Source organism: Pecten maximus, chromosome 6 (genome assembly GCF_902652985.1).
Source record: "Pecten maximus chromosome 6, xPecMax1.1, whole genome shotgun sequence".
Lineage (NCBI taxonomy): Eukaryota > Metazoa > Mollusca > Bivalvia > Pectinida > Pectinidae > Pecten > Pecten maximus.
The window spans coordinates 19,190,154-19,253,161 of NC_047020.1; the positions used below are offsets into that span (position 1 = coordinate 19,190,154).

Here is a 63,008-nt window from a genome sequence, read left to right on the forward strand (position 1 = left end):
ACACCAGATGCTATGTTTGATAATAGCAGTGACAATGACCTCGAATCTTCTCCTCCTGACCTTGAACCTAGGGCAGTATCTGAAACACTCCCTCCCAGCCCCCGGGTTAGTCGGTTTGGCAGGAAAATCAGGCCCAAGAAACTCTTCAGCCCCACCTGACTCCAAGACCTTGTCCGTTGTTCTTGTCTTGTCTTTGTTTTGTGTTGTCCCTGCTAATAATAATGATAATAATAAAATTTGTTATCATAGAGCTATAGTACTACTTAGCTTACAGGTGTTTAATAATTTAAACAGTTAACTGTGACCATTATATTTAGTGGGGGAGAAATTTAATATTCTGGTCGGTATATCCAGCAGTTGGGTATAGAGGGGTGGTCGTTGTATGCAGGTTGTCATAATACACAGGTAGCGGTACAGCTGCAGTGTTGGAGTTAGATATTTTATAAATAGTTTATATGGAGAAGGCTGCCTGTCTGTGTAACTATTATAGGAGATAACATGTATATTATAGGAATAATTTTTCAGAATCGATCAAAATGGAAATGGACCACTATGGAATCTTAGATTCGAGTGTCCAGGAGGAGGAGTCATTGGACCTAGACCTCAAGCCATGCTGGGTTGAGGGGGGGGGATGCGGTGTCCTGTACCCGCATGCGGCACTCGTGTCTGGAGGACCTATATTGGCATGCTAAGGCATTGGGCCGAACGTCATACCATGACGGTGGTACGCACAAGGTGCCCCAGGTGCACCTTCTTCCATGTAAGGAGCAACCAGGTCATCAGACATTTAAAGAGGAGACATAAACTCCCTGCGGCAGAAGCCGGTAGGCTGATCGCCACAGCAGAGGTCACCAGGGTAGCCAACCGCCGGTACATACCCACGGAGGGTGTCAGTATCCCTGTACGACGTAGGGCAGGGATTGATCTGAACGATCAGGAACTCTTGGCCCTCTTTGAGGATTTATGTGACATTTGACATGAGAAGGGACAAACATTGTGAACTGTTTCTTTGCCCCTAGCTTGGATTCCTGTTATGTGTATTGACTTTGTTAAGTTTATATAATTTATAATTGTTAAATGTTTTGATATAAATTTATTTTTGAACCTTTTACATTTATAGCTGGTGAATTTATATACTGTATAACTTTGTTGACTTTATTGTAATGAATCCTCCACTGGGAGACACGAATGTCCTAGTTTTTTTCACATTTTCTCCTAATTTAGAATTTTTCACCAATTTTACCAAATAAGCACTAATTTAGCACAGCACAGACTATTTTTTCAGAAACATATCTAATTATGAAATTCACACACTAGTTTTTTGCCTTCAAGCCGAATTTTGTGAAATGTACCTAATACTTCTGTGATAGGCACTAATATTGTTTTCAGTGTCTATTATTTCCCTCGATGTCTGAAAAAAGATGTATACTATCTAATTATCTCGTTACTGTCTAAAACTAGGTGATGTGTCCTATTATTCTTCAATTTTGACTATTTTTCCTGGTCGGTACTAGAAATATTGGACAGTGTCTAAAATTGGAGAAAAAGACTAGTTTTCTTGGGACAAGGACTAATTTTGACAGATTTGCCTCGGGCTATTTTATGGCACAGTAACACCGGTACCACAGCACTGCTAGCTGTATACTACCTTACCTGGACAGCAGTAATCCCTGACCACCAAGCTGAGTGGCTAGCCCTGGCCTGGAGCGCTCATCCATGAAGCTGTCTTATATAATTACCTCATTGATGGATCAGGTCTTGAAATAATTAGGACACAATAGGGAACTATTTCATCATTGTGATGATTTATTTGTGAAAATTAAAACACATACGTCTAAAGTTTAGTGATATGAAAAGAACTACCCAAAAAGCTGATGAATATTTCATCAATTAAAGGATTTATTCAGAAAAATGGAGAACAAACTGTTTATTCAACATAATCATAGACGTATATATAATACTATCAATTATTTTTAAATAAAATAGTTAAAACTTAAGAATTTATGATTTTTTTTTTTTTATTGAAAAAAAAATAATCGAGTGTCTATACTGTTAATCCGAAATGTGGAAGAAGGGGGGGGGGAGGGGGGGGGGGGGGGGCTTTTGTCCTACACTCATATAAACGTAAGGCAAAAGTTTAAATATTACTATCAATAATGAATAACCTATCATGAAAAATGTACATGAAAACTTCAACTTTGAATCTTGAAAATGATAAGATACTGGCGAATGTCGCTTTCCATGAAAAGAACCTGGTGGTACCCTGTGATCATGCAAAAAAAAAATTTCACAAAATTATTTAACGATTAACTACCATTATATTAAGTTTATTTATATATTATAAAGTTGTATTTCAAGCTATGAACTATCAAATTGGTCAGTGTTTTAGAGGGAAATAAAAAAAAGAAAACAATTAGAATAAATAATTGGTTTAATACTGATCTCCTTATACTGGTGTTGGTATTTACCTGTAGAGCTAGGGACTAGGAGGGGCTCACTCAGGCGTAAAGGTGTGATACCTGGGTGAGCTGAAACAAAAGCCAAGGATAGGAAAGGTTACACTTCTTTTGTTGATTGACTGAAGTGTCACTTTATAACAGGGTCTTATTTTTGGGTTATTTACTGACATAAGTGATGATATTAGTTAAATTGTGATCTAAAAAATATACCTTCACCCTGCTTTTATGTAATACTATCAAAATCTGCTTCTTCATGTATATGGAGAAAAGTTTGATTATATATCGTTTATGTTTATCACTACGTCCTATCCAACTTTAATATGAGCTGATGTTTTGACAATTTCTCCTACTGCATACCATAACCTATAAGTCCTATGCATGGAATGCAAAATGTTGAAACTTTGAATATATACACTGTAAACTTAACTGTTATTTTGACAATTTCTGCTATTCTATTCACGGCAATTACTACATACCATAACCTTATACCAAGTCCTTTACATGGAATACAAACCATTATAACTTTTAATATCTATAATAAAGTAGCCTATATCATTGATAAATTAAGTAGACCAATAGTCTTTTACAGATATACCCAGCTATAAGATACACTTGAAACTAATTATACAGATACTGTAAAAGGAGATGTTTTAGGAACCTGATAGCACCATGTAATCGATCAGTATTGATAAAATACTACTTGTATTATAACACAACTATTTAAAATTAATCATATTACTATTTATACTTTGACGTATGATGACAGATAAGCTTTTTGCAGACATATAATTTTGCTTATGATGCAATGAAATACAGTGTCACAATGCAAACTTGAAAAGTGTGAAATATTGTATTATCCTGTATACATGTACCACTGTCGCTGACTAATTGTCATTATCTGCTAAGCTATTGTGTTATCAAAGATAGATATAGCATTAAGTCACTAAAACACATACAATATTGTGATATATACGTCTATGATTATGTTCAATATAACAGTTTGTTCTCCATTTTTCTGAATAAATCCTTTAATTGATGAAATATTCATCAGTTTTTTGGGTAGTCCTTTTCATATCACTAAATTTTAGACATATGTGTTTTAATTTTCACAAATAAATTATCACAATGATGAAATATTTCCCTATTGTGTCCTAATTATTTCAAGACCTGATCCATCAATGAGGTAATTATATAAGACAGCTTCATGGATGAGCGCTCCAGGCCAGGGCTAGCCACTCAGCTTGGTGGTCAGGGATTACTGCTGTCCAGGTAAGGTAGTATACAGCTAGCAGTGCTGTGGTGTTACTGTGCCATAAAATAGCCCGAGGCAAATCTGTCAAAATTAGTCCTTGTCCCAAGAAAACTAGTCGTTTTCTCCAATTTTAGACACTGTCCAATATTTCTAGTACCGACCAGGAAAAATAGTCAAAATAGAAGAATAATAGGACACATCACCTAGTTTTAGACAGTAACGAGAGAATTAGATAGTATACATCTTTTTTTAGACATCGAGGAAAATAATAGACACTGAAAACAATATTAGTGCCTATCACAGAAGTATTAGGTACATTTCACAAAATTCGGCTTGAAGGCAAAAAAACTAGTGTGTGAATTTCATAATTAGATATGTTTCTGAAAAAAATAGTCTGTGCTGTGCTAAATTAGTGCTTATTTGGTAAAATTGGTGAAAAATTCTAAATTAGGAGAAAATATGAAAAAACTAGGACATTCGTGTCTCCCAGTGAGCTCTTTACCTTATTACTGTTATTAATAAATGAATTTTGGGGGTAAATTGGAATTGTCCATGGTTAACGTCATGAACGATCGGGTAACTTTACTTGATTATGTATCAGATGTTATTTATAGGTAACATAAATTATAATATTGTTGTAATGTACATACGTTACTGCCAGGTGAAAAATACTGAGATCAGTATTTTTCTTAAAAGAAAGGGAGGTGTGTGGAAGTTGTGGTATGTTTGTAAGTTGGACCTGGCCGTGGTGGAGTGGTTGTGTATGATTGAGTGTTACTTTGTGTGTGAGAGAGATATTTGTATAATTACCTGATCTTTATTCTGTTACCATTATGTCACGGCTACCGGAAGGGACTTTCTCAGAACGCTATTTTCTACTTTCACTTTCTATCTTAACCTCTTCTATAAACTCACTTTCTATTGGCTCTTGCTATTCTCCTCGTTCATTGGCCATCTTACGTATAAATAAACAACATTTCCCGTACTTGGGCTAGTCTCCATCGAAGCTCTTAGCTGGTGAGACTCAGCTTTCTTTTCTCTTTTAGACTGGTCTGGAGTGAGGTGGGTGTGTGTCATGTGGTGTCCGGGCGAAGCCAGATAGGCTGACCCTATATAGTATGTTATGTCAGTGTGTGTGTCAGTACCAGTGTATGTAACGTCCCTACGGTAGCCATGTGCGTTGTACGTTAGGGGCTGTGTTGGTGTCGTGTCGTAATATTCTACTGTGCTGTTATCTTTATTCCTTCCTAATAAATATCTTTAACCGTTTACTTGCGTTGTTTTATACTGCACGGAACCCCTTAGAGAACCTGGGTAGTTTGGTGTGCCGAGTAGGCACAGTCCTACTACATTCCTATCTGTTTTGTACGATTTTTGTTATATCGTTCAAGTTTACATTAAATGATCGCAGTCATCATATACGCTTTGTTGTGTGTTACTAAGTAACGCTGTGTACACGTGGTTGCCGGGGTCACTGAGTGTCCCAGTTTCTTTGTTATTGTTTGCGTTTTGACGTCACGACACGTGGGCGCCTTGTAAGAGAGAAAGTCATCGACCAGGTCACATGTATTGGGCTTGTGTGCCACAGAAGGGCTGGATCACTGTATGCGGCATGATAGGCCGGTACATTTAGGTGCGTACGCGGTTTTGTAAGCCAGTGCATGTAGAAGTGCGAGTTTATGCGACATTACAGGCCGGCGTACATGTAGTGGTGTGTACACGCGACATTGTAAGTTACAGGTAGCAGCGTATATTAGTCTATACCGGTATATGTACACGTAGCATTGTATGCGACATCCTAGGCTGGTACATGTAGATAATTTTATAGGGTCATTGTTGTGCTTGTAGGATCGGAAGAGCTTTATAGGGAACTACTCTTAAAACAGGGCAGCCGCATAGTATGGAAAGCCGTATGGGACCCCCGACTCCGTTCAAGATTTTTAACTAAGAAATAATAACACTTGCGCGGAAAATGAAAAGCCGTGCAAGATTGGCGTAACGTTGAAGATAAGCCGTTGAAGATTTTACCGTGAAAGATTTGTGCCGCGTAAGATTTGCCGCGGAAGATATGCTGTAGCTGTAGGATTGCCGCAGAAGATTTACCGTTGAAGATTTACCGTAGAAGATTTACAGTTGAGTTAGATATAGTTTGTATTACCGTTGAAGATTTTTCCGTGTATGATTTACCGTTAAAGTTTGTATTACAGTTAAAGATTTTGCCGTTAAAGATTTTTGCCGTGTAAGATTTACTGTTGAAGTTATTAACGCTGAAGATTTTAGCCGTGTAAGATTTGCCGCAGAAGATATGCTGTAGCTGTAGAATTGCCGCAGAAGATTTACCGTTGAAGATTTACCGTAGAAGATTTACAGTTGAGTTAGATATATATCACTCGGCCATACTCGACAGTTAAAGATAAAGTTTGTATTACCGTTGAAGATTTTCCCGTGTAAGATTTGCCGTTAAAGGTTTTTCTTTTACCGTTGAAGATTTTGCCGCTAAAGATTTTTGCCGTGTAAGATTTTCCGTTGAAGATTTTTGCCGTGTAAGATTTGCCGTTAAAGATTTTACCGTTGAAGATTTTGCCGCTAAAGATTTTTGCCGTGTAAGATTTACCGTTGAAGATTTAGTTCACACAGAATGTACGTATCATGCGCATGCGCAATGGCCTTGTATTAATGACTTGGATAATACAAAATAACAGAGACTTATATGTTTATAACTGCCTATTATAGGTAATAATAACACTGAGAGTGATTTATCAAACACGAATATAATTGATTTAGGTAATTATGAATCTAACATAACATAAAATAAGTTTATGAGTTCATGAGATTATACATATCAACATTTCCCTTTGTTGTGATGGTCACGTGCAGGTCGATATATAACTAATAACGATATATACCTAATTGAAACATTGTATACTATACGAAAAATATTTTCTTGTTTGCGGTCATAATTAATTACCACTGTATATTAATTAAAACATTAGCGGGAGGGGTCAAAATGCAATAATTTCCAGATGGTCTGAACCGCGCTAGTAAATGTAACATATTTGTTGAATGTTATTTATTTGTCTCAATGTGTGAAGATTAATTCAAAATAAATTATATTTTTTGATTGCCATTTTATACCGAGAATAAGACCTTATCGACTAAAACAAAAGGTGCATGATCCATAATTGATAAATAATACATACATACATGTACTATTGAACCGTAGTGTACATATTTCAAAGTCTGCTCCGCCCCATAAATCACTCCAAAAGTTCAAATAAAGTTAGATAAAGTTTTCATAATTGTGCGTCTCGTCCAAAGGACGGACCCCCCACCCCCCTCACTTGAGGTCAGTTTAAACAGCCTTAGTGAGATCGTGGCCCAGAGTAATATGTCATTTGATTAAATAGATAAATAAGATTAATGAATTTTAGATTCTTGCATTCAGATATATAAACACAGAGAGGACTTGTCCCTTCACAACACTGTAGACCACAGGCACACGTGTGTGTTTCCCCTACAGTGTAAATTAGACCTTAGGGAGCTAGCTGTTGTAGCCATGCATGAAGAAAATTAATTGATACTGACAATGGTCCAGATAACACCAACATACACAAATTGCACCGAATCTCGGCCTTTACAAGTATTTTTCTTGATCAAATCTCTCATTATCGCCACGCAGTATTAAAAATCGATGTGTACTGCAATTAGCGATTGGTCAAGGAAGAAATGAAATTATGTGTTATATATCGACCTGCACGTGACCATCACAACAAAGGGAAATGTTGATATGTATAATCTCATGAACTCATAAACTTATTTTATGTTATGTTAGATTCATAATTACCTAAATCAATTATATTCGTATTTGATAAATCACTCTCAGTGTTATTATTACCTATAATATTCAGTTATAAACATATAGGTCTCTGTTATTTTGTATTATCTAAGTCATTAATACAAGGTCATTGCGCATGCACATGATACGTACCTTCTGTGTGAACTAAATCTTCAACGGTAAATCTTCTACGGCAAAAATCTTCAACGGTAAATCTTACACGGCAAAAATCTTTAGCGGCAAAATCTTCAACGGTATAATCTTTAACGGCAAATCTTACACGGCAAAAATCTTCAACGGTAAATCTTACACGGCAAAAATCTTTAGCGGCAAAATCTTCAACGGTAAAATCTTTAACGGCAAATCTTACAGGGCAAAAATCTTCAACGGAAAATCTTACACGGCAAAAATCTTTAGCGGCAAAATCTTCAACGGTAAAAGAAAAACCTTTAACGGTAAATCTTACACGGAAAATACAAACTTTATCTTTAACTGTCGAGTATGGCCGAGTGATATATATCTAACTCAACTGTAAATCTTCTACGGTAAATCTTCAACGGTAAATCTTCTGCGGCAATTCTACAGCTACAGCATATCTTCTGCGACAAATCTTACACGGCTAAAATCTTCAGCGTTAATAACTTCAACAGTCAATCTTACACGGCAAAAATCTTTAACGGCTAAATCTTCAACGGTAAAAACTTTAACGGCAAAAATCTTTAACTGCCGAGTATGGTCGAGTGATATATATCTAACTCAACTGTAAATCTTCAACGGTAAATCTTCTGCGGCAATCCTAGAGCTACAGCATATCTTCCGCGGCAAATCTTACGCGGCACAAATCTTTAACGGTAAAATCTTCAACGGCTTATCTTCAACGGTACGCAAATCTTGCACGGCTTTTCATTTTCCGCGCAAGTGTTATTATTTCTTAGTTAAAAATCTTGAACGGAGTCGGGGGTCCCATACGGCTTTCCATAGTATATTGATTTTTGTTTGTTTTGTTCTACGACTTACAGATGTTTTTAACCATGGACGTTGGGCCTTGGCGGGTGCTTACAGTGCAGGGGATAACAGATTTTGTGTACTTGGGCTAATTCTTTTAGTATCACGGTTTTACCTGCTTTGGATTTCGAGATTAGCTTATGCCTAGTGTCTATAATTCAGTCTGCTAACAGTGTGGGTAAGTTAGATTAGGCTATATATTCAATAGGATGGGCTCATGATCTAGCAGGTGTTCCTAACCCTTGTAAATCTAGTTTTATTAAAACTGTTAGAGAAGGTGATGTTACCGGTGGATTTTGTGGCGTGTGGTCTTTTGCCTATAATGCAAGGAGAACAGACATGAGTATTCTGATTGTCACCATTTTAATGCAGTGAACCAGGACCAGTCCTACATGTACTGGATAATACATGGACTAGTAAATTAACAAGATTATAACAATTACATTCTTGAACTAGTAATGAACCAATTAAACTCAACATTTGTTACTAAAAGCTTAACTATATAACCGGGCAATTGAAAGAACATTAATATTGTAACTATACTTCAGAGACTTGGCAGGTATGGCTAATACATTTTATAACAATTGTCGTGATGTAAAATACGTCATATTCAGTACTTAATCCAACCTTCCATGCCATCATAACCGATATACTTTGTAGCTACTAGACAGTAATACTACTGAATGCCTTAATCTCAAATTGGTACAATATTACAAGAACACACATGTAGATAGATAATCTACCAGACAATGTCAAATAAACAACAATTGGCGAGTATCAATAATTGACTTGAATTGAATACTGACAGTTCACACCGAAATGGCAGACCATCATTAGTAAAACAGTTTTAAACCCAAAAACGCAATAGCTCACAAAAGCCTTTTTAATGTATTGGAACTATTACAATATTGTTTATGTCGAGTATACAATACAAAACCAAACAACACATTTCTTATACACTAGGATAAAAATACCTGAATCCACAACATCTCATTTCTTATTGGTGCAACTAGGAAAGTGATTATCTTTACCTAATAGAAAGTCATTACCATGAACTATAAATTGTCATAGACAATTTCCCAAGTAATATTCAATCCTAACCCAAAGTCAGTATAAACATTACATAATTCAGGAATACTAATTATTAAGAGACACAATACTTAGAATTACTTTATCCTGCTATTTTATCTAGTCAAAAATATTCTACCTCTAAACAATAACAGGGAATTCTATAAATAGCTATTACAAAATTATTATGATCAGATTAACATAATTAATAAGAGCGAAGCTCTTCGGGCAGCGAAGCTGCCCGAGCGAAGCTCTTTACCGTTAACGTGAACGTATGTACAGTATTCTAGTCCAGCTTCGCATAACGTCGTACGGGATGGTACAGCCTGAAAATTTTCTGCCGGAAGAGAGCGTGTGCAACCAGCTCCAGTTGTCTGCAGAAACTGTATAAAAAGTCGAACGTTACGTAAATCCAGTTGGTGTGTTCATAATTCTGACTAATTATTTTTGTAAAAAATATCTCTTATAGTGTGCGAATAAAATGTAGCTCGAGTTATGGTTTCGAGGACGGAACTGGGAACATTCGGCATATTTCCGATGATTGCCGAAAATGTACCGAGATGTTGCACCCTCCATGTCATTCCTAGGCAACGTGGTTGCTATATAAATCTAGCCAATCAGATCGCGAGGTCGATTGTCCGCCATTACCTCCGTCAATTTGTCGGACCTCAGAATACATATGTAAACAGAAAATGGTAAAAACGTGCTCGTGGGGAACTGGCAACAGTTACGGCCGATACCCTGATATATTGGAGGGCGGTGTTGTATATTCTACAATTCATGAAACCTAAAACGTAAGTAAAAGCGATATAAAAATGAGCTGGAGGTGGGTGAAGGCGTACAAAACCATGTGAAAACGAAAGTAGAAGCTACAAGGTAATGTCACCGCTGTGTACTGTACAGCAAGACTAGTGTAACGAAGTACATGTATGTGTAGTACATGTATTTACTGCGAAAGTTTGGAATCTTGTCTTCATGTATTTAGTCATCAACAGTGTACTTTCACTTTCTCGTGGCAAGGTTTGCCTAACGTTAAACTGCAGTCTGATATGTATGTCTGGTGTAGTGTTAGGACCAGAGGAAACTCGGGCTATCTGATACCATTTGAAACACACTCATCATGTATGCATGCTTTTATTACTGTTAACTTATACCACAGGGGCATGTCTAGCCTTATTTAAAAAAAAAATAGCCAGATATACCCATATAAAAACTTTATATATAAGTATTTCTGGCTATTTTTAAAATATATGACGAGACATGTCCATTTGGTTATATCAAATGCATTAGCTATTAATTTTCAATGGTGCCCAATACCAGTTTTAATTAAAAAATGATAATATCTCAAATTTTACTGTATTTCTAATTCTACTATAGAACACAGTATATACACGTACATAAGGTTGGTAGAGACATTAAGTTTACATTGTAGTTACCAGCTATGTTACTGTTACCAACAATATCAATGTTGCAAAATTACATCTGATTCACACTTAACCTTATTTTCCCCTCACAGATTACTAAATTTACTGCCACATGAAATGTGTATGTTACTGGAATGCCTCCATTTGGCACTAATATTTGGGATATCTAATGATAATGTGATATTTTTTAATGAAACACTTTCCTGTTGATTATCATATTGGCATTGAGTGAAAATGAAAATATTCTATAACTAAATATTTAATAAACCACATTTGAATCTATAAACCAGTCAAACATAATCATAAATGATGTGACAGCTTGACTAATTGTATGCATTTGATTGTCCTTCCTCTATAATAAACATCGGTAACTACAATATAATACAAGTGAAATTTTGAAACTGTCTATTCTAATCCCTGAGTGTTAGTAATCCATGACCTTATCCACCATCAGTAAACATATCTTATCCGACCCCACCCCCTGAGTATTCTAACATCCATGACCACCTTATCCACCATCAGTAAACATATCTTATCCGACCCCACCCCCTGAGTATTCTAACATCCATGACCTTGCCTGATATGAATCCCAAGCTTTCTAATTTACCAATTAAAATACATGTAAAATGTATGTACATAGGTTTTCTATTTTCTTGTCTATAAAGTAAACAGCAAGCATGTCAAAAGACTTAATGTATAGGGTGGGAATAGCACATACATAGAATATATACATCATATTTGTTGAGATAGTGTAAAGCATACTCCGGACATGTAGAAAAAATGAAAGCTTTAGCTTAAGAGTGTTGTCATTAAATGAAAAATATGAAGAAAAAAAAAACCATTTGTAACTATTGTATTTTTTCAGATACAGCTTAAGAAGTTGTGTCAGCAGCAGCTGAAATAAAGAGACTAGAACAATAACTACATAGATATGAGCTGCTGAATTTGCACCATGAACAACAAAATACTACATCTTTCTCAAGTGTTATATTGATAGTGATATTAATCAGAAATAAAAACGATTGACATCCTGAATTGTAACTGTTGTCTAGATTTTTTATCCATCCTGGATCCACTTCTGGTTATAACTAGACATAACATTGTCAGACCTGTATTGTACTGTACTGCACTTTATAGTTTTGATTACTATACAGGTTTGGGTATTACATATTTGAAATTACTCATTTAAGCTCACTGATTATTCTACTTTGTATCAAGGCTAATAAGGGGAAATAATCAAAGACAATTAACAGTCCAGTGTCTTGGTTATAGCTCTGTCTACATTGGAACATAACAATTGTTCCTCTAATCAACCACAGGGACATGTCTTGTCTTATATTAAAAAAATAGCTAGAAATACCTATATGAATTAACATATAGCTATTTCTGGCTACAAAATGTATTTATTTTTAAATATAAGACTAGACATGCCCCTGTGAATCAAGTTTACATGTTCACCATTGGTGTTGAAGTGATGCAATTTTATGTTTATCATTACATGATCATTACATGGTGATTTTTCTCAAAGACTGAGAAAGTACATCTGTACAGATATGTATAAAAACTGGATTTTCTGGGAAGATTTAAAAAAAAAATAAAATTGGTTCAAAACACATCAATTTCTAATTCCACATACAGGACGCATAAATTGTACACTATTCAATAATGGTTGGGCTACACTTTCTGAAGTGAAAGCAGCAGCAATTCATTTGGACATTCACATAAAAGTATGGTTGAAAGGAAGCAATGGAAATAATTGGCATGTATTCAATGTCATGCTTTGATCCTTCAACTACATGGGGCCATATACCTACAGTTGAACTGCTGTTTAGAAAACTTTCATTTTTGGTATATACAGAGATAAATGTCTGGTATATAAACACATTATATGCAATAAATCATTCATATGTCTCTGGTAATGATCACACATGTCTCTGGTAATGATCCCACATGTCTCTGGTAATGATCACACATGTCTCTGGTAATGATCACACATACTGTACTATGCAAAACCAAGGGCGACAACAATTCCAAATGGTCAACCCCAAACAGAAAAAAAAAAAAATGTTAGGTTTTGAAAGTCAGCACAAAGCAATGGAGATAACCAATTCACAAACATTCCTGCAAATTCATAAAATCCTTTGCATGTTGATATTGACCATAGATCTATATACTACAAAGCATTTCACAAGTTTCTGAGAAATAGCATCTTCAGAAAAGTCATTCTGGTTTCCGGTTATTATTACTTTCTCGTTATTAAACGGCGAAACGTTTATCACTATATTTTTATGTTATACATCGGCATACTAGCTAGCTTCGCTCTTTTCAGGCATTGCCTGTTTCATATTAACTTTGAAGTTTGTTTCAAGTTTCAGTTTCAAAATATCATTAAAAGAAACCTTGACATTTGGTTTTGTAGTAAAACTAAACATGAATATTCTCGACAATTGAACAGCCAAACTCTAAACCAATTCTATTTCAAAATACTAGTAATGTAAATATATACACGTGTTGCCAAGTGTAAACATATGGGCGCAGCCATATTGTGACGTCATACCGCGGCATACTTCTAAGAGTCAAACTATGCCATTTCAGATTCAAATAAAATGCAACAAAAATAATTGACATGAAAGTTCCTGGTACAGAATATGCTACAATAACATAATTCTATTGATTAACCCAAGACCTTCAGTCAAAAAGTATGAAAATAAATGTTTTATAAACAATTTGTCATGTATGACGAATGGCGCGACCATGTCGTCTGCAGAAAACAACCAGCTTACCGCTTCGATTGACAAAATACTACTTTTGCAACCATATTCACATCCGACACTGCTCATATTGCTGCATCATACATTTGGGAACCATAATATCAGCAATTTACATGTTGTTAAACAATATTTCAACCAAAACTTACCTATAATGCAAGGATAACAGACATGAGTATTCTGATTGTCACCATTTTAATGCAGAGAACAAGGACCAGTCCGGAACCCGGTACGGATATTCCGGAATCAACCAGTTTCCTCCCTTTACCAATAAATCGTGTATCTCGTTGCTACATTTCAAAAATAAAATGTGGGGTCCCTGATCTTACACCAAACTATTAACAATCAGTAAAAATCCACCTGTCACAGTGGCGCTAGATTTTTGGGTTCTAATCATTGTAAAAAGGACCCAATTACTCCGGAAATTTTGCGACGTTTATCTGATTCGTTTGCTAAGGAAAATAGTTCTCTCGCAGATCTCAGGGTCGTCTGCATGTGTCTTTTGGGTTTCGCTGGATTTCTTCGATTTTCCGAATTGGTCAATATTAAGCGATCAGATATAGAATGTTTTCAAAAGTACATATTATACCGAGAAGTAAGACCGATGTTCACGGGTTTGGATCTGAGCTCGTTCTTTCCAGAACAGCTACAGACCTTTGTCCAGTTTCCATGGTTGAAAGATATATTCTACCGAACTCCACTGATTATATCTTTAGGCAATTATCTTATTGCAAACTTTCGAATTCCTACAGGCTTAGAAATTCTGGACCACTCTCGTATACTAGACCTAGGGAAATTCTCCTTGGAAAATTAGAGATTTTGGGCCTAGATAGTAAAAGATTCGGGTTACATAGTCTTAGGTCGGGAGGTGCTACTGCGGCAGCTAATGCAGGGGTCATCGATCGCATGTTCAAGAAACATGGTCGATGGAAATCTGACAAAGCTAAAGACGGTTACGTTCATGAGAATATCGACGAGAGGACGTCCGTCACGAAAAAACTTGGTGAGAATTTTCTTTATTATGTTACACTTCCCAGCCCGTTCTTTGTTTCCGATAGCGTCAGCTGCAGTAAGCGGTATTCTGAACACAGTGTGTTGAGTTTTATTTGATAAATAATGTATGTTCGTTTGAACTGGTGAATTAGAACATAACAAGCAAAAGTGTTTGTAGATGTGATGCTATATTTCGGGAGACGAGGAAGGAAAAATCTCCGTCATTTTACCAGTGAAAAGTGTTACAGACCGCTACTAAAACAGGACCGTTTAACTTTGTGCTGTCACACACAGATTACAACACCATGCCTATACCTTTTTAAACAACTGTAGCAATTGCACAATTAATTTTAACTTCAAGTAATCAATTACATCTGAAATGTTTTTACATTTAGCACTAATTAAGGATTGTTCATTTACGTTAACGAAATTAAAAACGTCGCCGCCAGATTGCAAAATTCGGTTGCAACGATGTGACGTAAGTACGTCACTTTGTAACATTGTTATACTTATCGCACATGTGTGCACAGTAGTGGAACAGCAGACTGTCAGCTATTCTCGTTGCCAAGGCAACACAAAATATAGTCCCATACACGTTTTGATTATTAAGATGTTGATACACATAAATACAATATTTTCAAGGTAAAGTATTCATTTATAACAAATATTTATTATATTGTATAATAAAAACTTAGCAATACCCATATAGATACGAATTTAAAGTGCAGTGTTGACAGTATAGTATATATATGTGTGTGATTTGGTCACTCGAGACACAGGGACTCGGTTAAAAAATTAGCACAAGGTTAAAGTGACGACAGTTCAGTGAAATATCACAACATTAAAAATCGTTTTTATATACCCTCTAAAGCCTTGAAAAAAAACCGATTTTGTAAGGTTTTATAATTTGAATGAATGTTGGATTTTTAGTCTTTCGATTATTTATAGTCTAGATGTAAGTATAACGCCGAACCCCTGTGACCGTATGTGATGCAGTCTAATAGCCGGGATATTCAGAGCTCGAGAAAAAGTGTACCAATTTGGATTTTAGTCGCAGGTTAGCTGATGATGTACATGGTGTTCTTGAAATATTTGATTTCATTGTCGCACTGGCATTTTGGGATGTAAAATTGATTTGAAAATTGGCGGTATTCGACAGCCGAAAACTTGTGTCCTCCATATGTTTAGATTGAGTCAAATTACGACAATAATGTGTCCTTTTGCTCGATATAGCATACTGCTGCTACCAGTCTTTTTTGTGTCGTTAAATACTGTTAAAATTGAGGTTTATTTTCAGTGACCACTAAAATGGTATCAAGCATGGCATTCGAGATACAGCTAACGTTAGACCTACTGCGCTACGTAGGTCATGAGCTCAGTGCTATCGGGAGTGTCAGTGTGCTGTCAGATCCTGTTTTCTAAACTACTGTCATTTTTATTAGCACATAAAGCGGCTATTCCACTTGTGTTTATATACGTTTATAACATTGTTACGCAATTCACAAAATGAAATTCTGAGGCGGTACAGAACTCGATCGCCATTGTAAATTCAGTGTCAGAATGTATTCACACGCCGACAAGAAAGTGATTCGTCTCTCAGAACAGAAGCACGCGACCTAAAATATCTTCAGCGGGAAATGAAGTGATCTGAGTTAACTATGTTCAAAGAGGCGGAGCAAAGGGAAAATGTAAATATTAAAGTGTGAACGACGTTGTTTGAAATTGAATATCACATGAAAAAAATATCTATTTGTCTTTTTGTTTTATTAAACTACTCTCAACTTGACAGAATTATTTTATTGTTCATTGGTCATTGATTCAACAAACAACTTTGAAGTGTCATATAATAAACAATTGTGGACTTAGTTTCGGCCTATACCTAATTTGCAGTCCTAGTTTGACCTATAAACGAAAAACTTCTTCCAATTCCGTGGAGAAAATGTTAACCCAACACCCACAGTTTACAGGTTTGAAGTGAGCTACCCTCAATGTTAAATTGGACAATGCTGGACTTGACCAGGTATGCACGCATTGTGTGGAAAGAAACCACGTGTTCTGCAGTTTTGTAATTATTAAGATTCCACAATGTAGTTATTATGGATGAATCACTCTAAAGTTTATAATCGAAGTGAGTGGTTTAGATAGTTTAAATACTTTTATTTGTATCAGTAAGGAGATAAAAACAAAACTCCCCTTACAGGCAAAAATGCTTAAGTCTAAAAGTTTCTAACCTGATAGGTTCCCCTTGGAAATAGTTGGCAGTAGGTATTTCCTTTTCTCTCCTGACAAACCCCGAAAAGTGTTTGTGAAACTGAAATCATTGGGTTGGATACACAGTCTTTTATATATTTCCGAATCGGCAAAGCATGATTCCATCGACTATTTGTTAAAATTGAATTTATTGTATCGTTTGTTTTTTGCACCTCCCCATCGGTATTTTGACATTTTTTCGATATCAAAATGCTTCTAAGATATATGCAAGGTAAGTTGACACCAGGCAAACAAGGTAATGATACTACATTTAGTATCCTTCCCTTATTGTCAGTGGTCTCCAGACAATATCGTGTGACACTTATCAATTTATTGACAGACGACTGTATAAGTGAGCACCGAAATGATGACAAGACCACAAGAATCTATCGACTTAATAATGCCTTACAATATTATTAGTGCCAGTGTCCTAATTCTGAGGGCCACGGGGTTGCGTGCCCTACATGTATGCTCTTCAGGATACCACATGCATTCCGACAATAAATAAACATTGCACAATAGACCAAGAGGTTCAAGAAAAGCCTGAACTGAAATAGCGGTAATATTGGATTTCAGATTCAGGCGGTTCAATATTCAGTCGAACGTTGTAATGATTGTATCCTAAGGGGATGTCAAAATACTTCAAATTAAGCGGTTTTCAATATGAGCAGGGTACAACATGAGAGCGCTTTATTAGCCCTTTTACTTGCCGTGTGATCCTTTATCGGGTTCGTATCAGCTGTACCAAATAGGTACAGTACCATATAATGGAACACAACTGAATCTCAAAAAAGTTCCTAAGATGGTGGCCGTCTCTACAAACTAAACGCTTCAAACACAAGAATTATTTTTCTCTCTACAATAAAATAGATTTATAATAAATACCTGAATAGTTCCGTCATATATTAACACGTATAATGTATACAATTGCATCGCAAATGTAGATTTCCCGTCTCGTACATTAGTATGGTGAATGGAGCATCGCGATTCCGTCATGTTGGATCCAAGTGGTACGTCTCGGGAGACGAACCCCGTGTACCGTGTTGATTGTGCTGGTACAAAGCGTTCCATTACGAGTACACATTGTACATTAGATTCGTAGAGGTACAACTGGTACGAAACCGATAAAGGAAAACACGGTTAGCCTATATAGTATTTCTAGTGCACAGCTACAGCGTACATATGAACCGTTCATGTAAGAATATATGTACGTATGATCGAACAACATAAAATTTTCAGTTTCGTAAATATTTTATTAAAATTTGATTGGAGTAACTACAATATATTTACACTGTATTTCAAAATATGGAATCATTCTCGTTGTTGTCAAATTCTATTTAGGACGCAATAAGTCAAGAAAACTCTTTTGCTTTTGTTGCTAAACATGTATCTGAGATAGAAACATGAACGTGTCGAGCTCACGCACGCATAACAATGATGAAGCTAGGATATCCACGGTACATTCGAGGTACACTCTGTAGGTCAGAACAGTTTGAAAACCTTCCCGTGCATCAGTGTTTGCTGGTTTTACAACTGATGAGAGTCATCATGAACTTTGCTGTCATCACAAGTCGAGTCTTAATATCACCTTAATATCGCTGATAATGACATTATCTGTTATATTATCTCTGGTTGTCAAGCTCGAGGCATTTAAATTGATTCATCCTCTAGTGGGTCCATCAACACCCTACTCAAGTCATTCAATAGCTTGCCATCTTCTTATTAGTTAATGAAAAATGATAAAATAACGAACTGTGCATTGCTGGATACCCACAACAATAGTTCACAAACATTTAGGTTTTCTCAGCTATGCGTGAAACATCAACCTCTTTAGAGAAATTATGAGATTATATCTATATCACTGCTGAAACAAATCTTGATATATTTGCGATTGCGATTTTGGAAGAGTAAAACGTTATATAGTGAAAAAAGCTCCTTGTGTAACGACTCGTAGTTCACCTACTTGATCTGTGTTTATTTGAAATAAATCTCTATATCAGCATTCGTATTGTGGACAGCATGTAACGTAGTCCGTGTTTAAAGCTAATTCAATGCTATTGGTTGTCAAATTGCAAAATAGTTTTGGGTTGTCTAATTCCAACATTTGTCTATTTCAGAATGTTCGGTTTCAGATTTCATTGTTAGCTCACCTGCCCGAAGGGCAAGTGAGCTTATGCCGTAGCGCGGCGTCCGTCGTCCGTCCGGCCGTCCGTCCGTCCGTCCGGCGTCAACTTTCCATTCAAGCAACTTCTTCTCAATAACCAAAAGGTCCAGTGACCTAATATTGGGCCTGTAGCATGCTGGGGTGAAGGGCTACCAAGTTTGTTCAAATGAATAACGTTGACCTTCATTCAAGGTCACAGGGGTCAAAAAGGCTAAAATCTTTAAACAACTTCTTCTCAATAACCAAGAGTCCCAGGGAGTTGATATTGGGTCTGTAGCATGCTGGGGTGAAGGGCTACCAAGTTCGTTCAAATAAATGACCTTGACGTTCATTCAAGGTCACAGGGGTCAAATATGCTAAAACAAAATTAAACAACTTCTTCTAAATAGCCAAAATAGCCAGGGACTTGATATTGGGTCTGTAGCATGCTGGGGTGAAGAGCTACCAAGTTTGTTTAAATGAATGACCTTGACCTTCATTCAAGGTCACAGGAGTCAAAAAGGCTAAAATCTTTAAACGACTTCTTCTAAATAACCAACAGTTCCAGAGATCTAATATTGGGCCTGCAGCATGCTAGGGTGATGGGCTCCCAAGTTTGTTCAAATGAATGACCTTGACCTTCATTCAAGGTCACAGGAGTCAAAAAGGCTAAAATCTTTAAACGACTTCTTCTCAATACCCAAGAGGCCCAGGGAGTTGATATTGGGTCTGTAGCATGCTGGGGTAAACGGCTACCAAATTTGTTCAAATGAATGACCTTGACCTTCATTCAAGGTCACAGGAGTCAAAAAGGCTAAAATCTTTAAACAACTTCTTCTCAATAACCAAGAGTCCCAGAGACCTAATGTTTGGCCTGTAGCATGCTGGGGGGGGGAGGGCTCCCAAGTTTGTTCAAATGAATGACCTTGACCTTCATTCAAGGTCACAGGAGTCAAAAAGGCTAAAATCTTTAAACGACTTCTTCTCAATAACCAAGAGTCCAAGGGAGCTGATATTGGGTCTGTAGCATGCTGGGGTAAAGGGCTACCAAGTTTGTTCAAATGAATGACCTTGACCTTCATTCAAGGTCACAGGAGTCAAAAAGGCTAAAATATTTAAACGACTTCTTCTCAATAACCAACAGTCCCAGGGAGTTGATATTGGGTCTGTAGCATGCTGGGATGAAGGGTTACCTAGTTTGTTCAAATGAATGACCTTGCCCTTAATTCAAGGTCACAGGGGCCAAAAAGGCTAAAATATTTAAATGACTTCTTCTCAATAACCAAGAGTCCCAGGGAGTTGATATTGGGTCTGTAGCATGCTGGGGTAAAGGGCTACCAAATTTGTTCAAATGAATGACCTTGACCTTCATTCAAGGTCACAGGAGTCAAAAAGGCTAAAATCTTTAAACGACTTCTTCTCAATAACCAACAGTCCCAAAGACCTAATATTTGGCCTGCAGCATGCTGGGGTGAAGGGCTACCAAGTTTTTTTCAAATGAATGACCCTGACTCACATTCAAGGTCAGGCCGATCAAGTATCCTTAAATCTTTAAATGACTTTTAGTGAAAAGCCAAAGTGCAGAGAGACATTATATTGGTCCTGTAGCATGCTTTCAAATAACTGCAGAATCCATGTATGAAAAGATCACTGCATTGCAGGTGAGCGATTTGGGCCCATTGGGCCCTTGTTATAAAGTTGAAACCCTTTGTTCCAAAAACTTTTAGAAAATAAACAAGCATATCTATGTATCCAATTTTCGTAGCCTTTCACGAGGAAACAAACCCTTCTACTTTACAAGCAATCCTTCCATTTTTTTGCTTCAAACTTTACGTAATCAAAACAACCATGCCATTGTATAGATCAATCCATCACACAGTTTTGTGGGTTTTTGTTTTTTTGTTTTTTGTTTTGTTTTTGTAATCAACATATTAATCCATTGTTGCTCATGGCGAAGCCGATATTCTTTCACGTTTTGCGTTTAAGTCTTCGGGTCAGCAATATCTGTCAACCTTTTTGAAAACTGTATGATCTCAGCGGAATTATATTGGCATTTGAACTTTGGAACTGCGCCAAATGTTTGTATTTTAATCAAGTTATTCTTTATTTTGCGACCTAAACATTGACCATCTAATATGCTTTGCCTCGCTTGTGATTGGATTTTAAAAAAAAATCAATTTTTTCTCTCGTTTGCTACAACAAAACTCGTTATGACTTTCGAAAAGCAAGAGGATGCAATAGCAGTGTTTAAATTATTCTTTTACAAATGTATGTAATTTATTTAGATTTAGTTGCCATGCCCTGTGCCACTCCTTTAGATAACATGGGCCCACCTTTGTGTAGGTAGAGAATAGGCCAGACAACATAGTCGACGCTGTCTCCACTTTTTGTGTAGGATCTCAGACGATCATGGTCAAATTTCTCACCGTGTGAAAATTCCCACTCGATATGGATGGGTGGGTCCTGTACCCGCATCATCCAAACGTACATCACTGTCTCTTTGATGAACTGCTCACATGCCTTGATCGTTTTTCCTGTCATGTGATATACTGTCTGTAGTCTTGATTTCATAACCTTTCAAAACAAACGAAATAAAATAGTGTTCAATATACTGTTGCTTGTATGTTTGAAACTAAAGGCTTACTCGTAGTTTTAATCTCTGCGGTCTGGTCGCATATCGGTAAGGTATATTCAATTAAGCATGTTTACCGGACCCATAACTCTGTAAATTGCGATTCAATCAGCTCGATTGTCGAATTTAATCGATATCTTATTTACATATATGTAAGGCTGTATAGCAAGTTTCATGCAGATTCGAAATCACATTCACTCATGTTTTTGTCACAAGGTCTAACGGCAATAAAAATACAAATGTAAGTTACAGCAGAATTGGCCTGGTTGTCGAACTCTTCTGCGATCTGATTGATACAAAACTGTGTACAAAGTTCTAAGAAAATCTGTTCATATACATTCATGTTATCGTGTTCAAAAAGTCCAATGGAGAATAAACGGGTTTTTTTGCGTCATCGTCGAAACACTCCTAACAAATGAAGGTCAAATCCGGGGTAAGCACAACTTCAAATGAGAGTAAGGGTGGTGATAAAATAATAAACTTAACTAGCAGCACTTAATATGTACCATCCTTGACATCAAAACAGAGATGTTTCTGACAAGAACCCAGCATCAGTGAGCTAAATAGCGTCCAAATTCCTTTTATTTATGACATCAAAATTAAACCGTAATAACAACTCAAAATCAACACAACAATGGCCAAAACGACCTGCATGGAATCCCTTAAAGCTGACAGTGCAAGTTAAAAAGCATCAAATTGAGATTAAAAAAAAAACACATGTTCAGATTTCCGAAAATCGTTTTCGAGACATCCCCCAGTTATGGTAGAGTCGTATCTAAGGACGGGCAGACATTTTTCTTTTTCGTTATGCATGGATACGAACCGCTATAAAGGCGCGTGCTTTCATTGAGGCAAGTGCGCAAAGCGACACATCTCTCCATTATTATATAGTATACGTTCTCAATACACACGCCAACGGGTTTTTGTTTTCATTGTTCGCAATTGTAGAACTTGGATATGGAATTTGAAGAGGTAATTATATATATAAATGTATATTTTATTTTACAATAAAAGAAAGAAAAGAAAATTTTGACAATACAATAAATTTGGGCCTCAACAAAAACATGCACCTAATAAAATTATAAACAGAGTATATATGAGTAAACTCCTACCTGAGTCTTTACAACTGTTACAGTATTATATCCATAGTTTCAATTGATATATTTTCCGTGTCTTCGTATCATTTGTGCACGTGTCATAACGCAATTAAAGCGTGATAAAACTGCACTACTGCACTACAACAGCCCTAGTGTAGTGTAGTGTAGTGTAGTGTAGACAATATGAATACATCCGAGGAGTTCCGAGTGCTAGTGTAGACGCGAGTAAAAATTGGAACTCCTCGGACTGTTTACTTGTTATCGAAATGGCTGCACCCACGAAAAACACGTGAGAAAATGAATAGAGTATTTCGGATTAATTCGTTATGCATTTTCAGCATTTATTTGGAGATTTTATTTTGAACAAGATTTGAAAGATAAACTGAGAGACACTGACCATCTTTCTGCTCAGGTTACAGCAGAGACCTATATACTATATAGGTCTCTGGTTACAGGTAAGTGCTTCGTCTGTTTGGTGTCGTTCGCGAATACAGTTGTAGGTCACGTGATGTACAGATGTAGTGTAGGTGATACAGGTGTGCCACCGTGAACACCTGAGGTTAGAGTGAATGCGAGTGTGACGAAGCACGTTCTTTTTATAGCAGCGGCGGTTTGGTTGTATCCACGCATAACAAAAAAGAAAAATGTCTGCCCGTCCTTAGATTCGACACTACCATAACTGGGGAATGTCTCGGAAACGATTTTTGGAAATCTGTACATGTATTATTTTTTTTAAATCTCGATTAGATGCTTTTTAACTTGCACTGTCAGCTTTAACACGTACTAATAAGACCAGCTTTTATGAGAGAAAAAAATATCTTCTGCGTGATTTGGCATCTGACGTGCAAATTTAAGTTAAATCCGATTCGGTCATCTACAATGTACCGTGAACTCAAAATTTGACGATACTGATGATAACGGAGCAACTATGCATAAAAAAACAGTTTACATCCACACTTAACAACATGAAGAATATATTTCATTCGGTTCCATACAGTTCCCAACTATGAACTAACGCTGTTCTTTTTTTCAAAAGAACTCTCTTACCACATGAGTAGGAAGGCGTTCTTTATGTTTGGATGAGGATGGTAGTGTAATGAGTACGAAATCAAACGTTTTGATAGACGGAACATTTATGTAGGAGGAAGTATTCAATATTTATTAAAGGCTCTTAAAATCGACAAATTCCTTTAATTCCACTTCTGGAGTAAACATCATTCTAATAGGACTAGAATCCAGACATAATTATACTAATCAAGCTAGCAAAAGATTTAGATAAACGTTTCGTCGAACCTTCATTTGAAGTTCGTGGATCCAATAAAAACGAAAGAGATTTCCATCCTTCATGTCGTAAGCACCCCTTACCTCACACAGAAGTGGGTTTACAATCTGACAGCTTGCCTTGCGATAATTCTTCAGTTGTTCGGTGATTTGCATCGGTAATTTAAACAACTTCCCATTGTCCTACAATGTTTAACCCTAAATGGTCAGTGCGTGAAACCTAACACACGCTTGAGAATTACCTAAAATTCTAAACTTTGTAATTAAGCATGTACATTTGTATTTGTATAAATTGCCACCATGCAAGGTCCGAATTTTTTCTTTATTTTGAACCTTGTTTAGATATTGCCAGATTAGCTAATATGCAATGTGTTTTGGTAATACATTAATCATTCCAAAGAAAAAACATATTTGTCTCCCATTCTCCCTTACTATGCATTTTTGAACCAAATCCACCTTTGACCTACGGCGTAGACAATAAATTAATATAAAATTTGCACTAATCTTACCTTTGATCATGGTGTCAAGACCCCAGTTTGGTAACAGCAGTGTACCGCACATGAGGTTTAGGTGATGTAATTATGCTTAAACTTTCATTGATATATCCTCAACGGCTAAGTAGAAGTTATGGCCAAGACCAAAAAGTATTGTACAATTCGCACTTATTTCACCTTTAACCTTTAGGTCAAGATCACAGTGACCAAATGGCAATGCAATGCTTATGCAATATGTATGCCTTCATTCGAAGGGAGACATCGTTATTTTACAGAACATTTAAAGAAAATTAGATCTACAGCAATGTAAAACAACATAAATATATAGAACAATTTCCCCCTACAAATTTATGATATAATGCTAAAAACATATCTAACTGGCTGGCTAAAATCGAATACGAATTTGGAATTATGAATGGTCACAGAGTATAACTTACCAGAAGAGACGACCTTGCGGTATCCCGAAGGTCATCGATGTCTGGTACGGCAAGGTGCAGTCCCAGTGAATAAATAAGGTCTGTCTGAGCATCACCAATATCCTCAAAAGTTATAAACACCCTCTGAAATGAAAAATCATGTATCGGTAACGCCAGCAAGTAGAACTGGTAAAGAGAGTTTAAAGAACTTGTGACACGTATCCTTTCCTAAGGCAATAGCATCCCAATTTATACTTAATGTGAAAACATCCATAATGTATTACAAAAGTAGCTGTATGGCGTCGGCATGTACTTATAAGCTTCTAATCTAATGTTAAGGAGTATGTGTTTGATTGTAAGCCATGGACATATATTTTCGTTGTAATCTGGTACGGCACGGATACCATTTCAGGGATTGTGTTCATGTATTTTTATCGTAGAGAGTGTCAGTTCCGCAATTTGTCAATCTGTCATTGGCCATGTGGATCGGATTTACATTCAAGCAAATCTGAAATCAGACACACTACAGATGTTTCCCGTTAGCCGTTTACATCAGTTCTTGTTTCCAAAGTAGCTAACGGGGAAATTAATCGTGATCATTTAGATTATACTACTGCTTATTTACATTTATATTGTAGCGTCACTGCTTCAAAATATAGCGTTTACATGTTCCATACGATGCACTGAAGGGCCTCTTCACATTATTAGTTTTCCTATGTTTTCTTTTTTAATCGTTGTATTAAATTGAATATATAGAGGATATCTAACAGTGTTTTAAGTAATACCAAATATATTTCACGAGTGGGGCTAATATTTTGATATTTTTCACGAGTGCGCAGCAATATTAGCCACACGAGTGAAATATATTTGGTATTACTGAAGACACTGTTAGAAATTCTGTTTATTACATATTTTATCAACGAAAAACCTACCCCGTATGCTAACTAGTCCTACAGCTATAATTTGTAAACAAAAAATGTAGTTCCCCCTGTCCAGGTGCAGAGATATATGTCGGGCTTTCTGATTGGTCAATTATTTTGGTATTTTCTAATCAATAATTTGATTGGTCAAATCAGCAAAAGTGATATTTTTCACTAGTGATAAATATGATATTTTCACTAGTGATAAATATGATATTTTTCACTAGTGAAAAATATCACTTTTATAGAATGAATAATTTTTGATATTTCACTGGTAAAAACGTATTAAAGTGTATTATCTGTAATTTGCAAAAAATGTTGACTTACTGTGACAATATCTAGGAGAACTTCAATGGCGTCTTTTTCCTCCATATCATTCTCCAGGTTCTCCATGGCATTTGTCCACTCAATATCATACAGCTCGGATACTTTCTCGCATATCTTCATTGGTCGATTAGGGTCACCAAGGCAGGCTATGGCCGGATTATTGTCCGAATGTTTGTTATCTGCTACTGCACTGAGCCTGGGAATCACAAGTATTGTTGTTGATTTTTATACTAAAAACATTTTAATCCCCCTTAACATCAATACATTGGAAGGCTGTCACGGTTGGGGCCTTGGGGTCAGCCTTCAAAATATAAACAATGTCCCCACACAGGGGGGGGGGGGGGGGGGGGGTCTCCATCACCACACAACTGACACATGTTACACATTCTCCTACCCAGTCTATCAATAAATGATAAATAGCATACAGTTTTCTGAACAATATGATTAAGATACATAGGATAAAATACACAAATGCTAATATATTGCTTGAATGAAGTATTACTATACATGTGCTACATATATCTATTAAATTTAGATATACTTTGTTGGGAAACAAGAATAAGATCAGGACACATAGGATAAAAAAAGGATAGTATTGTTTATATATATATTGAGGAAAATATCTAATTGTGTAGTTTTTATGATACAAAAAAACTGGATACTATCTTTATTGCATGTTCCCTTTATATATGTTCAATTAAGGAGACAATAATAGTTTACGATTTGAATATCTGAAAACAAAACATATCATTGTTACAGCTTTAATCAATAAGAAGGACATGGAGATGGTCTACAGCTCGGAAAACTAGATCCTCAACTCTACGGACCAAAATTATTCCCTAATTTTAGGTAACCCTTATCCTATGTTTTCATAGACAAAGTATACCTAATTTAACTTAAGTAGAGGATTGTTAATGAAACCAGGGCCTTTCACCAGAACCAAGACTATTGATGTGTCAAAACATAATATTTTCATTTTATTATATATTAATATCTTATCAAATTATAGAAGTAAAATACTATCAAAACACTTGCAGCTTTGCGCTTCAGATATTTCAATTATGTCTATCTTAAAATCATTTCCATTATCGGTGTTTATAAAACCATCGCCTAGATATTAGTAGCCCAATATCGGAAGTATGCAAGGACTATTCGACATTTCAATTTGCTTTCAACGTTGGAGGTTCAAGGAAGCAAGTTGCCTTTATTTTCAAGCAGGGATGACGATAATGACAACACTGTGTGTCCCTACAGAGCTGTGAACATTGTTATATATTCATATATGTTTCTTTAAAGAGAACGCGAGCGTATATTTCTTTGCGCGCAAGGAGGGGGATTTATCTTTGTGTCCACAGATGGCATGTGAGAGTGATTGACGTTATTTTTCTCTGCATAGAGATTGGCGACACGTTTATCCTCTGCTTTCATGTAGTAGACTTATAATATTCCACATGTTCTAGATTATCGCAAAGATATGTACCTTTATTTCCATAAACGTATGTTTGGAGGGAAGCCCTATATTGTGTGTTCCGAGATAGAGGGATCCTAATGTATGCTATCTGTATTTGCATGTTTGCCAATAATCCTCTCCGCCGTAATCACATGCTAAAGTAGATAAATAGTTAAAGCAACATGCGTTATACAATAACTATTTTAGCGGTAATCTTATTGTAGGGCTTCTTACTCTTAAATCATTGCGCTAATTAAAATTTCTATATACTATTCTTACGAAAAAATATGAGAATGCGTTAATTCGTTATAATCAGAAAATGCGCGAAAATGTCTGTGTGCCAAAACTATTACGTATGGTGTATATTGAAACTTTTCTATCTCCTATTAGTAGCTCTTCAAACGAGGTGTAATCAAAATATGAGCTATTGAGTTGGGACAGCAAAGTAAATAATGTTGCTTGAAATGTTAAAATGAATAGCAATGTTTCCAATTTAAAATACACCCCCTTTGTGTATCTGTTTTTAGATATAACTGAACTAACTCAAATTAAGTATTAAGATATATATTCTTGCAAATCCCTTGCCCCGTACACATACATACTCAATATTGAGAACCGTCCTCCAGCTGATACCTGTAAAATTATCACAAGATCTTACCGGGAAAATATTTGTTAATATTGTTTTGAGTTTAGATAATATGATATAGATTGCCTACACAAAATAAGAAATGTCAAAAGATCTATATGGATGCCAAAAAATATATACTCTAAACGTAAAATTGATGAAAATATTTACTGTACATTATAAATATGTCCTGAATTGACACAAAAGTTGTTGTTTTTTTTAAATTAAAAAACAACTGAAAACAGTGTTTATATAAGTGGGGTTAGGCATGTTCTCGCCAACCTTGCTCTAGGCGACTCTCACACTTGTGACGTCACAGCTCTGACGTTTTGACGGCGTATATTTCGGGAAAGAGAAGGTTATATATCCAGTTTTCGATAACTTCCAATGTTTAAGCGAACAAATTAATAGGTAAAATATCACAAATCATCCATGGTACATAGGAATAGATAGTGTTGATATTGTACTAATTGTTACTTGTTTAAGCATCCTGACCTAGGATCCAGCTCTTTTTTCATAGATTCCTGCAGATCTTCATATTGACTTTTCAACCTTTCGATCTCTTGTCGATTCCTGTGATAGAAAGGAAGAAAAAAGTTTGAAATATACCAGCTGTTTTCGAGCACTCCTTATCAAAAGAGTAACTGGATAATTTTCTAAAATTTCTAAAATTGATATTTTTAATGACATCAAAATGATACAGCAATGCTTGTTTCTCCCAAGATGCTGTAGTCTGATGAAAATTTTGACAATTATGTCTTCACCAGAGCGAAGAAAATGATGAATCTAAATGGAAATATTAACGTTACTAAGAATAAGTGGCGGCATAGCGTCGTTTAATTGATCCTTCGCCGGTCTAGGGGTGCAAATGATGATGACTACTGCTCTGACAGCATATTCGATATCATATCACCAAAAGATCACTGATTCTTTCTTTTCTTTTTTCTGGAAGGTAGCTGAGAAGTCAACATTTCTCTTTAATCAGTGCGAATTTCAACGTTAGGGTCAAGACCTTTCTCAATGACATGATGTGAACAAAAACCTGAGGATCAATGACACCACAGCTTGTGACGAAAGACGAGTCGGTATTTTGCGCTTTGAAAAAATGTTCGACTTCTGATTTAAACTCTTCATACATAGTGTGAGTTTGGCGTGAGAAGACTGGCCATACAATATATCCTCTGTGGATAATAATGGTATGTTCTGCCACGTATCATCATTATGACCAATTTTGTCATCTTCAGATTGCAGCTTCCGTTTCTGATAATTCTTGAAGTACTTTGCACACATGCCAACCTCTTGATCATCCGCAAAGCTATTACCATCTGCTTTTAAAACAGCAAGTAACCATTTGTGCTAGGAAAATGTTGTTTCAAGCAGATTTCTCGGTTTTAATGTCTCTACTAAAGATAACTTTACAACCCGCACCTACACACCTATTTCTCATTGTTAGAACGGTACTTCATTTGGTATTAAAAGACTCCGTCATTCGCGATTTAATAAATAGGATAGAAGCGCAGAAAGTTTTTATTACGCCAAAAATATAAAAAGTAATGGCAAAAACAAAAAAAAAACAAAAACAAAAACAATGAGATTGGCGTATATGGGATAAATTATTGCAATATTTGTTGTATTTCACTGCCGGCGAGTAATATATATCGTATTTAACGTCCTTATTATGATTAACAGAGATTATCATTTAAAGACGTGGCGTCCATATGTCGGCAATACTTGTATGCGTGTTACAGATTGTTCCTTATTATGAACGGCACATGACTATATTAAGGTTTGTAGTATAATAGGGTGGTCTGTATGCCCTATATCCTTCCACATAATATTGGGTTGACACATATCAAAGCCAAAAATAATCACTTTGCACAAGTGGCAAAGTTTTGATATTTGGACAGGATTAGAGTAAGTAATAAAGCTCTCTATCTGCTAAATAATTTTGATGGACTGAATATGGACGAAAAGGCCTTTGTTCACAAACGTTAGACTTTTTTTTAAACATAAATATCATCGGTCATTTACTAACTGTTTCAGTAGTTTGTTATTGAGTAAATGGTTCAAACTTTCCTATTTTGTTATTTTATCCAATTTGTACAAAAACTTCATGTCAACTTTATATCAAAGCAGTAGATCTATATATCTGGGTACGTACCATAAGCAAAGGATCTTGCATGTCGTTTTCAAATTAGCATGTCAAATAACTTCCAGGAACATAATCTAAGATATACCATGTATTTCTAGCGGCGGTGTGAGTATACTAGCTACCTACCTGTCTCATTATTGATCAATAATCAATCTAGATTCCTCGATGACTTGGTTTATGATCAGTCACTTTAGGACATAAGTCACTTATTCACCTCACATGTGGAGATTTCTTATTCTTTCATTCAAAGGGGATTTTTTTTAAGTGACATGTTTTGAAAACTGCCAATTAAATGAAAAATAAATCATTTTAACTAATTATCTAACCACGTGAAGTAAATTTTCATTTTATCAATCTTATGATTTTATAAAAAGAGTCGGTGTTCAGATGGAATCCCAGTGGCCAGCCCACGTCACGGAGGTTTTATTCTAAACTAAAGCAAGTTCAGTTCATCTTTGACGCGTATGTTGATCTCAAAAGTGTTAGCAATACTTTATGTTTTAATTTGGGTAAGTTTTTTGTTTAATAGTTCTTTAATTCATAGCAACTGAATGCACGCAGAAAACGATCTTGAATACTGGCGGCAATACCTATATTGTTGAAAGGTTTATTGTTGTGCCACCAAGGAGTGTAAGTGAGTTGTTGGAAAACTGACCAATCAGAATGCTAGGACTGTACGTGTACATAGATTCAAGAAGCGATGACAATAGGTTGCAACGTAACTGCGTTATGCTTAGCCTAAAAGAGAGTAGTTTATCTCTGTAATCGTAATAGAGAAGCATTGCATGCTATTCTACATTCATATGAACATCGCTAAAACAGATATGAACTTATTTTGCTAGATTTCATACTTTTATGTATAAAAGGTCATTTACATCTGTACTATTGCCCCACTGGAACGCGGCATTAGCATTTAAAATAAATATCAAATAGAACTTTTCAAAGTAGAGATTTGGAAAACAGCAATTGCCATTTAACTTTCTGTATTAGCATTGTTATGTTGATAGAAGTGCCAGAACATAGATATTGAAATATAGAATTCCTATACAAATAATTTACAATACTAGTTTAAACAAATAGAATACAAATACAGAGATATGCAATACATTATTAAAACGCACTCATATAAACATTAATTTATTGAATAATGCAACGTTTGATATGTAATGATTATGACTAGTGACCTTGGAATGTACAGATGCTTTGAGTCTGTGCAGTTGTGTTTTATGTTTAGCACAACTTACAGATTGCATGATTTTTTCGTGTATTTTTTAGTTTAAAATCATAGATTTTTGAGAAACAACAAATAGAATGTGTTCCACACTGTTACATTATCAATGTGGATTTTCTTAACAAGACGCCTATGGACTAGGTCATTTGACTCTAAAAGCCTTATACTATTGTAGTATACATACTCAGAATCAAGTATGACGGCACTGTTGGCCATGGCAGCCATCTTGGATTTCGGACTGAGCCTAAAAATAACAACACTTGGTCAGGACCAGAACAGGATTATTTCAGGTTAAGTTAAAACTGAATCCCATATATGGAACTTGAGATGTGGCTTGAAATAGATGATATTCAGGAAAATGCTGATTGCGTAATCATGTTACAAAATGGCCGCCATGGCCACCATGTCATAGTTTTTACGAGGCTGAAAAATAGCAGTGAAACTGGAGAAGCTTAAATAGTGTTTTTCAAGATTGCTGTCTTGGCGGCCATCTTGGATTTCGGAGCGATCAGACAAATAACAACATTTGATTAAGACCATCCATCTCAGGATCATTCCAGACAAGTGTCAGCTCAATCCCACCAGTGGAACTTGAGAAGACGTTTGAAATGTATGCTGTTCAGGAAAATGCTAATTGCGCAATCATGTTAAAAAATATGGCCGCCTTGGCTGCCATGTCTATGGTTTTACGAGGCTGAAAAATAACAACACTTTTTTTGCCAAATGTATGCAGGCACTGTGTACAATGTGCATGGAGATAGCTCGTTATTGTCAAGTAGCCGGTCTATAAATACATATGAATGCATATGTACTACTGGTGATTATCTCCCAACACAAAAATTGATATCAGTTGAATTAAAGAGATTGGAAGGCATAGAAACTGATCAATTACATAAATGATTCATAATCCGTATACTCGATCCGTCCACCTAATCCTCGGAATTGTCTTATAGATCGTAACATAACATCACAAGAATGAATTAAGCCATCGTAACACTAGACGTAAAACTCATGAAAACATTTATCAACGAACCTTTAGTGGTGATTTTTATACCATTTCTCCGTACATATATATACCTGTTCACTGTGGCATCAGTAGTTTCCATCTGTTTCTTGTACCTCGCGGCTTCATCTCTTGCAGCATTTAAAGTCTTCGTATGATAAGTTCGTCCATCTGACAATCTAGATGTTTAAGTCAGTAGAAAGACATTATCAAAAATATAGCTTGTATGCGTTCTACGAATTTTTCAAAATCATAACTAATTCGTAAGGATTCAGAAAATACTGCAGCTTTATTAGATATACAGTAAAACCTGGATATAACGAACTCACAGGGACCATGCAGTTTTTTTCGCTATATGCAAATTTCGTAATATGTATTTCAACATTCAGAGGTGTTGCCAATCGGGAACCGTCGGCACTTTCGTTACGGAAAAACAAATTTTCGCTACAGGCAATTTCGTATCAAGCATATTTATTTGGTAAGAACAAAGAAGGAGATTGCCGGGGATAATTATTTTGTTCGTAATAAGCGAATTTTCGTATCAAACGGGTTCGTATTAGACAGGTTTTACTGTAAGTGCGATGTAGTATAGCTGGATTATTGATTAGTTTCAATTCAAAAAGGAAAAATAATGTATCTCTAAATATATTCAAATCGATACACATATGCGAGCATAAATCCTTTATCATACATAATGACCTGATTGGGATATCACATATCGCAGAAACATTCGTGTACACTTAACTAAAGATCTAAGTGGTCACTTACTGTTTGACTCATACAATGATAATGGACAATCAGATTTGCTTCATAAATTTAAAAATTCATATTTCATGAAATGATTTACACAATTGTTTCAATGTATCCAACTGATTGAAGCCGATATTGCAGCTGTAAGATCCTCATCCCCAAAATTGAAAGTCGCAATCTCAATGAGTATCTCGTATGTCCTCCAAGTGCATTGATAGCAGCTTGACATCGTCGTCTAATGTGATAATTGATAAAATGAAATTCTGAATGGTGTTTTGTCCAATTCTATTCCATCCAGCTATTATGCTTTGCTCTATGATCAGCTGACCAATGTTCTGTTGATGTCCCAATGCCTTCACTTTTATTTTCTAGATGTCCCCACCCCGTTTAATGGGATCTATATCCGGACTGCTATGGAACGCCGACAGGGTCAAAACTCGTACTGCTTATTTTTTTTTTATTCTTATTTGTTATTCTTCATTTCTAATGCTTATATTTCAATTCAATTTCTAATTTCTTATTCTTACCTTCTATACCCAATTCCTAATGCTTATATTTCATTCTAATTTATAGTTATTCTAACGTGATGTTTGTTGTTAGCGATACTGCTTCATTGTATGTATCTACTTTGTATTTCCGTTTGGTCTATTCCATACTTGCTTACGATATAACGCTTCTTTCTTTATTGCAATCTGAATACAAAACAAAATGTTTTCTAACTTCCAAATTTCATTTGATTGTTGTTCTTTTTCTGTATAATTAGCGTTTAAAACAATGCTGACTATTTGATTATTGTTTCCGGTTCCACTACAGTCGACAAGAAATTGTTGTTGTCAAGACAAAATGAATGAAACATAGCACAAAACCGAACGAAAGTTACAATATGAAGTTCCGTATTATGACAACAGGCGTCGCTGTACAGCAAACAGTTGGGGCTGAAAATGTGTATCCCGTACTGATCCCGAGCTCGGAGTCCCAGCCCGCGTATTAGTTATTTTCGTTTTTCTCCTCAGCGGCTAAAGTGTTGTTTTGAAATGCCGATACACAAAGAGTCGACACGTGTAATACAACACTATGTGGATATAGGTACACGTGCAGTACAAAGCGATAACAGGAAAAGGCGTGAAAGTCATGGTTGGCTGAACACGACACGATAGGGACCGTACAAATATAAAAGTGTCTTCTTAGAACTTTGGTTAAGTGTATATTGAAATCTTTACAGTAAAATTGAAACATGAATTAATAACTCAAAAATGTTCACCGCATTGTAAAAACGTTTCGAAATTTTGATAATTTCATTTCCGCCATATCATATATATTTATATATATATAATTGCACACTACACTTTTACTTACAACTTATTGTCTTCCTGAAGTGCTCTGATACTCTTCTTTAACTCTTCTATATCCTTTTGAAGCGATGCATAGTTTCTAACTTCTTTCCTTTCACCAACCTGAGAGCTAGCACTATCATGACAATAGAAAGTAGTGCAAGAGGGACCTCGTGAGTCAATACTTCCTCTTCTTGCTCTTAATGAGTTATCTGATTCTTCCTCATCTTCTAATTCATGTTCAGATTTTGGCATTTTTTCCAGTTCCGTCTGTCTAGTTTTTCTACCCGAAAAACGCTTAATGTACAGCAAAATATGTATTATATATTTATATCTTCATTGTTCTTGGACACCGTAACATGATAGTCTAAATACGAAACAAATATAAAGCACAAAAAAATATAAACAATCTGAATGCAAACAATTAATTAATATATGAGGCATTATGAAATATAAAACCATCCACACCGATATATGTTAGAACAATGATAAATTAACCCATAGTTCCCAAACGTTACTGATCGTATTTTTGTGCTGGCACCTTGAGTCTGTTTAATATTGATTTCATATTTACCAAAACCCAGCAGAATCTTGTGTTCAGTATACTTATATTTCACAAGCGGTTGAACGCAAGACCTCCCAAACGTAGTTGTCCAATGTTTTTACCTGTTCGCCAAGACGATACCTCAGGCTCATGCTTTCTAATTCAGATGATGATGAAAATAATACAATATCTTTCCTAAATCGAATGGTACTAGATTTGTTTGTATTGCAGCCAATTATGGTGCAGAAATTGTCCTATGTATATGAAGCATGGGATATGGCATTAGTGTTATACCTTAATGGCGTAAAGACCAGTGTCCTCTCAACATGTCCAATAATATCATTGTTACTTATAAGTATTAGATGTGATACAACACACATTGGTTATGCATTTTTAACTGGTCCTCAATATCAATGGTATATATAATGGCATGAATTTTCAAGTAACGTTGTAGTTGAAATAACCACAATCCACTTAATTCTGTAGTAATATTCCACGAGGTTTTCAGCAATATGATAGTTAGCTTCTGGACTCGTTATTTAGTGTTTTCAAACGAATATTACCTTGAACGCTATTGATATTGTACGATTGCGAAGTGAAGGCTATTCATAGTTGTTTTTGATAGTGCCTCACATTTGAACTTTAGAACAGGGTTCTGTAACGTGGCCGAAAAATACAAGAGTCTATAGCAAGAGCTGTTGTAGAACAAAATAGCTCGTCTCGCAAATGTTTGTCAATAAATAATCAAAATACATATAAATTATAGAGACATGTGATAATGTTTTTCAACACTTGCACCAAAACCCCCCAAAAATATTTTAGTTCGACTCCTGGAGGAGATAGTATAACCTTGTAGGGACCCCAATACCAATATCAGTATGCCTTTCAACACTTCACCAATATGTTAATTTTAGAAAACCAACGCCTTCGCCGACGCTGGGTGACATTAGCTCTCCCTCTTCTTCGAAGAGACGTGCTCAAAATGGTAGTTGCTTCTCCTACTTAAAGATCGTTGTCAGTTTAATATGACCGGAAGGGCTGTCTTGCTTAATGTCTTTGACAGTATGCTTTAGAGAGGTATCACTATAAAATCAACATCAGATTCGTACTATCACGGAGATTATCACGAACATAATGTAGCCTCCCAAAACACATACACATGCATTGCACACATACAGGCTATCATACCCCATCCTTGTTAATAATGTATATAAACGATAGAATTGCCAATTTTGACAGCGTTTTCCATTTTGTTTTTGTTTTTTTGCTTTTTGTTGGGTCATTCTGCAATTGATCTCGTAACTTCTACTAACAGAGATCTTAAAAATAATCCAAAACTGGGCTGAAAATTTCAAATCTAATTCTGATCAAACGAAAGCACTATTAATTTAGTTTGAAATAATGTTAATATCAAATATCATAAGCATCTGGGCATTTTCCTAGATACTAGCTGTAAATAGACTCACAATGTTGATAATATCTGTAAGGATGTTAATAGGGGCACTTCGCAGCTATTTAAATGATAATCTCTTCATTGCTAATCTAATCAACTCTCATTTTTTGCGTGTGGGTATCCTGAGGAAAATGCTCATCATTTCTTTCTTTTTCTTTCTTTGTTCCTTTTTTATGCAGAAGATATGATAATCAACGATTTCAAAAGTGAAGAAAATACAAAACACATATATTTGCCTCTAAGCTACTTCTCCAGTGAAAACAAATATGTATTAATATATTTCCCACATTATGTATATGAAGTACTCGCAGGTTTTAATATGGTAAAGTATTTGTGTCTGTTTATCAGTCCTCTTTTCTATTCAAATTTAGTTTGTCTGAATTTATAGATATAACTAAAGTTTATATTTCCCAAGTAACTAACCTGTGTGAGTGCAGATGTGAGTGTGTGAGTGCGATCTTTCCTACCTACATAGTTCCACTTAAAAAGGTACGCAATATAGTCATGTAGTGGTTTGTTTGTTTGTTTGTTTTTGTTTAACGTCCTATTAACAGCCAGGGTCATTTAAAGGCGTGCCAGGTTTTGGAGGTGGAGGAAAGCCGGAATACCCGGAGAAAAACCACCGGCCTACAGTCAGTACCTGGCAACTGCCCCACGTAGGTTTCGAACTCGCAACCCAGAGGTGGAGGGCTAGTGATAAAGTGTCGGGACACCTTAACCACTCGGCCACCGGGGCCCCTCATGTAGTGGGCCATCCAGTTATAGTCGGTGCATTGGTAACCAATATTCAAGAAAGGATATAATTCAAAGAAAACTGTCATTTAGTACATGATGTGAAACATCGGAACAGCAGAAAGATTAGAATAGTGCAAGGACCTCTATGTACCATTTGCATGACAATTATTGTACATTGTACTATATCTATATGTGTTTGTCCTAAGACAAGTTTCAACCTTAAGGGTGGCGATTGGATTTGTTGCCAGTGATTCTTTCTGTTTATAGACATATTACCATTTCAAGAGTGATTGAAACAATTATTGAAACTATTAAATGTTCTATCGAGTGAACCTATACTTCTTTTTTCAATTACTCAAGTAGTTTTAATTCCTGTGCTGCCATGTGAATTTGCATATGTATTGTTGACAATTTATCAAAGGCACTATCTAAAAGTTCATAATATGTTTGACTGTGTAACAGCCAGGTAGGTTGATTTTAAAGGTCGTTCAATCCAGGATCACTTGACTCTCAAAGTATTTCCTCAATGTCCTTATCTGTTCTCCGGAACGATTCTTCAGTCTGTCGATTTCTAATTTAGCTTCCTCGATGTCCATACCTGTTATCCGGAACGATTCTTCAGTCGGTCGATTTCTAATTTAGCTTCCTCGATGTCCTTACCTTTTCTCCAGGAAGATTCTTCCGTCTGTCGATTTCTAATCTAGCTTCCTAAATGTCCTTACCTTTTCTCTAGGACGATTCTTCCGTCTCAGGGTGTGTGTGTGTGTGTGTGTGCGTGCGTGTGCAGATGTGCGGATGTGTTAATTGAATGACAGTGTATATTTGCATGTAAGGAAGGATGTATGTGTTTTTCTAATTGATGATCAGTTTAAAAAGATACAAATTAACTTACATTTATAAATATGTTTAGTGTCTTCATTAATTAATCAATACAACAAATATTGATACCTGTAAATGATAATGACTATTTCTAATGATGTGGTGGTGATGATGTTAATGAGTAATTAATGGGTGTGATGGGAATGAATAACAGATGGATGATGTTGAATCAGTGACTGATAGTTGATTAATGAAAATGATGACTTATATTTATAAAGATGATGTTGATGATTTTATTGATGATGATGATGATGATGATGATGATGGATGAAGGTGAGAATTGGACATGATGATGATAATGATTCTTCCGTCTATCAATTTTAAATTTGGCTTCCTAAATGTCCTTACCTTTTCTCTAGGACGATTCTTTAGTCTGTCGATTTCTAATTTAGCTTCATCAAGGCGATGTTCTGCATCATCTCTTTCACGTGCTAATTTGTTAACACGTGTCTTCAACTCCTCTATCTCTGTCGATTTCGTTTTCGGCCAAGGCAGATCTAGTTGCTTAAAAAGATATCTTCAATTCAAATGAATGATGTTAAAAGAATGAAATATGTATTTATTCATTTGAAATTATACAAGTTGATATCTGATGTGATCTATATAATAAGAAAAGGCCTTCTAAATACAATGGATGTAACAGAAGATAAAGCTAGAGGATTATGCTTTCCTTTTAATACATTTAGGAATATCATACAAAAGAAAGCTTTCAGTTTTCAGTATACCATTTTTATATAGGATAAATAAATCAAAGATTTGCAGGGCTTGCTTGAGGTTGGAAGTCCTGTTAAAAGCTATGGTATTATAAAGACAATATCCAGGGATACTTGAACGAATGATAATATGAATTAACCTTACAATATTGGTAATATTGGTAATAGTAAGATGTGTTTATACGTGCAACGTGGATTCTAATGAGAGCCAGAAGTTTGTTTGGTGTTGCATATATATGATGATTATATAAGACTAATTTCTTAGTTACATTATATCATTACATATTTTATTTGCGGGGTTTGTAAATTACTTTACAAGTGCCATACTTATAAGCCTATGTTGGGGATACGAATATTTGTTCAAAAACTTAGACACAGTTCATGCAACATTGGTTTGATGAAAAAGTTTTAAGGCAGTACGCCAAGCACATATCGCAAGAACTAAAATATCTGAACATCAACAATTCGTTATACGAAATCACTTTGACATAACATATCAATAATCTTTGCATATTATTAATAAAACATTTATCATAAAAATCTATGACCTTGACTGTGTCTGAAACGTGAGTGCTCGACCTCTATAAGATAATTCAGTTGTATAATTAACACCCTTGAACGTTTGTAATAAAATGTCTTAAGATAAACCCAATACAGCATAGATAAAGCACTGATAAACACTTGTTCACAGACGGACAGACAATTTAAACCGTACCGTACTGTCAGGCAGTAGATTCTTACCTGTCTATATTCATCCACGACACAAAGTAATTTATTGGCCTGGCCTAAATAATCAGAGTTGTCTTTCTCAAAGTGCTTGCCCTTTTCCCATTTCCTATGAAGCTCCTTACAGTCTTTGACGGTATCTTTAAGTTTGTTCAAAGTGTTATTGACGTCATCGGCTTTAATTTCTCTGTTATCAAAAAAAGTCAGATAAAACATCAATGTTCAACTTTTAACAGCATTTATGACCAAGAGTATGTGCAATCACGACAAAATGAGCAGCTCAATAACAGTGCTTTGATTGTTCGCTATCCTCGTCACTTGTTGACAAATGTTCAGTGTTCAACGCACAAGGATTAGGTGCATTCGGATCAATAATATAAAAGAATCAAAGGGCCTGTTTCCAGTAATGTTAATTCTCCATAGGAGCCTGCCCCCGTATAATTTCTTATCTAGCTCAACTACAGTTTTTTTCTTTTCCGAAGAATAATTTTACACCTTTCCGACACCCAGATTTCATAATGTCAGTGAAAATGTATTTTTATACATTTGTCATTTTGAGCATCAAAGACATAAGGTCGTACATAAAAGAAGGTTATCTCGAAATTCTAATTCGCAACATAGTATAAATTTCTTTTGATAAATATTTCCAAAACATCGTGTTTATTCATAAAACGTAAAACAAAAATTTTCTCGGATGAAAATGCACTTGCAGAGACACAATTATGAAGAAAAATGCCATAAAATTGCAATTTTATCCCGTTATATAGTTTTGGATGCAAATTTCCATCACAAAATCGGATAGATAGAGCTTTACTTGTTTCACATGTGTACCAAAAATCAGCTAATTCCATGTGGTGGAACGTTCTCATATCACCGCCTGAATGTGGTTGTAAATTGAAAGAAAAGGGGAAATGAGTAACAACCTTGTCTGAAACCCTGTTATATAGCTTATTATATACAAAATTTTATATTGAATATCAATTATATTTTATATTATATTTTCATGACAGTTTTATGATATCTAACGACTAAATAAACAGTATCGATATAAAGATTTACACTGAGGACACCCTGATACATGAATACTGTTCTATCTCAAGTTGTCCTCTTTTGAATTTTCTGATCGTGTGGCCTTGTACATTTATCCGTACCTTCTTGTCTTTGTCTATACGTTTACGGAATCATTGACTCGACGCTAGCTATTCTTGTCTCACTTTCCTTGTTTGATTGTCCCATCTCCAAAGCGTTGTGGCTCTGCCAGTGTTGGGACCCTGACTTGTCTCACTTTCTTTGTGCCTGCCGACCACGCCACATCCAATAGATAGATTATCCATATGAAATACTTTATTTTGTTCTAAGTAATCAATCACTTCTGCGCTTCTTGGAGGTATTGAATGTGATTTATCATATTGTCTTGTTATTTTGTGTAATTAGTTGTTCGTTATTTATCACACATGTTGATGATTTTTCCTCTCATCAATAGCATATTACGTACTGTTTAATAGGATAAAAATTGGTTTGCATCCAACGCCCATAAAAGGGTGTATTCTCTAAAAAACAGTTTTTGTGTCTAAAATGTTATCATCGAAAATGGCATTTTTGAGATTGTTTCTTCCATAAAACAGCCAAATGGCGCGATGGAAACATGATTTTTTTGTCACAATCATGCCATGAATGTATTCTTTACGGTGACCATCATTTGATTAGATTTTCATTAATGTTTTACATAACATGCACATTTTATCAACACTTAGACAGCTTCTGAAAGGTACAACTTTGTGGAGCCATAAAAAACAAGTGACCTAAATCTGTATACTTTATAGATTTGTGACCACAACGGCATGGGCAATGCACCACCAACAGGAAATTTGAATCAGAGAAGGGGCCATTTTGGAAACAGGCCCTTTATTTTATTTACTCCAATTTGGTAATAAACAAATTTGTAAATCAATTGGAGAAGCAATAACGATTTCATATCAACTGCTCAAAGGTGTTCAACCAAAAAATTCAGCAAAACATTAAAATTGATGTAATTTATATGGTGTGTTGATATTTCAATAGTACAATGTAATGATTTATTTCAAGTTTTGTTGAAATGATATTGATACTTTTTGAGAAACAAAGCCAAATCGTCTAGATTCCCTTAATTCCAGAGTCACCGGACCGTAAGATCTGGATGATATTCCGTGAATGAAAACTGTGTTAAGATGTCCCATATTTACGAAAACATTTAAGAGCAATGTTGATGATTCCGCCGTTGCCGGAAAAGTAACACCATAGATACAGAGTGTATCTGTCTCGCTTCTTGACTTCGCGGCTGCCCTGCAGGTAGGGCGTAAGAATTGTACCTGCTGCCCCCATTGCATGGTCGTAAGAGACGACTATATTTGGGATCTTATCTTTTCTCTTCTTTCTTAACAACTTTCTTCTTCCTAACGTCTCCCTTGACAATGCCTCACTTTTGGCCTTTAGTTGAGCGTTCGCCGCTGTGAGGAAGGCTTTGGGTTCTGTCCCCTAGCCGAGACATACCAGAGTCTTTAAAAATGGTAGTTGCTACTTCTGCTTAGCGCTCAGCATATTTGGAGTTTGAGACTGGTTCGCCCGTTGTCAGTATAATGTGACCGGATAGGGTGTGCTGCTAGGTGTCTTCGGCAGTATGCTTCAGTGAGGTAGCACTATAAATCGGCAAAAGTTCCGGCCTATCACAAGGAGACTTAACACGAACATATCGCAGCCTCCCAAAACACACATGCGCACTCACCACACACATGCATGTCGCACGCACGGGACGCTGTCCTTAAATGACCTTATCTGTTAATAGGACGTTAAACAAAATAAACCAAAACAAACCAAATCTTGACTTCGCGGCTGGCGCGGCGAAAATGTCTATATACTGAACGTCAATTTAAATGTTATGTCGATAATTTGAATTATACAAGAACTTAAGGGTGATATTTAGTTGTGGCAGTCTGAAGTTGGTTCCGAGTTCCGAGCTCCGAGTTCCGTTTAAGAGAAACTGAAATACTATGTATTAGCTTTATTGGTTTTGGTCCCAGTTACGAGTTCCGTTAAGAAAAACTGAAATACTATGTATTAGCTTTATTGGTTTCGGTCCCAGTTCCGAGTTCCGTTTAAGTCAAACGGAACTCGGAACCAGCCGTTTAACCAGTTCCGAGTTCCGTTTAAGAAAAACGGAACAACTATGTATAAGCTTTACGGGTTTTGGTCCCAGTTCCGAGTTCCGTTTAAGATAAACGTTTATGGGTTATATTTTTGTATTTTACTATGCTGAAAAACAAAACAAAAATGGAGACGATTTGTCAACAAGAATACAAGTTATCACACGGAAACAAACGTATGAATATATTTGATATTTTCAGTAGCAGATCATGTGAGCTCTGACTTACAAAACTCAAATGTAATCCCAAGCATCCCCTCCTCGCGGGAACAAAGCAATATGTCTCTCCGAAACTTACGTGGGAGACATAATTAATGGTTATCATTTATCCGATTTATTTATATGAATAATTCCATTATTGATATCATTAATTCAAGGAATAAAGTGATATCAATACGAATTCTTGATATAATTTATTCATTAAATGATATCATAAATTAGAATTCATGATATCGTTAAATATTTTTTGGGTATTTTAAAAAATCCCGATGTCGGATTGGCAAAGTTACGTTCAAGAATTCAGGGGTAATTACAGATATAGCGGAGAAAGGAGTTGTGAGGGTTAAAAGGGTGTCTTCTGTTGTTGGACAGATCATTTCTATGTCATATATCTTGGGTAACGTCATCTTCGCTAACCAAGGGTTACTCTACGCAAAGCTCCATTTCACAAATGGAGCTTAGCGTAGGGGTTAAATGGAGCTTAGCGTAGTATAACCCCTTGGTTAGCGAAGATGGGGTAACGTTGTCTACATAATGACAAAATGTTTGAGTATGGACGTGGCTTTGTCCCCTTCGTGGAACGCCGACATAGTCTTGTCGGGTCAAAGTGTTGAACAACTCAAGTTTTGGGACAAATCTGTTAGCGAAATTAATGAGAAAAAGTTCATTAATGATAATTCCTGTCAATCTATTGTTTTTAGCAACGTGAGTCATACAGGATACGGCGGGTACGTCATGAATACCCCTATGGGTACTTCACACGGTATGTGGTCCGAGGTTGAAGCCGGTAGGAGTTCTACCTGGCGAGAACTGTCCACTGTGGACAGGGTTATGACATCGATGTTGCACGTCTTTCGGGGTAGACGGGTCAGATGGTACACGGAAAATAAGAATGTTGTATCTATTGTAAACAAGGGCAGTATGAGGGCCGACTTGCAGAAGGTTGCGTTATCTATATTTTACACCTGTTTAAGAAATTGTATATCAATTGATATCGAGTGGGTTCCGAGAAACGAGAATGAAAAGGCAGATTTCATAAGTCGTACTGTCGACTGTGATGACAGGGGTGTTTCCAGTGATATTTTTCAGTTTTTAGATACCCTTTGGGGACCCCACGAGATAGACTGGTTCGCCAGCGATAACAATAACAAGTTACCTGTGTATTTTTCAAGGTATTGGAATGTGGGGTCGTCCGGTATGGATGCGTTTACAGCCGATTGGCAAGGTATAAACGGGTGGTATGTTCCACCAGTATGCATAGTGCTAGCAGCTATTCTCGTCGCCAAGGCAACACAAAAATCTCATACGCGTTTTGATTATTACGATGTTGATACACTTGTACACATAAATACGATATTTTCAAGGTAAAATATTCATTTATACGACATATTTTTGATATTGTAAAATAAAAACTATCCATATAAACAGAGACATATATACAGAGAGATTGGTAACTCTCTATTTGCCCTTGTGTTAACCAGGGACGTATAATAAGATATATATATATATATATATATAGTCTGATTATAGAACTGGGGTAGGCATGGTGTCTTATAGGACTCCAGGTAGACTCGGAGTCCACTTGGAGTGCACTCCAAGTTTACCTGGAGTTCAAATGGAGTGCACTCGGAGTGCACTTGGGTGTAACCTTTAGTCTACACTCAACTGTATTTACAATAATGCATTTATTACAGTAAAAAAAAATAATAAACTGCTACATAAACAAGACCATATTCCATAAGTATGATAGTTTATGGTAAATGTGGTAACTTTTGTAGTGGCCTAGATAAAACGATGAGCGTTTTGTGTGCGTTTAAAATTGACGATGTTTTGGTCTGACGTAATGGCTGCTTAATTACAAAACTTGGACATGTCGATAGGACCCAGTGGATTTTCGAAAATACGGATAAATGACAACAATGTGTATGATCAATAAGACTATATCCCATAAGTATGATAGTTTTTGGTTAATGTGGTAACTTTTGTAGTGGCCTACATAAAACGAGGTGCTTTTTGTGTGCGTTTAAAATTGACGATGTTTTGGTCTGACGTAATGGCTGCTTAATTACAAAACTTGAACATGTCGAATAGGACCCAATGGATTTTCGAAAATACGGATAAATGACAACAATGTGCACGGACTATAAGACTATATCCCATAAGTATGATAGTTTTTGGTTAATGTGGTAACTTTTCTAGCGGCCTAAATAAAACGATATGCTTTTTGTGTGTATTTAAAATTGATGTTTTGGTCTGACGTAATGGCGGATTAACCAGGACATGTCGAATAAGTTCCAGTACATCGATACACACATGCGCAAAGCCCGATTTACCTGTGCTCGCGTGTGTTTGATAGGGCGCAAGGCGCTCTCGATAAGGGATGTGATGGAACCACAGTTACCGCGCTTATTTGTGAGTTTAGAGTTACTTGCCCTTGTTTTTGTTGTTTCCGCCTAAGAGCGGCATGGTTGCAGCATGGCGAGATCAATTCCTTAAACCTAGCTATTTTGTGGCCCCACACGTTGTAAGTGAACATATTTCTAGTATTATATGTAATAAGAATGTTTCATGATTATGTTGAAGCTGTCTACAAGATGCATATTCAATATTTTTGATGCTATCAACAAATTAGACCCTGTGTCGATTTGACAGCGGATAGTGTCGTCTGCCATGTTGATTTAAAATACCTGTCATTACCATCCAAAATGTATAACCGCTATAGTCCAAGTGACAGCTCGTTGTTTGTATCATATATGAGTTTATTACCTTTATTATGGCATTATATATACTATATAGGCCTTATTGTTTTACATATGTCAATACACACATAGGAATGTAACTATGCAAATTGTGACTAGTTGAGTAGTGTATAATGTAATACACAAGTCAATGGTGGTAATACACAGGTTATTTTCACTTTTATTATATTTTCAAGTTGCCATATATATACTTGGCTGTTGTAATTTAGAGATAATGATTTTAGTTATAAACTCTGAGTTTTCTAGAAAATATGCTCTTACTATTAGAGATTGCATCATACTGCACTTTTGAGTGCAAGTTTAGAGCAGGAATAAGTTGTGTCTGTTTATGAGACAGATGTTGTGTCAGGTAATAAGGTAGTTGAAGTTTTGTTATGTTTTTTTAAACAAGCCTCATACATTGAGTTGATTACTAGGATATTACATCAATGTTTAATTAGTGCCAAATGATTCAGATTACTCATTGTAATTAGTCAATGTTAGCAAACCGTACAACCTGTATCTTGGATACATTGTTTTATGTAACAAATAACTCATAGTAATTGTAACTTTGTTTCAATTGCAGGGTTTACTATTTAGTATACAGTATACTGTTTATAGAACTATGTACTCAACGCATTTCTGGAACCTTGGTAATAAAGAGTGACTACAGTACAAGGTGCTTTGCTCTGTTATTATAAGCCGGAACAGTAAACCAACGTGACAACCGTCATAACAATGGCTTCATTATGGGATTCCACGTTGCAGGAGCAACGCTTGACAGCCAGCACGGAAACGGAGAGATCTCGCCGTCCAAGAACCCTCACAGAAGGAGGTAACCAGTTGTATGAAGCTACTGTGCAGAAAGGTACTAGTAAGCTGATCCATCATAGAAAGATAATCGAGGATATTATCATGGACTTCGAGTCGATCAAAGATCGTCCAGAGATGATTGAAACACACCAACAACGCCTAAGAGAAATTTATGATGAGTATCTACATGAAGTGAAATCATTAATTAGGTACCTAACCTACATAAACTCTGAGGCGAGCAGTAGAGAGAAGACTGCGCAGGAAATTATTCATTTGAAAGTATTTCATAGAGTTGACAATGTATATAAGGAAATGACAAGGGTTCTCGAGGAGTCAGTAGGAAAAAATAAAATAGAAACACCAGCTGAGGCCCGTTCTCGCACACCTAGCTTGAAAAGCAGTTCAAGGACAAGTTCAAGGACAAGTTGTAGTAGCTCGTTGCTAGCTCGTCAGAGAGTAAAGTTGGGGGCAGCGAAAACTCGGCTAACATTTACTCAGAAGGAGAAAGAACTACAGAGGCAACAAGCTCACAAGGAAGCAGAAGCTCTCAGGCAGAGAGTACATTACGAATCAGACCTTCAATATTTGAGATCTCAGCAAGCCGCAGCTGAAGCTCAAGCAGAACTTGATGCCATGTGTGAACAGTTAGAGGATTACGATAATGTCTCAAAACGAGGCTCGTTGCCCCTTCCTGCAATGGATTCTAGGGAACGGACTGAAAAGTATGTAAAAGAACACAGTCAGACAGGAACACACGAAAGATCCAACAGAGTTGAGGAAGTCAATGTTGACACTGCCTTTAACCATAACCATTATCAAAGTCTACCTCAGCACACAGAGCAAACATCTAGACCTGTCGCAGGCATCCACATTGATAGTCGTTCAAATTCTGGACCTACAAGAATCGGTTAGATCCTGACGCACCCAGCTTTCTCCCAGAGAAACACGAGTATTCAGACTTTACAAAGTACTTATTGCGCAAGGACCTGCTCCTTCATAGGTTCACTGCCTTTGATGATAAACCAGAAAACTTTGGGATATGGAAGGCGACTTTCCAATCCGTTGTTAAGGAACTCTGTGTTACTCCTAATGAGGAGTTTGATCTGATAGTCAAATGGCTTGGACCCGAGTCAAAGAAACATGCGTTAAGTTTGAGAGCATCAAATACTACGAACCCAGCCAATGGGCTAAGGAGGCTGTGGGAGCGTTTACAGGAGAGATATGGGTCACCTGAGATGGTGGAATCTAGCCTAAAAAAGAAATTGGAGAAATTTCCCAAATTAAGCAAAAGGGACAACAGTAAGTTATATGACTTGTCTGACATTCTATCAGAAGTGGAATCGGTGATGGAAGACCCTCTATATGCAGGATTACTTGGCTATTTCAACACTTCCTCAGGAGTCCTTCCTATTGTAGGAAAATTACCTCACCATCTTCAAGGGAAGTGGACAGTAAGGGCTGCCAAGTACAAGAAAAACAATGGTGTGGCTTTTCCCCCATTCTCACAATTCGTTATCAGAGAAATGAGTTCAATGCTCAATGACCCAGGCCTTGTGTGCAAGGAGACAACTGGTACACATGCGAGATTTCAGTCGAACATTCGTGTTGCTAAGACACAAGTTGCTAAGACACAAGTATCTGATAGCGAGGACGCTGATAATTGTAAGCAAAATAAGAAGCAGTGCCCCGTGCACAACACTTAAATCATTAATCAATGCTGATCTTTCAGACAGAAATCTTTATCGGAGCGCAGGCGCCTTGTAGAGACCAACCAACCAATTGTTTCCCCATAGACCTTAGTGTTAACGTTTTGGATTATTTCATTCAAATTCTTGAATTGAATATGACGATTATGGTTTATAACAAAAGTTTAGGGTCTGATATAACACCTAATCAAAAAAAAAAGTTGGGTCCTTCAGCTCAAATTTTCTCCAGGGTAGCCATTTTGAAAATAGGTGAATTTCGCAGTAAAAATTCTCAAAAATCTTAAATGTTTACCTGTTTACTATTATTACGTGAACTTTTGGGAAAAAAACCAATCGGACTTAAGAAATTTATATCAACATTTCTTATTGATAGTTACCTATCAGGCTACATATCTATTTTCTCACTTCATAACATACTGGCCAATCAGTGGCTGCCAGACATTTTATCCTTGGCTCAACGTTCTATACACAGGGGCTGTTTCAAAAATATATTTTTTCAATTGGTTGGTTGTTCCCTATAGCATCTTTCACATTTTTCAAAGATAACTTTTCTGGAACAGGATAGAACCATAGGATATGCTATCAAAATATGCAGTGCCTGACTGCAAGTCTTAGGCTGGTAGGTTGATTCTTCTATTGGTACCGGATATGAAATTCTTAAGAGAAAACCACATTAAAATTGAGTTAATTTTGAAATGTAAATTTTAATATCTTGATAAGCTTTGAATTTAAAGTGATGGCTTTTGGTTAATAGCCAAGTATAGAAATCGTGCTGCTCAGAAATATAAACAAATAAGATATAGAATAAAGATCAGGGGGAGATAACTCAATGTTGTTATCTCCTCCACCCCCTAATTTCTGGTCTTTTTGTAAAAAATGAAGAAAAAAAGGCCGAACGAGAAAAAAAATTAGGAGTGGAGCCATTATTTAGATAAAAGAGTCGAAAGACAGACACAGAACACGGAACCGGGCAAGTGACAACAAAAAATAACCAGATATATCACCAAACACTGAACTGGGGTAGTGACAACAGAACAACCAAACATATCACCGAATACCGGATCGAGGTAGTGACAACAGAACAACCAGACACACACCCACACATTGAACCGGGGTAGTGCCAGCAGTACAACCAGCATACCACCGTACCCCGAGCCACGATATATACCGCTACAATTGAAATATAGAATGTATGTCCGTATCTGTCCGGTCTATGGTCCTCCTTGTAACACTACATGTGTCATATTTTCATCATCAATCCCCCCTGAATCTCAATTTCTCCCTAAATTCTGCTACAATGCCTCCAAGATGAGAATCCCGTCCGAAAATGTGCTAGTCGGTCCCATCATCTGGTTTCCAGGGACGCTAGATGGCACAAAATGTCATATGCGGTAGCTATATGTAGAGATCAACCAACCAATTGTTTCCCCATAGACCTTAGTGTTAACGTTTTGGATTATTTCATTCAAATTCTTGAATTGAATATGACGATTATGGTTTATAACAAAAGTTTAGGGTCTGATATAACACCTAATCAAAAAAAAAGTTGGGTCCTTCAGCTCAAATTTTCTCCAGGGTAGCCATTTTGAAAATAGGTGAATTTCGCAGTAAAAATTCTCAAAAATCTTAAATGTTTACCTGTTTACTATTATTACGTGAACTTTTGGGAAAAAAAACCAATCGGACTTAAGAAATTTATATCAACATTTCTTATTGATAGTTACCTATCAGGCTACATATCTATTTTCTCACTTCATAACATACTGGCCAATCAGTGGCTGCCAGACATTTTATCCTTGGCTCAACGTTCTATACACAGGGGCTGTTTCAAAAATATATATTTTCAATTGGTTGGTTGTTCCCTATAAGCGAGCACGGGATATGTTTTCGTTGTTGCGAATCGAACAATCATATATTTAAAAACTGTAAAGTGTCGATCAAGTGAAAAGAGTGTAACAGCGAACAACACCCTACCGCGCTTCATCCGAGGAACGATACTTTATCTGTACAAAGGAACACCCCGAACAAGTTTGGTAAGAGCGACAGTGAAGGTTCGAGCCAGCATGGCGGGGAGAAAGATGGTGGCGTGGTAAACAAGTGTACCCGTGTGTGTGGAAGGGAGTTCAGTGGAAGGTCATGTTCTAAAACCATACTAGTAAAAGTTCACCCTACGGACAGACCAGATCAAGCTACATACATGTATGCTATCTTGGACGATCAAAGTAACCGTACGTTATGCCGAACGTCTTTTTTCAACACTATGAACATTCCAGGAGGGAATATGGAAACGTATACACTTGTTTCCTGCAGCGGTAACATTCATACCGAAGGAAGATGTGCAAGTGGATTTTCGGTTTCATCCATAGGAGGAAATTTTACGGTACAGCTATCCAGTATACTAGAGTGTGCGCAAATTCCAGACAACCGTTCAGAGATACCCACCCCAGAAGTGATCGCGCATCATCGTCACTTAAAGGATGTCGACATACCACCCTTAGACCCAGAATCTGAAATTCTCCTGCTAATAGGTCGTGATGTGCCAGAGGCCCACCACGTCCGCGAACAGATAATTGGTCCACCAAATTCACCATTTGCCCAGAGGATAAATCTTGGTTGGGTAGTTATAGGTAGAGTCTGCCTTGGATCAACCCATCCTCCAGACCCGTTAGACATCTCTGTTCTTAAGACAAGTATATTGAGAGATGGGCGTCCTACATTGTTTCCTCCATGTGACAATCAGTTTAATGTGAACATTATTCGTGAGGAATCAAACATCGGACAAGACGTGTTTAGACAAACACAGGATGACAACAAAGTTGACTTGTCTATAGAAGACAGAGAGTTTCTCAAACTTATGGACAAAGAGTTCGTGAAGGACAGTCAAGGTAAATGGACAGCTCCATTGCCCTTCCGTGAACCACGCCCTAGACTACCTAATAACAGGCACCAGGCCTTGAAACGTGCTCAGATCCTTGACGCATCTCTACAGAGGAATCATATCAAGCGCGATCACCTTGTTACCTTCATGAAGGGAATCTTAGATAATGGACACGCAGAAGTGGCTCCTCCACTTACGGGGAATGAGGAGTGCTGGTACTTGCCACTTTTCGGCATTTATCATCCTAAGAAACCTGATAAGATTCGGGGAGTTTTTGATTCATCAGCAAAACATGGAGGGATAGCACTGAATGAGGTTCTGATGAAGGGCCCTGATTTGACCAACAATCTCCTTGGTATTCTCTTAAGATTCCGGAAGGAAGATGTGGCTATTAGTTGTGATGTAGAACAGATGTTCTATTGTTTTGGGGTCCGAGAAGATCACCGTGACTATCTTCGCTTCCTGTGGTATGAAGACAATGATCCAGCAAAGAGAATGATAGAGTACAGGATGTGCAAGCACGTTTTTGGAAATAGTCCGTCGCCTGCTGTGGCTACCTATGGGCTTCGCAAGACTGCTCAGGAGAGCAAGAATGAATGGGGCAGTGATGTTTGTGATTTTATTGAAAACAACTTTTATGTGGACGACGGACTGAAGTCAGTTCCCACTGCTCAAGCGGCAATTAGTTTGCTGAACAGGACAAAGCAGGCTTCTGGTAGAGGAAACATCAGACTCCACAAATTTACGTCGAACTGCACGGAAGTTCTCAACGCTATGCCTCCAGAGGACCTTGCCAGTGATCTTAGAAAGATTGAAATCGGCATTGATTCCCTTCCTACTCAGCGTAGCCTTGGTCTTTGCTGGATACTGGAGACTGACGTCTTTACATTCAATATACCTACAGAGTCCAAACCGTACACACGTCGTGGAGTTCTATCTACTATAAATAGTTTGTACGACCCCCTCGGGTTTCTTTCTCCAGTGACAGTACAAGGTAAAATCCTTCTTCGAAACATGGTAGCAGGGACAGTCGACTGGGATCAACCACTACCAGATGAATTTAAAGAAGTATGGGAACAGTGGGACACTTCTATTCAGGAGCTGGGCACATTCCAAATACCCCGCAGGTATCCTACACATATCGATACTTCGACAGAGCTTCACATCTATTCAGATGCTTCCGAGAAGGCGATTTCAGCTGTGGCTTATCTCAGATCGGATAATGACATTCATCAACCTCGCTATGGTTTTGTGATGGGAAAGTCAAAGGTTGCTCCTCGTCACGGTCACACTATACCACGCTTAGAATTGTGCGCTGCTGTCATGGCAGTGGAGATAGCAGAAACTCTCACGGAGGAATTACCTTTACCTCGAGAACATGTTTCCTTTCACACAGATAGTAAGGTGGTACTAGGATACCTGAACAACCGTACGCGTCGCTTCTTCGTGTATGTGGCAAATAGAGTATCACGGATTCTAGATTTCAGTACGCCGGAACAGTGGAGATATGTGTCGACCGATGAAAATCCAGCTGATCAAGGTACACGCTATGTTCGTCCATCACAGTTGAGGACAAGTTCTTGGATACAGGGTCCTGCATCATTGAAATCAACATTGTCAGAGCATGATAGGTCAATCCCTGAAGAGACGTTCCCACTTGTTACTCCAGAGAGCGATACCGAGGTTAGACCTGAACCTGATGTACAGGTTACGAAAACATTAATCACATCAGAAAGCGTTCTCGGTGTGGATCGTTTTGACAAATTCTCGACGTGGAACAGCATACTACGTAGTCTTTCATTCTTGTGCCGTTCGACACACAGGATAAGGTCAAGGATTACCCCGGACAGCAAGGTCAAAACTAACGACTGTACCATTGCTACTCCTAGTGAAACAAATCAGGAACATTTTGCTCTGAAGCAGGTACAACAGAAGTATTATCCAAGGGAGATAAGATGCCTGGCTACTGGACATTCGATTCCGAGGGACAGTCATGTTCTTCGTCTGTCACCATTCTTAGATGGAAATAGTTTGCTGCGAATTGGAGGGAGATTACAACGGTCGAACTTACCTCCATTTACATGTGTCGGTGTGGATGTTTTCGGACTATGGAACATTACGACACGAAGGACACGGGAAGGTTCAGCATCAAGTAAACGATGGGCAGTCCTCTACACCTGTATGACTACACGAGCTAAACACGTCGAGCTTATTGAGGAGATGTCCTCCTCATGCTTTATCAATGCAACAAGGAGGTTTTACGCTGTTAGGGGCAAAGTTCGGGAATTGAGATCAGACTGTGGAACAAACTTTGTGGGAGCAGTAAAGGATCTGAACTTCCTAGCTATAAATGTTGGTGACAAAGCCTTACAGGAGTTTCTGGACGAATCGTCCTCAGTATGGAAGTTTAACCCCCCTCACGCGTCCCATTTTGGAGGCACCTGGGAGCGCATGATCGATGTGGTTCGTAGGATTTTAGAAGCCCTCTTGATTGGATGCAAGACCTTAACCCATGAGGTCTTATCTACCTTTATGGCCGAGGTTATGGCTATAGTAAATGCAAGACTACTTGTACCAGTTTCCACGGACCCGGAGTCACCTTACATACTCTCACCATCAGTGCTTCTCACTCAGAAAATGGGGAACAATCCGGAATCCTTCGCATACTTAAATGTCAAGGACACTTTCCGTTCTCAGTGGAAACATGTACAGTATCTAGCAGAACAGTTCTGGGGTAGGTGGCGCAAGGAATTTCTCCCTACCATTCAAGTTAAACGAAAATGGACGCAGGGGGAGAAAAATCTACAAGAGGGAGACGTTGTGGTTCTAAAGGATGAGTCCGAGACCAGGAACGATTGGCCCATTGATGTGATCACCCGTACATTCCCAAGTGAGGATACTCTGGTTCGAAAAGTGGAGGTTCGTGTTGTACGCGATGGAAAGACATTAACATTTATTCGTCCGATCTCCAAAATCATTTTTCTGTGTCCAAAACAAGACGAGTAACTTTCTCTGTGTGAACAATGATCATAGTCGATCTTGAATTTATATGACATTATGTACTAAAATTATATGGTATGATTAGTTCAGGACTGTTAATGAATCCAAAGTAGGATTTCCTAGATCTTGATATTGTTGTATAATGGTTAGTTTTAATATGGAAATAGAGAGTGATATTATTCATATCAGACGGGGAGTGTGATGGAACCAGGAGTTCTCTCCCTTTGCTCAGTCCGCGGCGACTTCAGTTACCGCGCTTATTTGTGAGTTTAGAGTTACTTGCCCTTGTTTTTGTTGTTTCCGCCTAAGAGCGGCATGGTTGCAGCATGGCGAGATCAATTCCTTAAACCTAGCTATTTTGTGGCCCCACACATTGTAAGTGAACATATTTCTAGTATAATATGTAATAAGAATGTTTCATGATTATGTTGAAGCTGTCTACATGATGCATATTCAATATTTTGGATGCTATAAACAAATTAGACCCTGTGTCGATTTGACAGCGAATAGTGTCGTCTGCCATGTTGATTTAAAATACCTGTCATTACCATCCAAAATGTATAACCGCTATAGTCCAAGTGACAGCTCGTTGTTTGTATCATATATGAGTTTATTACCTTTATTATGGCATTATATATACTATATAGGCCTTATTGTTTTACATATGTCAATACACACATAGGAATTTAACTATGCAAATTGTGACTAGTTGAGTAGTGTATAATGTAATACACAATGGTGGTAATACACAGGTTATTTTCACTTTTATTATATTTTCAAGTTGCCATATAGATACTTGACTGTTGTAAGTTAGGAGATAATGATTTTAGTTATAAATTCTGAGTTTTCTAGAAAATATGCTCTTACTATTAGAGATTGCATCATACTGCACTTTTGAGTGCAAGTTTAGAGCAGGAGTAAGTTGTGTCTGTATATGAGACAGATGTTGTGTCAGGTGATAAGGTAGTTGAAGTTTTGTTATGTTTTTTTAAACAAGCCTCATACATTGAGTTGATTACTAGGATATTACATCAATGTTTAATTAGTGCCAAATGATTCAGATTACTCATTGTAATTAGTCAATGTTAGCAAACCGTACAACCTGTATCTTGGATACATTGTTTTATGTAACAAATAACTCATAGTAATTGTAACTTTGTTTCAATTGCAGGGTTTACTATTTAGTATACAGTATACTGTTTATAGAACTATGTACTCAACGCATTTCTGGAACCTTGGTAATAAAGAGTGAGTACAGTACAAGGTGCTTTGCTCTGTTATTATAAGCCGGAACAAGGGATTTGCTTGAGTGGTCACGACTAAAGGGAGCCACCACTTGTACGGGGAAATATGTCTCTGATATAAATACGAATTTAAAGTGCAGTGCTGACAGTATAGCAGGGACATATATATAGACTTCCACAGGAACTTGCTGACTGAACATGAATATAAATGTAATGATTATAAATATTTTATGTCATGTTTTTCATGTTTTTATGAATGTTGCCCACTTTAATTTAATGTAATACAATATGTGCATGGGCGAGGAATCTTGACGACTATATCCTTTTTATAATCGTAATTAAGCTTAATCTTACAAGGGAGCTTACTCTGATACGTTCAATAGATTGTCACAAGCTTGTATCAAAGACCTATATACTAGGGATTCGCAACAAGCTCATTGGCTTACCAAACGTCACCGCCGAGCGGAAGTTCGGGTGATTTATCCCAGAGTGCATTGCTGCTCCTACTGTTTAGACGCCATATTGAAAGTACGCCTGAAACACGGTCAGCTTTATCACAGCTCATAGAAGACTATTGTCCGATAACAAATCACGGGAATCAAACGTAAGTGCAATTTTTTTTATGTAAACTGGTGTTTCAAACGTATTCCGTCGTACTTTATGTTCGGAAGACTGCACATGTGACCGTTCAACTTCTTTTCACGGCGATTACCGCACTGGTTAGCTTATGTCTGGTGTTAAGGACAGTGCTACATGGTTTCAGTTTAACTCCTTTTTTATTTATTGACCAATTTCAAAATGGTTTTCAAATAATTGTTGCTCGATAGTTACTCTATCGCGTTTAGTCAAATTTGTTGTGTAATTCATTGTGAATATTTAGTTATTGCCCAGTGAAAATAAGTAAACAAAACAAATTATGGTTATACTGTGAATGGCTGGTGTTAAGGACATGTACAGTGCTACATGGTTGCAGTTTAACTCCTTTTTTATTTATTGACCAATTTCAAAATGGTTTTCAAATAATTGTTGCTCGATAGTTACTCTATCGCGTTTAGTCAAATTTGTTGTGTAATTCATTGTGAATATTTAGTTATTGCCCAGTGAAAATAAGTAAACAAAACAAATTATGGTTATACTGTGAATGGCTGGTGTTAAGGACAGTGCTACATTGGTTTCAGTTTAACTCCTTTTTTATTTATTGACCAATTTCAAAATGGTTTTCAAATAATTGTTGCTCGATAGTTACTCTATCGCGTTTAGTCAAATTTGTTGTGTAATTCATTGTGAATATTTAGTTATTGCCCAGTGAAAATAAGTAAACAAAACAAATTATGGTTATACTGTGAATGGCTGGTGTTAAGGACAGTGCTACATGGTTTCAGTTTAACTCCTTTTTTTATTTATTGACCAATTTCAAAATGGTTTTCAAATAATTGTTGCTCGATAGTTATTCTATCGCGTTTAGTCAAATTTGTTGTGTAATTCATTGTGAATATTTAGTTATTGCCCAGTGAAAATAAGTAAACAAAACAAGAGAAAAAGATGGCTGGTATACTATCGTCTATTTTGTTTTTAACTGGAAGGTGTATATAATTTAAACTATCCATTAATTATATTCAATTCAACTTTAATATCATATTTATGATTAGATTAGTGATTTGATAGCTATAATCTGTAGAATTTTATATAGTATAATCATGACTTCTGTTAACATTGATATCATGAATAATAAAGTCATTATTGAAAGAAATGCATTAATTGAAACTAATTGAAAAAAGCATAAATCAGTCTAATGTAAATTAAATTAAATAGTATACTTTTTTGTAAATTATTAAGTGTTTCAAAACAGATATTTGATACAGAATTGCAGGGATTGATCGAGGAATGAGTCTGTTGGAATATAATAGCCATGATATCTTTTGCACATAGCAAAACATTAAATACTGCGGTATATATTTTATTGTATTGTGTGGTAAATTAATAAAATCAAAAGGTTATATATTTTTTCCCCATTATGACCGATATATATATATACCCCCCCCCCCCCCCCCCCCCCCCAACCTTTTGGGCATTGATCACACCTCACCTTTGATAAAAACATTAACACCTAGTCATGGGGCATCTCCTAATAAACTCAAAGGGGGTCCATTCAGAATATATGTAGAGTATATACCTGTACTTCTTGGTCTACAGAAAAAAATATTGTCATGGTGATCACCTGGGCTCCCCCACTCCATCCAAACCATAGGGACATTGGCCACCTTTGAGATATACATCAATCAACAGGTGTGTCTCATTGTCAACACCTGTCCTGAGGCTGGCCATGTCCATCTCCCCAAAATACTAGAGTTCACTAAAGGCATGCTGTGCAGTATACAATCTAAATATTTACCTCTACTCTGGAAGACAAAAATCCCTCAGGTGTGTCCTCATTCCCTAATTAAACTTAAATGGGTCCATTCATATTTAGATATATATGTTTTTAGGTTAATTTTGAATTTACGAATCTGTTTAATCAACATTTGGGGTATATGAATTTACTGCAGGTTATTTGAAATTTGAGTGTTTCAAATTTAAATATTATAGAAGCTTTTCTGCCTATTCTATACCATAATGTATCAATACTTATTAAACTTGATTTTTTCCCAGAGAGCCAAAGAGAAAAGATCTACCATTGGTACATGACCTAAGCACTATCAAAGTTTTCAATACTAAATAATAAAATATTATCAATCATCAAACATGACAATGACATTTTACTTAAGACTTTTGCTATAGCATTTGTCTAATAAACAAGAAATATCTCTAAAAAAGATAAAAGGCATAGTTTTAATGCTGATTTTTATACTGTAAAACTGCTGGTGAAATAAATCAACGAATCACTGGTCTAGTGGTGTGTCCTCATTCCCTAATTAAACTTAAATGGGTCCATTCATATTTAGATATATATGTTTTTAGGTTAATTTTGAATTTACGAATCTGTTTAATCAACATTTGGGGTATATGAATTTACTGCAGGTTATTTGAAATTTGAGTGTTTCAAATTTAAATATTATAGAAGCTTTTCTGCCTATTCTATACCATAATGTATCAATACTTATTAAACTTGATTTTTTTTCCAGAAAGCCAAAGAGAAAAGATCTACCATTGGTACATGACCTAAGCACTATCAAAGTTTTCAATACTAAATAATAAAATATTATCAATCATCAAACATGACAATGACATTTTACTTAAGACTTTTGCTATAGCATTTGTCTAATAAACAAGAAATATCTCTAAAAAAGATAAAAGGCATAGTTTTAATGCTGATTTTTATACTGTAAAACTGCTGGTGAAATAAATCAACGAATCACTGGTCTAGTGGTGGGTGCAGATGAGCTCTAAGGCCTATATGTATATAAGATATATAACATTAAACAACTAAAGATGTGTACAGGAGAGTGTTACATACATGTACATGAAAACTGTTCAATATAAAATTATCTACACTAATAAATTTTGTCTGTTGCAAGCCAAGTTTAGATATTAACCTAAATTTGACAACTCTCTAACATTATTAACAGATAATAGTTGGATTAATTTAAAAACAGAATGTCTTTTGTAGTAATATTGTTTTATACATTTTACCCTCAGACCTGTATATAATGGACATATCAAAATAAAATGAAACTCATCCTCGATGTCACCCAAATCACAATTGTTACAGGTTCTATTTCTTTGGGTTATATTATTATGTCTACCTATTTCTATATTTAATTTGTGTGAGGATGCTCCACATACATTTATATTTAGTTTCTATAGGTTTAAAACTGTACACAGTGGCTATCTATCAGATATCGATATATAATCTACCTTTCGACGAACTAGATATCTGTTAACATGTTTTGTTTTGTAACATCGGTCAATCTCTGCTCAATGCTTTTAAAAGCATAGTCTACTGGTGAATTAGAATAAAACATGTACTCAATACCTAAAGCGGCTAATTCATTCTTAATGTCACATATCCACACATCATTCTCATTTACCATTTCATCAAGACATGTTTTCAATACCAGATTATCCGACTGTTTCTCCAATATTTGAACACTCTTAATTTTCTCATAATAGTTAATGGTAATCTACAGTAAACGAAGTCATTGCAAGTTGATTTAGGCACCTTATTAAGTTAAGTTGTTTTTTTTTACAGAATTTCTAATGTACGCTTTCGACATCCGGTGCTTTAAGAAATCCCCATATTTCCGATGCATAACGTAAAATACTATTTACATACGAATCAAAAATAGAACAATAAGTTTCTACATTCAAGCAATGATTTCTAAGAGAAGTTGTCAGAGAAAATAAAGCTTTTCTGCCTTGTTCTGCAAAATGTTTTTGTGTTTTGTAAAACTTCCCATTGTAGTTGAACAGCATACCCAATAATTTAAAACTGTCAACAGTTTCTATATTGTCATTATTATTCATTATTATATTTCCATGGCTCATTATTTCTTATTTGTCCACAATTTCTAAACACCATGATTTTAGTTATATCAACATTGACCTCCAGATTCCATTTTATGGTATATGCATATAAAGAATCCAACATAATTTGTAAATCTTCTGGGCAGTTAAAAAATAAAGCCATGTCGTCGGTATACATTAGCAAGAAAAGATCAAGCATCTGTAATTCAATACTTGGACATTTGTCATTAATAAAGTGTATTTAGATACAAAGAAAATAACACAGGTGATTATATTTCCCCTTGTAAGAGTCCGGTATAATTAGGGAAGCACTGACTGAAGTCGGTATCACTATCGAAAATATAAGAATCGTCGTCAGTATATTTCTCTATACATCTAAATTTAGATCATCGTCTAATGGCAGAAAATCGGACGACATTTTCCATATGTTTCTATATGAATCTTTAACGGGAAAATGGTGCTTTTTTCGGTTAGACACTACTTAAATATCGTTGTTCACATCTGCCGATATACATTACAGTGCATAGGTATAACTATCGCCAGTGTGAAGTTATCTCGGCCAAACGCGGTGACACATATGCACAGACAGTCGTCGCCATCTCTTGGCACGGCACATGTCACTAATATAAACAATTCCAATATCCACCTATTGCGCAGCCGCAGCGCTTGGTCTCGCTAGATCTCGTGCTAAATATACCTCCGGTTATGAGAACAATAGGTGAGGTCGTGACTCTGCGAGAAAAGCGGTTGTTGCGAATCCCTAGTATATAGGTATCTGCTTGTATAGAAACGTTCCTACAAATATATGTAGGTGAAAATGCATCATAATAATAAATAATAAATCCCAATGCGTGATTGCAACATTCATATATAATAATCTGTGTGAGATGATAAGAGGGTGCATCCTAAACGGTATTGCTTCCGATAACGAAAGTAGGAATGCGACTCACAACGAAAGTAGAATACTATACAAAAAGTGTACCTACCTGGGACTTAGCTGACCACTTCGCCTTTTACTGTCACGAGGATCGCGGTTAATTGATTTCCTTAAAAAGTTCATAACTAAGGAATTAATTACAAATTAGATACATACAGGGATACCAACCCGGAAAGTGACTGGCGTCACGATCCAATATATCACCCGGTCTTTAGTGAAGGTTGCATGCAAATTTCGATACTTGGGAGAAATCAATATTTATTTTCAGAGGCACATAAGGGGCACTCCAAAACTAAAACTGCCTCACAACGAATAATGGATGTTTAAGTTAAAGGTCATTATCATCCTTTATTTTTTCACACTTCTACATGAAATCATTATATATCTCAAAATAGAGAAAACATTTGTAAATCGTATATATAAATGAGTCATTATCAGTAAATGGCCGGTTTTGTGACCATGCATTTTGATCAAATCTAATCTGATGAGATATAATTCTTGCTCATTTCTAGCATTTTTTTCTAACATAATACCATTATTACTAAAATTATCATATAAAAATGACATTGAAAGCAGGTTCACATTTCTAGGAATAGACTTTTCCGTTGACCTAGCTGAAATGCGAAGGATGAACTTTGACAAAAATTTAGTAAAACTTAAATCTCTAATATCTTCTTGGAAAAAGCGGAATTTGACTCCTATTGGTAAAATTAATATTATAAAATCCCTACTAATCTCTCAGCTAAATTATCTTTTTATTACTCTGCCTAACCCACCTGAGAGATTCATACTGCAATTAAATTCCATAATATTTAACTACCTTTTGAATGATAGGCCTCATAAAATAAAGGAAGATGTTGCTATTCAAAGCTACTTAAATGGAGGCTTGAAAATGATAGATGTTCAGGCTTTCATAGATTCACTTAAATTAGGTTGGGTACGTAGGATGTTTAAGTCTTCAGGCAAATGGGTTATCCTCCAAAGGACTAGAATAGATTTGAAAACGTTACAGTGCTGCGGGAATGCCTACATATCTGTATGTGAATCTAAGTGTTCTAATCAATTTTGGAAAGATGTTTTCAGAATATGGAAAAAAAAATAAAAATTCAAGACTATTTAGGAAAATGATATTAGATCATGACTCTTTTTTGAAAACTCCATTATGGTATAACACAGATATAAAAGTTTGAAATAGCACACTTTTACCAAAACTGGTTTAATGTTGGAATATATATACAATTTCTGATTTGGTTAAAGATCACGGTAATCTAAGTTTCTATACAATTAATGAGTTTCTAGAAAAATACAGAGCCAACACTAACTTTCTTGTGATATCTGCAGTTAGATATTTTATGAAGAATTATGCTAAAACATAAGGCTCCATTTGAAAATCCAGTTCAACCTTTTATACCTATGCATTTAAAAATCTTCCACAAGCACCATAAAGGCTCAAAAGATTTTATAATTGTCTCATCACACCAGCTCCTGTATCAACACTTCTACTGTAATGAAGACGAATGGAAAAAAAATCTATAAAATTCCCTTTAATATTTCCCGCAGTTCAAAGTTACAATGGCTTCAATGAGAATTATTCACTATATCCTAGTCACAAATACTTTTCTTTTTAAAACACATATAATTGCAAGTCCTTTATGCACATTTTGTAATAGTGAACCAGAGAAAGTAACGCATTTGCTCTGGGAATGTGTATGCGTACAAGAATTATTACAGGAATTTGAAAACTTAGTTGATATACGGTTTATTACTTTTTCTATGAATAAAGAATCTTTCTTATTCGGTTGATTATCTTCATGTGTCAATCTTGTTGATTACGAAATCATTATTGTAATTAAATATATCTATAAAACTAGATGC

The 63,008-nt window shown here is 36.2% G+C and overlaps 1 protein-coding gene across 1 annotated transcript; it reads right to left on the reverse strand.

Moving 5' to 3' along the window:
- Nucleotides 1-20,793: 20,793 nt before the first annotated feature.
- LOC117330089 lies at nt 20,794-45,819 on the reverse strand. The gene is made up of 10 exons (XM_033888308.1): nt 45,782-45,819; nt 39,972-40,143; nt 38,866-39,021; nt 34,932-35,203; nt 32,900-33,004; nt 28,935-29,012; nt 26,365-26,560; nt 25,139-25,261; nt 24,292-24,390; nt 20,794-21,771 (listed from the first exon to the last, which is right to left on the reverse strand). Exons 1-10 carry the CDS (start codon nt 45,817-45,819, stop codon nt 21,475-21,477), a joined length of 1,536 nt encoding a protein of 511 aa, XP_033744199.1. The 3' UTR covers nt 20,794-21,474.
- Nucleotides 45,820-63,008: the final 17,189 nt, after the last annotated feature.

Bases quoted from the DNA above. Each gene is read 5' to 3' on its own strand.
- LOC117330089 (XM_033888308.1), bottom strand. From the start codon at position 45,819: ATGCCGCTCTTAGGCGGAAACAACAAAAACAAGGGCAA. The intron at 29,013-32,899 runs GTATATATATGT...TTTCTATCACAG, and splicing joins ACTGATGCCACAGTGAACAG to GAATCGACAAGAGATCGAAA. The intron at 26,561-28,934 runs GTCAGGATGCTT...TGTGATTCCCAG, and splicing joins AAAAAAGAGCTGGATCCTAG to GCTCAGTGCAGTAGCAGATA.